This window comes from Maniola jurtina, chromosome 10 (assembly GCF_905333055.1).
Source record: "Maniola jurtina chromosome 10, ilManJurt1.1, whole genome shotgun sequence".
Lineage (NCBI taxonomy): Eukaryota > Metazoa > Arthropoda > Insecta > Lepidoptera > Nymphalidae > Maniola > Maniola jurtina.
The window spans coordinates 5,611,055-5,683,143 of NC_060038.1; the positions used below are offsets into that span (position 1 = coordinate 5,611,055).

The 72,089-nt window shown below is 35.5% G+C and overlaps 1 protein-coding gene and 2 long non-coding RNA genes across 3 annotated transcripts in view; 2 read left to right on the plus strand and 1 right to left on the minus strand.

Annotated features, from left to right (window-relative positions):
* The first annotated feature begins 4,897 nt into the window (after positions 1–4,897).
* On the plus strand, positions 4,898–31,107 carry LOC123868835. The gene is made up of 3 exons (XR_006796735.1): positions 4,898–5,806; positions 13,609–13,611; positions 31,094–31,107. It is a non-coding gene; the product is annotated as an uncharacterized LOC123868835 (long non-coding RNA).
* Positions 31,108–42,631: 11,524 nt separating this feature from the next.
* Positions 42,632–43,705, plus strand: LOC123868836. The gene is made up of 2 exons (XR_006796736.1): positions 42,632–42,738; positions 43,522–43,705. It is a non-coding gene; the product is annotated as an uncharacterized LOC123868836 (long non-coding RNA).
* An 11,199-nt stretch (positions 43,706–54,904) lies between these two features.
* The window catches only part of LOC123868834 (protein toll-like), a 17,461-nt gene continuing 276 nt past the window's right edge, over positions 54,905–72,089 (minus strand). Inside the window, exons 2-6 of the mRNA XM_045911482.1 lie at positions 58,828–59,060; positions 57,028–58,069; positions 56,635–56,950; positions 56,390–56,548; positions 54,905–56,294 (exon numbers count right to left, since the gene is read on the minus strand). Coding sequence (XP_045767438.1) covers positions 55,506–56,294; positions 56,390–56,548; positions 56,635–56,950; positions 57,028–58,069; positions 58,828–58,966 — 2,445 coding nt within the window. The 5' untranslated portion in view covers positions 58,967–59,060 and the 3' untranslated portion in view covers positions 54,905–55,505. The remainder of the gene's footprint in view (positions 56,295–56,389; positions 56,549–56,634; positions 56,951–57,027; positions 58,070–58,827; positions 59,061–72,089) is intronic.

The window sequence follows — 72,089 nt, forward strand, 5'->3', positions numbered from 1 at the left end:
CCCTTGACTGTATTCTCACCTGGTGGTAAGTAATGATGCAGTCTAAGATGGCAGCGGGCTAACCTGGAAGGGGCTTGGCACTTTTTATTAAACCCATAGACAGCCCTTTGGTTTCTACACGGCATCGTACCGGAACTTTAATACCGGAACGCTAATTCGCTTGGCGGCACGGCTTTGCCAGTAGGGCGGTAACTAGCCATGGCCGAAGCCTCCCACCAGACCAGACCAGAGATGAGCATGAACTAAATAAATACCTACGCCATAATATGAACATGTAAGGTATAATACCTCATTGCAGTGTATTGAAAAATACACAGTACCGAACATTTGGGAGCTATTGTATCTCATAAATAATTAAAATTATTAAAATAATTCATGATACCGATTCACTGCATCGTATACGGGCATTGCTTAGCCAAGCATATAATTATAAACAACAAAATAATAAGTACTTTCGGATTGTATGTTTTAGCGAATAACATTTTGGACTGAGTTATTATTCCATATTTTTGCAATGGGAAACTCACATGCAAACTGTGGAAACAATTTCTTTCTGCGCGTTATTCCCATTAGATTAATTACAACATGGGCGTACCAAGTACCTACCAACAAATTCCTGACAGGCCGGCAACGCATTGACGGTTCCTCTGGTACTGCTAATGTTCATGGCCGGCGGTAATCACTTTACATCAGGTGACGCGCCTGCTCGTTTGCTCGCTATTCTTATTAAAAAAAAAAAAAAAATATGGGGGTTATTTATTGGTTTTTGATCACTTACAGACACTATCACATATCAGTAGGTAAGACTAAAAATGATTTGTTTGATATTAAAAAAAGAAATCAAGATCTTAATTTTTATTACGTAATCTACATCTACGTAATAGATAGGCTAGCTTTCATCTCTTTGATCTCAGGAATCCCATAGTGTTGTTACGAATACGGCAGCGTCCGCCTTTCTAATGGAGTAATACACTCTATTCCTTTGATCCAAGATCTGTCAATAATGGATTGGTGATATTGTGGACGTCTGTGAATCAAACTGAATCAGGATAACAAATGATAGTGCTTGTAATATGTACGAGTCTTTCTCCGAATTAGAGCGGTTACGCACTCATCCGATCCGAATCCGTGAAAATTCGTCCCGAAAAACTATTTTTTTTGGTAGCTTACGCACTAGATCCAACTTCCGTCATCCGATTTCCGTCTGTCATCTGTGAGAATACCTCGGATGTGCATCAGATGTGCTTCGGAGTAAATATGTCAAAGATGTCCACTGAATAGATTTGGATCAGAGATCGGATTAGTGCGTAAGCAATATCCGAATTCCGAGTTTTTTACATCCGTATTTTCACGGATACGGATCGGATGAGTGCGTAATCGCTCTTACGATAAGTTCGAGCTAATATCCTTCCTGAATAATGAAAAAGGCCTGCCTGATTTCAACTACAGACAAGACATTTTCACAAAAGATTCTGGAGATTGAAGTGTCATTTTCGTAATTAATTAGAGCTCAACTATACTCTTTCAAGAACTTTTCATCGTTGTGTTTATTGGATTTAAATTAGAAGCACCTCGGTAAGATTTTCTGTGAAATCTTGCCCCTGATTACCATCTAAAAGTTATAAAAATCTCAATGCTTTTCTTGTGGCATATTTTTTTTTGCAACAGCCCTGCAAGCATCTATAGTGCACCAATAAGTGGTTTTCATCGTCAAACGAGACTCTTAATGATACAAAAGCGTTACGAAAGGCGCCAGAGAATCGTATATATCGCACTGATTATGCTCGCGCTGCGACAAATGTCCAAAAACAACAAAAGGTGACAAAAAATTTAATTGACCTTACAATTTTTCGATATTTTCCCAATCTATTTGCCTTATAAGGCAATTTGATTTAATTTAAATAGATATATTAAAAAAATACTATTAGAATTTCGATTTGTTTTATAATTTACCTATCCATCGGGAGATTCTCTGGCAAACTTAAGAATCTAATAGGTCTATATTCCTTCCACTAGCTTTTCCTTTTAGGGCATCCAATTACATTATAACAAATTCCACTATAACTCCTTTGAAATACACGATAAAGTGAAATAACTGCCTAATATTGGATTCTGGAACAGTCTAGTTTACTTTTCATTGCCGACGAGCTTGGAACGTTTTAGTAATTAATATTTTCCCAGACCGTGTAGTTGGCCTGAAAGGTATTGCTGTTGGAAAGGAAACAAATCGTTACAAGTCCTCCGCGTGCCGGTGCGGTGGATATTAAATTCTTTCCCCGTTGCTGCTGTCGCTTCGCTGGTTCTACCTGCTAAGGTTTTTATGAAAATTTCATTTCTCCCTAGTCATACATTTTGGGCAAAAAAGAAATTCTCAGGAATTTGATTTGTTACATAGATAGTTACATAATTATTATTTAATATTTATTTTAACGAAAAGTTTAGGTACCTAGAGTTTAATCTACCTACTTAAGTATATTATATTTTTTGCAATTGTATATTTTGTAATGTATGTATACTGGGTTCTTTTGCCTTTAATAAAAAACTTTATTATTATTACTAAGCCAAGTGTGTTGAGGACAAATTGGACAACTCTCAAGCATGCAGGTTTCTTCATGATGTTTTGTTTCACCCTTAAACTCATCGCATTTTTCGGGAAGGAGAGTAGTTTTTTAGTAGTAGGGCCGCGGCGATAAGTTGAGATAGTGACGATGATAGTAATCACTAGTAAGTAATGCTTTTAACATACTAATATTATAAATGCGAACGCGTGTCTGTCTGCCGGTCTATTAGTTTTTAATGGGCATACAGTGTTACCGATATTGATGTTTGGTACAGTATTAGCTTTCATCCCGCGGACGGACAAAGTCAATTTTTTATCTTGAAAAGTCAAAGAGTTCCCACGGGGTTTTCAAAGAACCTAAATGCACGCAGACGAAGTTGCCGACATAATTTAGTTAATAATAAATGATACAGACTTAGTTTAAAGGATTATTTTTCACACAATACATCCATAATTATTATAGTATAATCAGTTCTGCTGTTATTATGCGTCAACTTGCATGGTTGCTGTTAATACATATAACGGTCTAACCGCTAATGTAGGTCAAATTGCGCTGTTAACTACGCCCTAAAGTCGTTAATATTTAAATTAAAACTGGCAAAATAACTGCCTACTTGATTACCTACATGTAAACTAAAACACTTAATTCTCAATTCGCATTAATATAGTCGTATGGGCCGCGTATAGTGCGCCTTTTACGCATTTCAGTGGGAAGTTACTTATTCACCGCTTAAGTAAGGTTTAAGTTAATCAATCAGCCTGTTTGTGTCCACTGCTGGATATATTATATGGGCTTCCCAAGAGCGCGCCATCCCATTTCACCTTCCTCATCCACCCACTTCCCGTTATCTTCTTAAGATCGTCAGTTTAGTGGGTCATCTCACACTGCACTTGCTGATACGCAGTCTCCACTCCAGAACACGTCTGCCTCAGCGGCCATCAGTTCTTCAGCAGATGTGGCCTGCCCACTGCAACTTCAGCTGGCTAATTCATTGAGCTATATCGGTTTAATTTGTTGAACTATGTAAGGTAATAAATATAATATAAATTGTAATAAAGTAGGAAAACTAAAGTAATCAAGTTTTCTTTACTAAAAACTAGTACTAGTACTGATATAACAATGACAGCGAACTTGTGAGTAAAGTTGCCAATGGACATCAAAAGATATACGCTTTTTTCTATCTAGAGCACAAAATATTTTTCATAAACCATCTAAAATAGAAGATCTCCATGGTAATATTATATATCCACGTCTAAGCTGGCTTAGCATAGGCGGTAAGATTTTAGGCGGCGGCTTTGTAACCTAATAAAGCGTTTCAACGTCCATTTATGTTTTATTCATGAGCCCTACTGGATCCGATTAGTGTACGGGTATGTAAAATTTCAACCTAAGCTGCTTAGACCTGAGTAACAGATGCCCAACATCGTGGACGTTTGTTTTGAATTATAAAGTCGATTTGGGTATCCTTATAAAATATACCTAGCTAGATATTTTTTTTCGATATGATAAATTAAAGTAAAAATAGACAGTATGATAATAATATTATGTTTCACTATTATTAAGCTGCCCACAAGATAAAATAACGTTATATCTAGTTGTTATAATAATATAATATTGAAAGAAATGGTGAATGATGAAAGAGATTAAAAAATCGCAAATATAATATTATAAAGGCAATAGTTTGTGTGTGTGTGCGTTTTTTACTCTATCACGCAAAAACTACTACACAGATTTAGCTGAAATTTGAAATGGAAATAGATTATTATTAGACTGATAGACCCCGATAATTAAAAAGTTCCCACGGGATTATTAAGAAACCTGTGCGGGCATCAGCTAGTATTAGTAAAAGTGTCGCTTCTTGCTAAGTGTTTTCGTCAATAGGTTCTCAGAATATTCTGTTTTCTGCACCGGTGGTAATTGGTCTAAGTCTTTCAGACCAAACTTGTCATAAGACCTTTAAAGGAACCCTAAATGTAATATGTTAAGGATTTTATTTTATGAAAAGGATGTCTCCTAAAGAAAAAATAATAAATGCTTGATATTATTGCAAGACAACTCTTCAAACGAAATTGATTCGCAAAGTTTTTGTGTAAACCTAAGTTAATATTGAATTCGTGGAATATTATTTGATAAATTATATTCCATTTAATAAATAGACTCTGTATCGAATATTTATCAGATCTCATCTAGTATAATTAGAACGCGGTTACGTTTCATCTTGGCCTTCTAAAATAACTTTGAAGTATTTTCAAACTTTACGTTATTAATCCCGTGAGAGTACTTTCAAGAAATGTTGAAACAAAAATAGTTAGATAAAATATAGGTAGTATAATGGATTAGGAAGATTTCATACTTCCTGAGAATAAAATGTATACCGCAATACCCGAGTTCGAATCCTGACGAAATCATCTAGGCTCTAATTAGTATTTTGTAATAGATTCTTTATAATAGTGAAGTTGAAGGTCACGGTCGGTCATTACGATATTACCGATCAGCTGTCAAATGCGAGATGACGTTTTGTGTACCGACCGGAGGCAATGCTCATGTGATGTGTTAGTTATGTGCCATAGTTTCGGATATTTTAAGTAATAGAAATCTTTATTAATTTGCGATTAGCAAATAATGTGTTCTGGATCGAATTATAGAAGGGGTGAGTTGCATAGTTATTAATAGTAGGGGGCCTAACTTTAGCTTTTATGGTGTTCTTTTTAAAATGTTGATTTCTCGATTGTCGTAGCCTAACGGGAATGCCCTTCTTGGAGCCTGTTATTTACAAACCCTGAATACAGCTAGCCGAGGTCTGGTTTTGGCAGAGTTCCAGCATAAGATAGAAAAACTCTCCTGGCGCCTAAAACCTAGGATAAGATTTAGCCTAAGTGTTTGTTGTGTGCAATAAATTAGATAAAACGTCTGTGTAGCATCATTGAACATCATTGGAACCCGTAACAAAATAGCGCCCAACGTTAAAAACTAAAGGGTTTGCATTGATATTAGCCCAGTTGTAACATAATTAAGCGAGTAACATTAAGTGGACGGCGGTACCCGCGTTCAAAATAATATTAGGTATACATCGCAGCGGCGCGCTCATGCCTTGCAAGATTACATACACTTAACGGGAATTATTTTATAATTAAGATAGTGTTACACCGGGTTGCGATTTTTACCCGGCGTTCTTGCATTGTAATAGCTACGTTATATTGAAGTAAAATGGACGTACTATCATGAATGTTATGCAGGGTTGTCACGTATAATTAGTTAATAGTTAGTATTGGGGAAATAATCTTATTCTGTGTCACTTAAGTAATTATAAGGCTTAAGGATTATTACTCATAATCATAGGATTAGCACAATAAGGTTGAATAGTTAAGGTTATTAATTTACTAAGGTTATTAAGAACTTTTATTTTTTATTTTTGTACTAGATGATTATAAATCCTGTGGGAACTCTTTATTTTGTGAGATAAAATGTAGCCTATGTAACTCTACAGATCTTTAACTGTGCCCACGCAAAGAATCGCGTCGATCCTTTGCTACGTTGCAGCGTGATTGAAGGACAAAGCAACAAACCAATAAACCAACAAACAAACAAACTTTTGCATTTATAATATACATAGCGATCTTAGGAAGCAGGTCTCATATTCGTTTTATGATAGGGTAGTAATTATGAATTTAATATCTTTAATTGAGTTTTCTATTAATTACTCTGGTGAGAGGCTAAACACAGAAACATTTCTACTGGTAAAACCTTACGTTCGTTTTGGTATACGCATAATATACACGCACGCTACAATAAAATTTGCGTTTCTATAAATCAAACGCGTGTGTACGCTTTCATTCTACTTAGCGTGTTAGTTCGAACCAGTGCCAGTAGCTCAGTCAGTAGCAATAAGTAACGAAGAGACCAACGAAGAAACGGCTTGTACTACGAGCTTGTAAGCGCAACGGCGCTCGTACGAGAGCGCATATAAGAAAATGCGCGAACGAAAATGAACTTTTACGCGCAAAAAACTCTAATCTGAAAATACGCTGACACAAGTTTATGGTTAATAAATATGAGTACGATATAACTTTTGCTCGCAAAGTGCACACGGCGAGTTGTAGATATAATATGAACGCACACTTAGGTATATTTTGTGCTAGTCATGGGTTATTTCCATTTATGGAAATCCCTGTTTAATTATTTTTAACGTCGCAATGAAAGGACGTTATTTCCTAAATTTTAATTAAGAAAGTAAGTAATAGTTTCTGTAGGTGTTCGTTCGTAGTAATAAAAACTGTTTTATTGAGGGACTTAAAGCTTTCCTTTTAAAGAAATTAAATATTTAATTTAGGAAGCCTAGACCATTTATACCTGTTACGTAACCTTTTATTTTTTACTAGTTAATGCTTAAATTTTAGGGCACCGTACCTGAAGGGTGCCAACGCGCAACGGGGCCCTCCCTATTCCTAAGACTCCGTTGTCCGTCCGTCCGTCCATCCGTCCGTCTGTCAGTAGCCTGTACCTCGTGAACCATAATATATAGAAACCTCACAGAATGTCTATTTCTACTGCCGCTGGAACAACCAATACCTACTAAAAATTTCAAAATTGTCGCCAAGAAAATTAAAAAAAAGACTCCGTTGTCCGTCCGTCCGTCCATCCGTCCGTCTGTCAGTAGCCTGTACCTCGTGAACCATAATATATAGAAACCTCACAGAATGTCTATTTCTACTGCCGCTAGAACAACCAATACCTACTAAAAATTTCAAAATTGTCGCCAAGAAAATTAAAAAAAAAATTAAGTGTTATTTCTTGTACTGTTTTAGTTTTCTAACGTAGTTTAAATTGTCTTGTGCTCATAAATTAATTATTATGGGCATACTAGAACTAGTTGTTCCCAACGCCTAAAATGTAAAAAAAAAACCTACTAGTTCAACGGTTGAACTAATCAGTTGAACTAGTGGGAACGAGCGAAATAATGTCGTTGTATTTATTCTATCTATGTGTATATTATAATAACATATTTAAATAATGTATTCTGTGATATAAATAATATGTGTGTGTATCGTAGTAATATTTAGTAAGTTATCATCAACATTTAAACTAAAGTCCTACATACAAGTAAACCTCTACAAGTTTGCCAACTTCAAGTTCGATCCAATGGATATGTGATGCCAATTAGTGTGGTTCACAAACTATTCAGCGCATCTTGATTAAGCAAGTCACAGAAGTATAAAGCTGTGTTTGTAAAACCATGCTTACGTCCCATATTTTAGTGAAAATTTCGTAAGACTACAATAATATCATTGCCAAAAATTTAAGTATTTGTTCAATCAATCAGCCCGTTTGCCTTCACTGCTGGACTTGGGAGAGCTGTTGTATGTTTATCTCTCTAACCTTTTCACAGCTCAACCGTTAAACCCATCTTACTGTTTGGCATAGAGTTGGCTAAAATTCTGGCGGATAGATTTACCATAATTCTTATACTGGTAAGTTAAATATTTTTCGCTATTGAACCAAATTAGCTCTTCATAAAGAACTAAATCTAGTTTTGTTAAATAATTTAATATTGAGGTAAAGAGTACATCTTACATCAAAGGTTTTCCAGGGCACAAAACTAAAGTCAAACAACTCGATTTTGCAGGAACAGGAAACGCTTACTCTGCGTTAACAGGGCTCTCTCCGCCACTTACTCCATACAATCGTAGTTCCAATTTCATTTGAATATTAAGCAACCAAAGTCCATGAAATATTGCAGACATATTCTAGAAACTAATATCTGTGCCTGTGGTGTTTTAGATTTTTTTTTAAATATGTAGTTTTAAAATTACAGGGGCTCAAAGATTTGTATGTAAATTTTTAACACCGCGTAACGTTGAAACCGAATATTTTAAAAGAAATCTGGAAAACCACAGGCATAGATATTAATTTCTAGAATATGTCTGTAAAATTTCATGGACTTTGGTTGCATAATATTCAAATGAAATTGGAACTACGTTTGTATGGAGCGAGTGACGGAGAAACCCCTCTTAAGCTGTCAGATAAAATGTAGGTATACCGCGGAAGATGCCTTCTTTGCAATGTTTTCTGTAAAATGGCTTTACTTAAAGTAGACATCCTTTGGCTTTGTTTCCTGTTTTACATAACCATCCTTTAGACTGTAGTGGATAGGTATCTCATTTGGGCATCAATTCAAGCATTCTCCTTTATTTTGTTGTGTGCGTATTTTTAGATTTTAACCCCCCACCCAAAAAGGGGGGTGTTATAAGTTTGACGTGTGTATCTGTGTATTTTTCTGTGGCATCGTAGCTTCTAAACTAATGAACCGATTTTAATTTAGTTTTTTTTTTTGTTTGAAAGGTGGCTTGGTCGAAAGTGTTCTTAGCTATTATAGTCCAAGAAAATCGGTTCAGCCGTTTGAAAGTTATCAGCTCTTTTCTAGTTACTGTAACCCTCACTTGTCAGAGGTGATATAAAATTTTAATTTACACTTGTTACCCATTCGTGTTTCATATATTATTCTATAGAGTTTTTGTAGGCTTTTCTCAGAGCTCTAGGAGTAACAACGGCACCTTTAGAACCCTCGTAGCTTTAGCATTACAAATTGAACAATTGACATCAAGTATACTTACCTACTTTTAAATATAAGTTTGAGTTACAGTTTATGTGATTTTTGAAGATATTCAAAGCAAAAGTCAAAGGTAATTGAATAATATGATAATTTGATCACCCACTATTCCTAGCTATAATAACAAAATGTATTTATTTTGAACGTTAGACTAACTTTATTTAGTAATTTTAGATCGTACCTACCAAGTTGGTTCATGAATAATAATGTACAAAGGCAAATGTAAATACTATTTCAATGAGATAAAATAATATTATTAAAGTAATTCGTTGTGCTCCCTACAAAAGTTATTCCCTCTATCCCTTCCTATTCTTCCGGCAGCGGACTGTAACTTAAGGAAAATATCTCTTTTATCCTCAAAGAGGGTGATTTGAATTGCTAATGGGGGATCACCATGGTAATTTTAGTTCTGTCAAATATATTAAGTATTGTATTCCTTCCTGCCTTTAAATTATAGTTTAACATGAAGTTACCTACGAGTATATAATATATTTGTTTTGCTTTTTATTTCCGAAAAACATGCAAAATAAGTTGTATGACTGAATCTTTATTTTGCGAAGCACGTCCTTTACTTATACAGGTAGGTAATTATGTAAAATAAATAGCATAAATTTTCACATAAAACAAAATCGTTAAAGACCGTTCCGTATCGTCGTACGAGATACTACACTATATATCTAGTTTTATTTATTTTGCATGGCAGCTATTTTGAAATTCATCATCTTGGTTTTCTTATTGTTATAACGGCGATAGAAATACACACTCTGTGAATATGTCCATTCGCTAACTATTAGGGTTCATGAGGTACAGCCCGCTGACAGACAGACAGATAGACATATGGACAGACGGATAAACAACGAAGGCTTAAGCAGTAATAGGATCTCGTTGGCATTCTATAGGACCCTCAAAAGTGAAACTTATTAGCTAAAGGACGCCTTATTTCTTTTGTGTATAACTTGAAATTACTAAGTCAGAGCACTCCTTCTCGTATATTTATGCAGAGATAATAAACAAGGTAACGTATATCTTACGTGTAACCGAAACGCGGGAAACAACATTTCGCAAAACGGAATGAAAACGGTATGTATTGTCTTTTTACGGTAAATTGAACTAAAAGGCTTTCAAGAGCAGACAGTACCGGCGGATGTGGCGGACGCTGGCTTTCCGGCTTTAGAAGTTTCGCGCTTTGCAGTCCGCAGCTTTTTACCGTGTTCTCGCCTTATACATCAATACGATAATAATTAATTTCTGTTTTATTATTGACGAATGTTCTTCTTTGACTGATGTTCCTTTGACTGTTTTTAACCCCCGACCCAAAAAGAGGGGTGTTATAAGTTTGACGTGTGTATCTGTCTGTCGCATCGTAGCTGATAAACTAATGAACCGATTTTAATTTAGTTTTTTTGTTTGAAAGGTGGCTTGATCGAGAGTGTTCTTAGCTATAATCCAAGAAAATCGGTTCAGCCGTTTGAAAGTTATCAGCTCTTTTCTAGTTACTGTAACCTTCACTTGTCAGGGGTGTTATAAATTTTTAATTTATACTTGTTACAGTGAAACATTCGTTGTGTACTTGCGATACATGGGTGTGGTCTGTCTTGCTTGCTTGGTGGCTTGCTTTTCTTGCATGTTTAGCAGTAAGTCAGTCAGTGCATACTGCATGCGGTACCATACAGATTTATTAGTTTAGCAAATTATGACAAATTAGATGATCCCACGAGTTTATCCGCATGGATATCGGTTCAATTGGATATCGTAGGCACTCTTTCCGAGATAAAAAGTAGTCTAGACTTCCGCAAAGTACCATCTTCTATCCAGCAATAGTTTTTTTAAATACTTTTTAAGTACGATTAGCTCAATTCAGCATCTCCAGGAGCCAATAAATGTTTCACTTACCATAAAACCTTACTTTAGTAATATGGAATACATAAAAAATTCAATAAAGCATAATTTCCTATATATACCTAAGTACGTATAAAAAGGCTGTATAAAGGCACCTTTTAGAATATTTACGGCCGAGACATGAATATTGAAGCGTTGCTCGCGTTCAACGATTTCACATCAGTGTGCTTAGTATGAGATTTGAAATCACACCAACGTTGATGCAATTCGAGCGTGGAAACACTTTAGCATAAAATGGACCTTATTGCCTTGTTTTAAAACTCAAGTTTGTCCATATCTACAGCCAGCACTCCAAGCGGAAAAGTTGCGTTATTAAATTCGATGGTACTGAATGTTTGACTTTGAATTAAGGAATATTAGATCAATTTTCATCATCATCATCATTATCAACCGACAGACGACCACTAATGGACATAAATCTCTTGTAGGGACTTCGATACACCACGGTCTCGCGTCGCCTGAATCCAGCGGCTCCCTGCGAGTCCTTTGATGTCGTCTATCCACCTAGTACATTAATTTTACTCTACCGTTATTGTATTTCGATCTCGAATTCTATCAACGTTGTGTGAGATGTAAAGTCTCATACTAAGATCATCAGTTGGTATGAAATGGTCCGGCAGAGCGAATGTAATGGGCGACAATTTCTAAGCCCACCTGAACCAGTAGCATGTGCGTAATCGCCTTAGTAATATCATTTTCGTCTAAATTGCTTAGGGGAGGTATATGTACCTACGTGTTATTTCGATGGTAATTTTATTGAAATATAATTAGTGACTAAGGTCTTATGGAACGATTTTCTGTTCCCTATTTTAGTTTGCTTATCTTTGGAATTTAGACCTGTATCTGAAATTTTGGAAATATGTAATCATGAACATAACTCACTAAACATTTCGAAAGGGCAGTCCGACCACTTACCATCAATTAGTGTTTCGCATGGTGGAGATATAGAGGTCATGCTATTTAAAATCTTAAATGCTTCGATTCGCTACCGATGAAAATTGTGATGAATTTTCAAAAATAATTTCATAGTGTTTACTTAACACATGGGTAAATTATGGAACTCGTGCGCAAAATTTCATGCTTATAGAGTCCGGCTGTGGGTTGTCTGACTGCAGTTCAGTGTTAGAATTTTGTTAAATACCTTAAAAGCAGTTCTGTGAGGCAATTAAGGCTAGTACGATGAAAAGAATTTAAATGCAGTCAACTTTACGAAACTTTATTCGTATCCTGAAAGTAACGAATTTTTGAATTTCCGTTGTACACTACTCTACAAGCTTTACGTCAGCACCGTTGGCAGTAGGCTCTGGACGCGGCTAACCTAATAAAGAGCTTCCGTTCCTGTTTTATTCATGAGCCCTTGCGAACCCGATTACAGAACACAAGTAGCAAACCGAGTGTAGGTTTTTTAGGGTTCCGTACCTCAAAAGGAAAAACGGAACCCTTCTAGGAACACTTTGTTGTCTGTCTGTCTGTCTGTCCGTCCGTCGTGTCTGTCAAGAAAACCTATAGGGTACTTCACGTTGACCAATAATCACGAAATTTGGTAGATAGGTAGGTCTTATTGCACAAGTAAAAGGAATAAATCTGAAAACCGTGAATTTATGGTTACAGCATTTAAAAAAAATTGTTTAAATTTTCAGAGTAAGATAACTATACCGAGTACCTAGTACTTAGGGTATCATATGAAAGGGCTTTAGCTGTATATTCCAAAACAGATTTTTATTTATTTTTATGTATAATAATTGTTGATTTATCTTGCAAAATGTCGGAAAAAATACCCGAGTACGGAACCCTCGGTGCGCGAGTCTGACTCGCACTTGGTCGGTTTTTATTCGTTTGCTACGTTTAATCGCTCGAGGTTGGCTTTGCTACTAAACACCCAAATACGAGCCAATTTAGATAACATCCATTCTTAAATAAGTAGACTGTACTGCGAATGAAAATTAAGAGGAGTAAAGCAAACGTAGATTGGCTTTCATTTGAATAAATCAACTAATCAAACCCAATGAAATTTTGTGGATATGCCCTAGGAACTATAATATCTGTGGCTGTGGTTTACCAGATTTCCGTTAGCATATTTAATTTCAACGTTACACAAACTCAAGGATTTACATACAAATGTTTGATAAGCCCATATCACTTTATGCTTCACTGCTACGTAAGTATGTATTGTTCGAAAGAGGAACAGGGCGCATTAGTCACGGGTAATTCCAAAATAATGTAAAGTGTGTATCTGTGTATCTGTCTGTGGCATCGTAGCTCCTAAACTAAGGAACCGATTTTAATTTAGTTTTTTTGTTGGAAAGGTGGCTTGATCGAGAGTGTTCTTTGCTATAATCCAAGAAAATCGGTTCAGCTGTTTGAAAATTATCAGCACTTTTCTAGTTACTGTAACCTTCACTTGTCAGGGGTGTTATAAATTTTTAATTTACACTTGTCCATGCTGTGATGCTTCACTGCTACGTAAGTATGTATTGTTCGAAAGAGGTACAGGACGCATTAGTCACGGGTAATTCCAAAATAATGTAAGGGGCATTTTAGATTGTAGTATTTACCAACCAAGTAGGTACCTAGTACGATACCTAGTGATTTCGCATGGTTTACAACGCGGGCGTGATTAACATTTCATCCAACGAGTTGTTTTATTAACCCCCGACCCAAAAAGAGGGATGTTATAAGTTTGACGTGTGTATCTGTGTATCTGTCTGTGGCATCGTAGCTCCTAAAGTAATGAACCTATTTTAATTTAGTTTTCTTTGTTTGAAAGGTGGCTTGATCGAGAGTGTTCTTAGGTATTATCCAAGAAAATCGGTTTTGCCGTTTAAAAGTTATCAGCTCTTTTCTAGTTACTGTAACCTTCACTTGTCGGGGGTGTTATAATTTTTTTAATTTACACTTGTCCACAGAGAATACGATAGTTGTTCAACGTTCTTCGTTTAGCGGTCAAGGAAAACATCGCTAAGAAACCTGCATCCAATGTTTTCAAAAATGTGTATCCTTTGCACACTGTGCTCCCTGTCAATTAACACATCGGCAGCTTGATAATATACAAGGACCTAAACCAAATCATTCTGAGACGAAACTTGTGTTCAGTGGTGGAACAGTGTTAGGTCGATATGATGAATTTTAAACCTATAAGTACTAGATTTCACCACTCTCCATTCACTAAAATGATATCCTAGAGTTTTTCATGTCTTGATCTATGGTTTTTCATGCTGTGATGATTTTTCCCACGAATCAGATTGCAGCTTTTCCAATGAAAGTAGGCCGTGCCTAATAGCCTATGTATGTAATAGTGCACCAGTAAATTCTAGTTTTTGGTATAGATGTGTATTCATGTATTAACTACATCAAACATATGCACAGTAGGTACGATTTCATCTTTTAGAGTGTGCGCTGAAATGTTTCGAAATTTTCAAGTAGGTAAATAGTAGCTATTGAAAGGTGCACTTTTGAAATGATATTTAAGTTGCTAAAAGCTTTCCTGAGGTTGTATTCAGCTATTGACAAACCACTCAGTATAATATGAAGAAATGTATGTTTGTAAAATGTGTTGGTTTTAAAATGGTATATCGATGTAAGTATTTTAGGAAACCTCAAAGAAAAGAGATGGTTTCATCGAATGCGTATTTGCGTTAGTGGGTATTATGTTGCGTTGCGTTGTTGCGTTGCGTTGCTTTTCAGGGTTCCTAAGAGGGGCCCTAAGCCTCTGCTGTCCGTACCTCAATACTTTTGTCCGTCTGTCGCCGCTTTAGCAACAAATAATAACAATTTCTTATTAAATTAAAAAAGACAGACAGCAGAGTGACATTAACAGAGCTCCGTTTTTGCCCTTTGGATATGGAACCCTGAAAACAATTTTTTCCGCAGACTGTTTTGGCTAACACTTTTTCAGAGCTTTTGCTGTTAAATCAGCTAACTTCGGTTTTGTATCTTGCAATTAATAATTTATCCAGCAATCATAATATCTTATCGCTTTGTATTAGCAATCGTAATTGTTTCAATATAAAATCCTTTGTAAAGCTTTTAGATATTTTTCTTGGACTATTTCTCACATAAACCGTCGTCGGTCCACTTTACACTTCACAGTATCACAAAACAGCTACAAATGTATCTTAAAGGAATTTTCAATTACGTAGTATTGTGGTCGGTATAGCGCTAACCTCCTGGGGAATTCTAACGACTTCAACTAAACCTATTCAATATAATGGACACTTATTAATATTAAAGACAGCAGAGAAATGCTTAACAATTGACACTGAAGTACCTACAAAAATCTGTTGAAATCGCTCTAAATAGCTTTTTCTGGCAACTTAATCATTGTAGAGTCAAATTCAATATGCATGCCGTCGCACTTCCTTCCTCCTGTCTTTGAAATCCCTTCATTGCGAGTAAAAATATAACTTTTGAGAGTACCTTTATGTCATATTTTAACCCCCGAACCAAAAAGAGGGGTGTTGTAAGTTTGACGTATGTATCTGTGTATCTGTCTGTGGCATCGTAGCTCCTAAACTAAGGAATTGATTTTAATTTTTTTTTTTTTGTTTGAAAGGTGGCTTGATCGAGAGTGTTCTTAGCTATAATCCAAGAAAACCGGTTCAGCCGTTTGAAAGTTATCAGTTTTTTTCTGGTTACTGTAACCTTCACTTGTCGGGGGTGTTATAAATTTTTAATTTACACTTGTAATTTAATAGAAGTCAGCTAGTTAAAAATCTGCTATAGAGCTGATTTTTGGTGAAAATCAGGGTATTTGCACCGTAATAGAAACACAATACATATTTAGAAAAAAAAATTGTGATAGCAGAGATATTTGGGGGTCCGAGGTTCAATCACGAGTACGCGACTCTATTTTTTTTGAAGTTATGTGCAATTTAAGCAATTAAATATCATTTGTTTTAATGGTGAAATACAACATAATATTGCCAATAATCGTAGTTTGAACTGTTTGAAAGATCCGCAAAAGATCCGTTCTGGCACCGATCACGTCATATTTATATTTTACGATAGTACCGAACTTAGATTAGAAGAGTCTCTTTAAAGTTTATACGCTTAAAGTGAGGTTAACGACGTATCCCGCAGAGCTTGGCTCGCACCCAGTCTGTGTTATCAGAACTTTGTTACTTTTATACTATTTTATGATAGTAGAAAATGCATTTATATTGCTTCCTTTACAAAAACAATTTGGATTTTTTTAATATGCTTCGATTTGACAGTAAAACCTGAGGCTCAGATAAACAGAGATGGTATAATTACAAGTGTAAATTAAAAATTTATAACATCCCCGACAAGTAAGGTTACAGTAACTTGAAAAGAGCTGATAACTTTCAAACAGCTGAACCGATTTTCTTGGATTATAGCTAAGAACACTCTCGATCAAGCCACCTATCAATCAAAAAACCTAAATTAAAATCGATTCATTAGTTTAGGAGCTACGAAGCCACAGACAGATACACAGATACACACGTCAAACTTATAAACCCCTCTTTTTGGGTCGGGGGTTAAAAATATGACAAGTAGGTACTCTCAAAAGTGATATTTTTACTCGCAATGAAGGGATTTCAAAGACACGAGGAAGGAAGTGCAATGGTATATTGAATTTGACTCTACAATTATTATATTGCCAGAAAAAGCTATTTAGAGCTATTTCAACAGATTTTTGTAGGTATTTTCTAGATACACAGATACACACGTCAAACTTATAACACCCCTCTTTTTGGGTCGAGGTTTAATAAATAATAATTCTTAAGGTAAGTATATAAAATTTATTTGCTAGTAACTTTTCAAGTTAACGGCAACCGTGCTGTTTATCATTTAATATGGACGGGAAATGGACAGAAAACTTTTCCGTCCATACTAAGGTGGACGTGCACCAACCTTTTAAATGTGTATTAAGTTAAATTTTCTATTCCTGTACTTTTCTTATCAACCCTGACAAAAGTTACAGAATTAGGTACATTTAACTAAACTTAGTAAGGCCAGAATGGAATTGTAGGTAGGTATGCCAACTAGGTTCAATGCCCTTTACGCACAATTTATGTTAGTTGTAAAACTTGACAGTAGTTCTTTGATAACAGGTGCATGAACAGTTGTTATTAGATCTGCAAAATAAATTCCTATATTATATGAAAATAAAATCAGAAAATAGAGCAAAGTTAGTAGCTTCAAGTACCTACAACTCTCAATTCCTCAGTTTCAAACCTGCACCGTCTGCAAAGTTGGAATACGATTGCGGTTTATGACAAACTGTATTCATTTCTACTTCAAGTTGTGCGACAATAAGTTCTAAGTAGGTACTTAGTTATGCTTTCGTACGGCCACAATAACTTCATCGCGTTGAAGTTCTTTGGGTACTCAAAATATTATTTGTGGTCTGGAACTGATTTTGTGTGATTCTTTTTAGGTCTTGTTACTGGGTACCTACTTGGTCTATCTAGTGTGCTTAGTGTAAAATTTTACTGGATGATGCTTGCGACTTCCCTGTGAATTTGGATGGATAAAAATCTCATAGCAACTGTTTTTAATTTTCCGGGATAAAAAGTAGCCTATTTTTGTCTCCGGGATGTAAGTTCTCTGTACAAAATTGTGTCAAAGTCTGTAGTAGAGAGAAAGACACTTTCGTTATCATAATATTAGTACTATGGATTCATTACTATATTTTTGGAAATATCTTGATTGATATCTTCTGGTCTTGGATTATTTTAACAACAACTCTACAAGTTATATTTTGATAAAAGGAAAAAAGGATGGTCGGGATACATGCATCTCTCATTCAGAAATTAGGTGTATTGATATTGATCGATATGGAATGAAATCTGCTCAAGTAATCTGTGAGGAAAGTGAAAACGTTTTCTTACATTATATTCTTTGCGAGGGTTTCTACGGTAGTCATAACTTTTCCCACCCAACCCTTTTACGTTTAAGACGCAACAGCTGTAAAAATGTCGAAGACCGTAAAACCGAATTCTACTTTGAAATATGTGGAGCAAGAGGTACAAAAACCATACGTAGATACATTATGATAAACAGACTGTATTTTTTTTTGTATACTGCTTATTGCTTATAGTAAGTAAAGTAGGTACACTTTGCTTATTTACTATCCAAACTTCATATCCAGCTGGATCCAGCGCGGATCCAGCATTTTTCGATTTTTCAAAGAAATACAACATTTTTTAGGTTTAACTGTAGAAGCTTTAATAACTAAATACCTATATTTGTTTGTAGTTATAATATGAGATCCTTATCGTCGTAAACGTCTGGCCAGATCTTAGGAAGCTATAGTGTATGATACCAGCACTGGTCCACCAAAACACACCTATAATTTCTCACTGTCAACTAGGATCTCCGGCAGTCCACGGAGTTTGTTTCGTTGCCGTTGGTCAAAATAATTTCCAGAATGAAAACGTTAGACCCAAAAACGTACCTACTGTGCTTTCTTTTACAGTAGCTTTTCTTATACACACCATTAATCTGAAATAGCTATTCATTTAGGTACCTATTTCACTAACATTGTAGGGCTCTCAGTTTTTCAAACTCACTAATTTTCGAAATAAAATTGCGTAGCCTATCCCAATTCCTTCTTATAAAATCTTAATAGAAGTTGAAGTTATTATATAATTTCAGAAGATTTAAGAAGCCAATCAATTAAGTCACAATTTTATATTTTCTTTTCTGAACGACATTCAATGGTTTTTGCGCGAAGAGAAAGTCAGTTAATAGTGTTTAGCTGATTGCGGATCCGCACCGCTGGATCCAGCGTCAGATGCTGGATCCAGCAAGTGCCAAAAACGTGCTGGATCCAGCTGGATTGCTGGATTGCGGATCCAGTATTGCAATCCCTAATATCAATGTGTCAAAAGAGCAATGGTAGAAAACAGAGCGAATATAGCCCACGTTTTCTTTGGTCAATAAATTTATACTCGATAGCTAGTCGCTTCCTCGTCGGCGATGGGCCTAGTGCCTAAACCTGTATGATTCAATATATTTACAAGTTACTATTAAAATATCTACTTAAATATAAATACGCCTCATCTGTGTGTTTGTAGGCTTACAAAACTTACATCTGTTAAAAAATTACGATAAAGGTGGTGAAGATTTTCTTCCCCTCGAACTAACCATAAAATGATACGGCAACGAGTAGAGGTTGAAAGTAATCTATTGAATTTCAGCCTGATCTCTGTCAGTAGGTACCTAGGTACCTATTATGAGTTCTCCTTGAGAATGTTCATATAGGTTACGTAAGCATGTTAAACCGAGCGGTTCGTGTTTATTTAATTAAGTTACGAAATAATATAAACAATTCGTGGTAAGTGTAGATCTAAATACCTAAAATACGCAAATGAATAAATCAAATTCATCGCTTGTTGCTGGGCGATTTCCTATTTTATTCATAAGAGCAATTTCGAGCGATAAATCATTACAAATTTTAGACGTAAATACGTAATAAGCTACGTGATTTATTATTTGCAGATCGCTTTCGAGGGAGTCATAAGCAAGCTTAGAAAGATGAATGGGTATTGACAAAACAATTAGAATTCTCTAGAGATAGTAATTTTTAATTTATTGATAACATGTTTGGAAATATCCAAATTGGTTCAGCCTACTTTGCTAACTAAATGATAGCCACCGACTTCATTCGACTTTGATTTTTGATGCATTGAAGGTTTTCTGCGAAAAATAAATTTTACTATCACTCAGTGAAGCAAAAATCTGGAATGTCAAATGAGCTCTGAGCAATGAGTGTCAGACTGAGTTCGCAAATCACCCAGCACCCATTTTGCTAACTCAGTGTCTAACACTAACTGATGGCACCGAACTCGACGTTTATTTTTAATCCATTGAAGGTTTTCTACGAAAAATTATTAAAATCAAGGAAGCAGCAATATAGAAACAACCAAGTCAAATGTGCTTGATGGCTACAATTTAGTGTTAGATACTGAGTTATCGAATCACCCCGTAGCAGATCTTCTTTGATGGGATGCTTTGGCCGTTTTACTACCCTATTGGCAAAGTCGTGCCACCAATCGATTTTAATAGATACTGGCACATTGTTTACGTATCTTTGGGTAAAACGACACCTACAAGTACGCTTTAAAACGTTGCGGCCCGTTTTGTTTGTTGAGTAAAGTAAAGATAATAATTTGAATGGACTTAAGCATAAATAATTCATAAAACAAAGCTCTATGGTAATTTTTAATCCCGTTCTGTTTAATTAATGTACATAGGTAGGTAATACCACCCACTGCAGCTTATTAGGTATGTATAAATACAATATATATATTATATATATCCTTTACAATGCTTAGATTGGTTATTGCATAATAAAGGGCAAGTTCAATAGCAATTTGAACGTTATCTGCGCATTGACTATACCTATTACGCCAAGTATCCCTTTGCGTAACTTTCCGGAACATGAAACTAACTCCAACATAGTCCGGACTCCGAATTATGCCTGAATAGTTATTAGCTGAAACTTTGGCCAAATTAGGTATTAATTCCCACAACCTATGTTGAGGTGTGTAATGGGGCAATGAAGCTCATAACTTTGCTAATAGATCAAGAATATATATCAACTAATAACATTTTACCTACTTAGCTACTATGCAGTTCGATTTTAACAATTTGCAACGGCGTGGTTTTTTGCGTTCCTGTTTATCATTTCTACTCTTTATTCAATTAATGTATTTTTAACCGACTTCCAAAAAAGGAGGAGGTTCTCAATTCGTCTGAATCATTTTTTTTAATGTATGTTCCCCGATTACCCGATTTGGTGAAGGTCTGATGAATATCTTCGGTGATGGAGAACAGAACTCCTCAAATTGCACGCAATCAGTGTAATAGCTTAGTAAACTGCAGTAGGATTTAAATGGGCATAGCATATTATAGTACAGTGGGACCACTAAAGTTGTGAAATATTTTTTTTTTTTTTATCACACAACGATTTGAAACTTGCCGTGTACAAAAAAGTAGTTTCCCAATGACATACAGCTCGTTGCTATCGATCGGTGGACCCTTTAGCTTTTTTGTACATAATTATTATGATGGCACCTCCAGGCAATATTGGCACTTAAGATGCATGACACGGGTCTGCCCGCGATATTCTTTAATTTGGTTTTTCGCAATTAGTAAACTAATACGAAAAAGTAGACTTACGGCATTTGAATTGCGCCAGTGGCAGTATCAGTCACAGGTTTACATACAAATCTTTACTTGAAAGGGTCCAGTTTAAGTAATTAGTTGTAGCATCGAGTAATTTGCGAGTAACTCATTATTTTGACTAATTTCTTAAACTGAACACTTTCAAGTAAATATTTTTATGTAATCCTGTGAAGATGATACTGCCATTGGCGGAATTAAAATGACATAAGCCTACTTTGTCGTATTAATTTACAAATTGCGTAAAATCAAATTTTTGAATTTCGCGGTTAGACCTGTTTACTGCGCCTTAAAGGTTACTGATAAAGGTATATGGCGCGTGTGGTTGCAGCCGCGATAAATCACTGTCCGACCGAACTGCAGTATCATCAGTGCACATTTGTGGCAATGCTATTCTGCTGTCTCATGTTTTAATGAATGATGATAGTCACTTTTGCAATTCCTGATATTTAAATTATCGATCCTGACTGTAATTACGATTGGACGAATTGATGTTTGATTCTTGTGTATGCAGCATTAATTTGTTTCTTAGGTACTAGCTGATGCCCGCGACTTCGCATAGAGTTAGGTTTTAAAAATCCCGTGGGAGCTTATTGATTTTCCGAGATAAAAAGTAGCCTATGTGACTTTCCAGGTCTTTAACTTTACACGTCACAAAAAATCACGTCAATGCGTTGCTCCATTGCGACGTGATTGAAGGACAAACTAACAAACCAACAAACGAACACACTTTCGCATTTGTAATATTAGTAGTGATCCTACAAGATAAGTTTCGGAGAGTGTCTATAAATATCTTCATTTGTTACTTATTCCTACTAAAATTTGCGACTCCCAAAAAACGAATCTGGTTCTCATATAGGTATAGAGGCGTCAAGTCCATTCACAGCCATTGTTTTGTTCAAAGACTAATGGGATTCCAGCTTGGGTATGTTATTCAAGTGTCAAGAAGATAAATGTTAGGTTATTTATGGGCTCGCGTCGAAAAAATGGATTTTCATGCTGGCTTTTGCTTTGCAAAAAAGTGAGGGTGTAATAATTTTTCATTTAAAATAATAATTAATATCTATTTGAGCTTATCTTAAGGGATATTATGATCTATGTAGTTTCGAGAGCGTATATCAGTCAGCGCATGTCTGCCGATCCGCACTTGGCCAGCGTGCATGGTTATCTATGACCAATAAGAGCCTCGATAGGTCAACAGTTGAGAAGCGGACTGATTTCCGGTCGGCGGTTCAAACCCCACCCGTTGCACTACAAAAAAAAATCCTTCTCATTCTGGGAGGAGACTCGTATTCAGTAGTGAGTACCAGCAATGGGTGAATCATGTACATATCAGTCAAAATCGAATGGTGATCCAAGTCGTTAACTGGATGGGTGATCAACCTTGGTGGTAAAATTTTGGCCTTTTTGTCTTTTTCTTCCCTCTGAGTGTAAGCCGTCGAGTCGGTTATCAATTAAATCTGTAAGTTAAAATATAAGAGTCCACTTTATTGAACTCGTATGCGGAAAGATCTACAAGTTTATGGTTACGAAAAACGCTTACAATTAAGTGATTAATGGAAAGAGGTTTTTTTTTTAAAAATTCTATTAAGTATGCACTAACACAAGTTACTTATAATTTAAATCTCCCCAAACTGCACGCAGTTTGTTGGCAAGTTAGCCCTCACGAGTAATGAGAAATATAAATAAAATAGATAAGTAAGTTAGTAGAACTTTACTGTTTTATTAAAGGATATCCCATTTTTCGAGCAACACCCATCGCACTTTTCTCTCACACTTTATTGAGGGCTTGAACCCCACCTGACGCTTCAATTTGAATACTTTATCAAACTTAATAAATCGATAAGCTTCCAAACGGTTTTAAGATGCCCTTTCTCATGTCCTTATGGATCATAAAGCTTAACAAGATTGTTTTAATTAGTTTACACATAAATTAGATAATACAGTTCTGTGGTAATAACTACTATTAGGTAAACGTTGTGATAGTCTAGTAAGCTGTGATAGCCTAGTGGTTAAGAAGTCCGTCTCCTAGTTAGAGGTCGGGGGTTGATCCCAGGCACGCACCTCTTAATTTTTCGGAGCTATGTGCGTAAATACCACTTCTTTTTTTTTTTCTCTCTCGTCTGGCTTTTACAATGATTAGCCAATGTCAAGTTTGTAGTTATTTATAACAAGTTAGTTAAACAATACAAGTATGGACCCCGTCTGTGCCGGCGCTCACCGACATACACACGGCACCCCCTTAGAGCGCTTTCCAGTCAGTTTTAACAAAAAAAAAACACTCCAAAAAGCCACAACACGCGCGCCAGCAAACGCCACCACAGACGAAGTCCATACCACTTCTTCAACAGTGAAGTAAAACATCGTGAGGAAAGCTGCACGCCTAAGAGTTCTCAAAGATGTGTGAAGTCAGCTTATCCGCATTTGGCCAGCGTGGTAGACCAAAACCCTTCTCGTTCTGAGAGGAGACCCGTGCTCTGTAGTGAGCCGGTCATGGATTGATTGACGATACTTAAATAGAAAAGATACCGGAAACTTTTCTAGTTAAATAAACTGTATGAAAATGTCCACAAAATGTTTTTCAATCGAATAGAAAAAAAACCATTTCCCTCTAGCAATATCACTTTCTTTCAAATTCGTACATTTATGCGTCGGAAACTACGAATACAAATCATGTTCGCAATACTAATATTTCATTCCGGTGGAACACAATGGACCCTGGAAAGAGATTTATTTTGGAAATGAGAGCTTTAAAGAATTCTTTCACAGATTCACAACACAAAATGAAATTTCCTGTTTATGATCAAGTAAGGTACCTACGCTAATCTTTAATATAGGGCAGCCTCTAGGATATCCAATTATATTTAAATAACACTTATATCACAATATAGAACAATTTCTTGTTAGTTTCGTAGTACCTACTTCAATATATTACATTAAACTAATATTATAAAGCCGAAAGTTTATGTGTGTGTATATTTATTACTCTTTCACGCAAAATAAATCTACTGGACGGATTTGGCTGGGCGTTAAGATGTCTGCCTCCTAATCGGAGGTCGTGGGTACGATTCCGGGCACGCACCTCTGACTTTTCGGAGCTATGTGCGTTTTAAAGAATTAAATATCACTTCGTTAACCGCGAAGGAAAACATCGTGAGGAAACTTGCATGCCTGAGAGTTCTCCATAAGGTTCTATGAAGTCGGTTAAAAAGGTGTGTGAAATCTGCATATCCGCACTTGGCCAGCGTGGTAGTCTATGGCCAACCCCTTCTTATTCTGATAGAAGACCCATGCTCAGTAATAAGCTAGCGAAGGTTTGATCATGCTGATAATTGATAGGTAAGATCCGTCAAAATTCGGCAAATCATTTCCAAAAAAGTCCTGGACGATTAGGTGATGAGAAATAGACCTTTTAGAAATAATAATTTATTTGAGTTTGTGATTTTCATAATATATGAATAACCAAAAGCAATTATTCCGAAATTACAGACGGAAAGGTCTAGTTTACTTATTTATGTAGGTACTCGTAGATGTCCTAATTTCACACTGTATAAATATAAAACTCGTAACCCGGTTGATCGTTAACCGGGTGGTCCCTTAGGGTCGGGCAGCTAATCTTTATTAGGTAGTGTTAATTCAGACATACTGCTCCCAAGCGAAAGCGTTAAACTTCTTAATTTATTAGTCCTTCAGAATTTCCAGACTGGATATCAGTCCCATTTCCGCAATTTGGACTTTTTAATAGGTACAAAGCTGGTTTCAAAACTCCGAAATATTTAGTCGGAGTGGTTATAATTTTTTTTTATTTACTTACATCTAATGAAAACGGCAGTAAGTAGGGCACACTAACTACAAGTTATGTTAGGTCCGCATTGCTCTGTAACCAAAATAGATAAAAAATTAAATGGATAGGCCTTTAAAACTCCTGGAAATCCTTTGATTTTCCTAAATAAAAAGCAACCTATATTATGATACGATATCTGTCTTCGAAGATAGATATTGTATCATCAGAAACTTCAGAATCGGTTAAATGGATGGGCACTGGGTTGAAAATGTAACCCAGAGACAAATAGACACTTTTGCATTTATAAATTACTAGTTCATGCCCACGACTTCGTCCGTGTAGACTACTTATTTTACTCCCTAGGGGTGGAATTTTCAAAAATCCTTTCTTAGTGGATGTCTATGTCATATCCGTCTAATAGTTTGAACTGTGGGTTGATAGATCAATCAGTCAGCTTTTCCTCTTATATAGGTACAGAGAGTAGGCATGGATTAATTAATATTCCTCGTGACAGAAAACTCGGTTTTGTATTACGTCGCACGCGTTGCAGCATATTAATCAAATCAAGCGTATTGCAGTTCAGTTGGTTCTACTGAAAATATGTAGCGACGGTTCCATACTCATAGATTATTCAGTCGGTGGCTGCATCGGCTATGCTTTTAGCGTATAGTTGGCCAACGAGATTGCATATATTTTGTAATTTATTTGAAAATGCAAGCCAACTGCGGAACTTAACGAATAAAATGTTTTGTGGCATTAAGCAAAGCGCAAAACTGTACTGTTTATTTTAGCAAATATTTTGCTAAAATAAACCTGCCTTTACTACTAATGCGTTTAAATTTTACACGTAGAAAAAATACATTTTACATGAATAATTCGATTTTAGGGTTAAGGGGCATGAGACCGGCCTGCCCGCGAAATTCAAATTTAATTTGGCAGGCCGGTCTCATGACCCTTAAGATACGTGACCTCAGCACGGCATCGTCACTCATCACCGTCCGCCAGGCATGGTGTAGCGAAATGCAAAGGCATAGAGGAGGTTTCCCTCTAGATTTACATAAAATAGATAAATATGGACTTTGAGTGATTTTAACCATTGATGTTTCATGCACGAAATTTGCACGCCATTCCATGGCAAATGTGGTGATACCAATATGAATTTGTAAGACCTATTTAACCCGCATTTAAGCAAATAAAATGATTTGATTTGATTTGATTTATTATGAGCGTGGCGGTTGTGTGCGATGTAAATATCTAGAAAGAAACAAAGTCAAAGTCAAAGCTATTTATTAAAAATAGTTACCATTGTACACTTTTTGATTGCCGATATTAAAATGGTAATAATTAATAATTACGTAAACTAAACTACGTAACTGCTACGTAGTTTCCAAATGCGACCTGGTCTGAGAAGAAATCCACAACAAACTCACTGGCATATTCGTTTTAGTGTTTCTATTTTGTTATGCGATGCCTTTGTACTTCGAACCTTATCCTGATGGGAATGATTGTGTGGATGTGTCCCGGTCCTTATTAAGGTTACCTGCCAAAAATATTATACTATCTATGAATAACCAAACAGGCGGTTTTTCCATAAATATCTAATATCCACTTAGTATAATCGGATTCAACCTATTTGCGTCTATCGCGCACTGGAAAACTATGCGAAATAAATTACAGGTGGTTTTTCCGTAGGTACATTTTATATGAGCTTAGTGTGAATTCGTGCAATCCTTTTCGTCTCTCGCCCGAAAAATTTACGAAACAAATTGCAGGCGCTCATTTGTTATGCATTGCGGTTTTTTGAACATTGAATTCTACCTCAGCGTTTATTTATTTATTCATTAACCGTTTGCCCAGAAAATAGATATTGGGTAATTTTTTTTGCCATGCCATTATCAGGGTTCCGTAGGTAGGTACCCACCCCATGTTTCGAAGCCTCCACTGTCCGTCCGTTCGTCTTTCTGTCCGACTGTCCTTTGTTTCATTCACTCTTCGTATATCTTTCAATTAATTATTTTGCCAAGTCATCGAGCATTTAACGATCTCCCCTTTAATAATTTCTGCATTATTCGGTATCGTTTCTATTGAAACCAAAAGCCATACAAAATTAATTAAAACGCAAAATAGATCTTTCTAAATAAAGGCGTCCATCATCGGTCGCCATTGTTTAGTTCAAAGGCTAATGGGGTCTCATTGTGGGTGTACTCAAGTGTCAAGAAGATGAATGTTGGGTTATTTATGAGGTCACCGTAGAAAATTGTTTTTTTTTTTTAACTAAAAAAATTGCGTAAAAATTAATATTTAGCTAAAAGAACGTGTAGCCTACTTGTAACAATGCATATTAGTTGATAGTTTGGGTTAACCACCGCTGGTTCCAGTTGGTAACTGGATGGTGAGTAGTGACCGACTTTAGAAGTCCGTATTTTGCTTTTACATTTCCACCGTACTTCGCAGGCAAAGGTGAAAATCCAACCAAAATCTTTCATCCAACCAGTTATCGACATGAGTCAGCGTAGCTTAACCAGTAATCGAATAACAAAGAAATAATCGAATAACATAGCATCCTAAATTAAGATTAAACTTAAGCTCCAACTTTGAAAATGTACGAAACGTGTATCCAATATCGGATCGGATTATGTGAAGAGAAAAGGCGTATTTCATACATTTTAAATGAAACCATAAATAATAATATACCAATATCACATCGATATCGTGGGAACGCTGTAAAGAGAGGCCAGTCAATTAAGATGCGGGAGCAGTTTGTTTTTATCTCGATAACATGGCCGCTGGCTGACAACGAAATCCTGAAAAGCTATCTGGATGAAGCTAGAGACAAATTTCGGGGAATTCCACTACAAAGTAACATATTTAAATATAAGGTCACCTGACCATATCATTGCTATCCATATGGCATTATCACATTATACTAACTGTTGCGTAAGCCTATCATATATGATAAAAAGGTAACGCTTTACCAGTGTGAATAAAATAATGAGAATAATTTCCGCGATTTTGTCCAGACTTTAATATATGGACTAACCTAGTGAAATTCCGTGAGCGGAGTAAATATGCACGGTATTCGGCTCGACCATGACGGGACAAATCCAAGAGAACATTACACTGTTTTTAGACTTAGGAAAAGAAATGCATTTGCACCAAGAAATCCCGCGCGGAGAATTATTGACGTGAATTCGTGGATAAATATTACGCATGGATGCGGATAAAACCCCGGTTGATAAAAAACGACTCGTTTGAGCAAAACATAATTAGCGTAATTTAACACGTCCGTCTGAGTAAAATTGTGTGTGGATAGGTATTCGCTCGCGGAATTCCACTGAATTTGTACATAGCCTAAGGCATATGCGGTCAATGCATGAAATATTCATGAACAGCGGGCGACAATTAGTTCTGTATACGTGTACTCTGCGTCCCGCAAACAACATGCAGATGTTTCTTATCTTACACGCAGCGTACGTTCCCAAATGGTAGATTGTATTGTATCGGGCACTGTATTTCCATTATTGGTATACCAAAAACATTAAGACCTGTCATTTTGGTTACAGAATTGGTTCACACTTGGCCACATTATTACAACTATGAACCTTAGTAAAATAGAATATGGTAGAATAGATATAGGTACCTAAATTATAGCGTTGTAAAGAAAAAGAAACTAAAATTTTGTATAAGTCGATATAACCTCCAATATTATTGGAAACGGGACATAATACTTTTTTTTATTAAAAAAGAATATTAGCCATGTTAATCATGACTAATATTCTTTCCCCTCCAACTAAGCGCAAAGCTGTATTGGGAGTAGATACGACAATTGTGCAACGGGTGGGGTTTGAACCACCGACCTTTTAGAATTCAGTCGGCTCCTCAACCTGTTGAGCTGGGCATTACCACAGTAATTTTCCTACCTTAATTGTGTGCCCTATCTCAAAACTTAACACTCGGCGTCGTCTATTTATCCGAAGCTTGCAATAAACATACCTTGGTGTAACCGGAATATGAAATATTCATGGACAGTGCGCGACAATTTGGGTGATATACCTACTCCTCGTCCCACAAACAACATGTAGATTGTAGATGTATCTTAAATTATACCGAACAAACGATTCCAAATAGTCGGTTGGCTTCCAAATCTGCGGTCTTATTTACATTTACAGTACGCCACGATCCTAATGTAATATGGATCTTGAGCAATCGATATTCAACTCTATTATTAACATTCTAAAACACAAATTGAGACGTCTGAATTTCGAGTGATAATATCTAGTAAAGCTACTGTTAGGACAGGCATATCGTTACATAATCTTACTTATCATAAACGAATATTTGCCACAGGAATAGAAGCAAATATAAAATATTTTGAAAGAAACACAAAGATGATAGAGAATTGATTTGCGCACTTGCTTACATTATCTTCGATGAAGAATTACAATATTATATTGTAGCATGGTTATACATTATCATCATAGTGTTGGTTATATGCGTAGGTATAAATTAAAAAAAATACTGTGTTTGTATATCAGTATTTTTTAGAACTCTACAGACTTTAGAAGATCTGTTTAGGTACCCGTAGTAGTAGTTCATGCTCAGTATCTATATACTGATACTTACTGATCTTAGATTTCTTTGGTTTGGTGGATTATAGCAAATTAAGCTTTTCGTTCCTTGGATGTCTATCGGTCGACGATGATGATGATGATCATGTAAACTGTATCCAAACTACAATTTTGTAGTCAAGTGGTTATAGCGACTGCAGTCCGTCTGTATAATACACAGTGTTTGCAGTAGGTACAGAGAGTAATTGCATAGAATTCTCACGAGACTAAATGGGGATCTCTATTATAGTGGACACCTACGTAGGAGAATATCTGGGGTATAATAATTCAAATTGTCTATCTAAATTCAATATCTCCAGTGGATCGTAAAATAGATTCCAGTTGCCAGTTGCTGTGATGGTTCTACAACTATTTAATTTGTAGTCGATAACAGGTGCGCTTACACCTGTTTTACAAGTGTACCTAAATTAAAAATTTATAACACCCCTGATAAGTGAAGGTTACAGTAACTAGAAAAGATAACTTTCAAACGGCTGAACCGATTTTCTTGGATTATAGCTAAGAACACTCTCGATCAAGCCACCTTTCAAACAAAAAAACTAAACTAAAATCATTTCATTCGTTTAGGAGCTACGATGCCACAAAAAGATATACAGATACACAGATACAGACGTCAGACTTATTTCACCCCTCTTTTGGGTCGGGGGTTAAAAAAGGCATACAGGGATAGTTAAAGCTACTCCCTAGAACGGTTGAGACATAGAAGCACAGATTAATACTTAGTTGAGGAAGCTGTATTCTTAACGCAGAAAATGAGCCAGTTGTATGTCATAAACTATGCGCATTGTGTAAACTGTAGCATAGCATGCGGCATAATATGAATTCCAACAATCAACACAAGGTGTAGAATACATTCTTCGGGACAGGAAACTTGGTTTAATCTCTGTTGGCGCACGTTGTAGTGTATTAAATTAAACGTATCGGAGAAACAACGTCGCAGTTGGCTTAGATTAGTTTGAGAGCAAGTAACTTTTTAAGAGTTTATACATACATAAAAATCACTATATCCATTATGTGACTATGTAGTCAAGACAGAGATGATCACTACTTCAAAAATTTTAAATGCGAAAGATATTAAGGTCAAGTGGGGTAAGAGAAACATACTTTACTGGTTTGTGAACATTTTGGCCTTCAGCTATCAAAATTATACATTTATTTCGATATTAATTGAAACAAATCTTCGCTTTTGAAATATACTAACATATTTTTTGATACAGAACTAGATTGTGCGTATAATTACGGCACAATTTAGCAACAAAGCTAGGTCATAAAAATGTTCCTCTTACCCGAGATTTGGGGTAAGAGGAACACTCGATACTTTTAAGTAATAACTCGTGTTTTTAAGTGTTTATATAGCATGTATTAATTTTTTTTTTGAGTTAAGGGAATGAAAACCTCACCTCGTTTAAATTAAGGTCTTATTTAGGCTGACAGCATACAAAAACGAAATTTGGGGTAACAGGAACATATAGGTAAGGTCAGAGGTGCTAAACTTTTTCTGGTATTAAATGAACGTATTAAAAACTAGCTTTCCGCCCGCGACTTCGTCCGCGTTTTGGTTATATCGCGCTTGGCACAATTTTTCAAAACATGAACCCCCTTTAGTGTCCCGTGATCGGTTAAAATGAAGCCTATGCCCCTAGCCCCGGGTGTCAAGCTACGTACCTTCCAAATTTCTTAAGATTGGTTCAGTGGTTTAGGCTTGGAAACGCAACAGACAGACAGACAGACATACAGACAGACAGACAGACAGACAGAAAGACAGACTTTCGCATTTATAATATTGGTCGGAATAGTTGGGATAGAAATGTATTCTAAAAACAGATATGGTTTTAGTAAATTTCTTTACTTAATTACAATTTAAAAAATTAACTCGTAAGAAACAAAACAAACTTCTAACAATTTTGAACTTTTCTCACTTTGGCCTATACGCGTAATTTTAAACAACAATGTATCACAACAAAAATACTGTCACAAACAATAACATTCGTAGTGAAATATAAACTATAACATAATGTTTTGAAATATAACTATAACATAATGTTTTGAGGCTGCATAACCTGACAAAGCGCCACTTTTAACGGCCCTAACTGCTTCTAATAGTTTTTCTTTCGGGTAAGAACTTCTATCGGTCTTTTTTTCGTAAGCTCGAGGCATTTTGCTTTTTCTGTAACAAATAAACAGTTAAACAAATCATGGCTATTTACGGAACGTGTTATACCGACTGACTTTTTAAGTCCTGGCCAAAATTTGTAGGATAAACCTTAACCTTTTGTATGGGACCAACTTTCGTACTCGAAAAAAAAAATCTACTAAGTATTTCATACATTTTGGTCACAGCTGATCGATACTTTTGTATGGAACAGCTGACTTTTTATTTAGAAAAAGTTGTTCATATTCATAGGTAGGTTTATCCTACAAATCTTGGCCAGTACTTAAAAGTCAGCCGGTATTTTAGTGGATTTTAAAAATGTTTGTTACCCCCTGAAACCGGGAAAGAGGAACATATGTTTCTCTTAACCTAGTACAGCCGTTCCTCTTTCCCAGCTTGCCATTTTGAAGGTTATGTTTTTATTGACATCGAAAAAGCACTAAAAACACACACTACAAACAATACAATACGTAGAAAATAAAGATTAAACGTAATAATTACACTTACCATAGCAATCAACCGCAAAACTGATGTTTTTAATATTTTAATAACACAAACAAGGAACGCCGCTAGGTCTTGGTTTTTTTAGTTTGACAACTGATTTTTTTTCCTCTCTTTTATTCGCTTATCTGCCGTGTTGTAGCGCCATCTATCCAAGAATATATGAACTACGCCTAATACTGTTATATCAACGTAGTGACCATAGAGCTCGCCGTTATAGTTTTCTTTTTACTAGTTACAGTTTCTCTTCCCCCCGCGTCCCTCTTACCCCACCTGACCTTATGTCATTTTGGTGTTTGTCCTTCAACCACGCCTCAACGGGAAATTAACGAGTTTCCACGGGATTTTTAACGCGATTAATACACGCACACGAAGTCGCGGGAATAAGCTATCTCTATATATTTAGTAGTGCTAAAATGATAATACATAGGTACTATGTATTATGTATTTTAAATTCAGATCGTTTTAAGAGTGAGTTTATAGCCCAATGCATCGTTTACATTACTTATTTATTTATAAAATAATTCTCAAGAGAAATAAAATTAACATTACGTAACAATTAAAAAATCCTAATTAATTCAATGTGAATGTTTGGACGTTTTGATATTTGATACTCCTATTAATACGCCACAATGATAGAACTGAATTAGCTGCAATTTGCAATGGACATAGCTTATACCCTGAATTATATATATATACAAATTTTATTCCAAATAATCAAAGAGTTCCCGCAGGATTTATAAAAAACCTATATCGACGAGGACGAAGTCACGGGTATCATCTGGTGTCACAATAATTTTGGCTAAGTATAATACTTAGTATGAAATTTTCTACAGGTGAAAATACTTTTGCTACGTATGTTACTAGCTCTTAGCCTGCATTTTCACATGTAGCGACGCGCCGGAACACATGCATCGCACTGACGAAGCCTACATTGCTTCTACATTTAGACTACGGTCTACGGAGAGCTAGATAGCAAACGTTTTGCAGTTTATTTGGAACATCCTCTATCTGCAGTAGACATCCGTATTGTAGAAATAATACGTTTTTCCGTTTCAACTGGCATTTCTCCAGATATTGAGTGTAAAATATTTCTAACAAATACTGACTCCTACATCAAAAATATTACAAACTGTAAGAGACTATAAGTTCATTGAGCGAAACCAAAATCTAGTGCCAAAATATTCATAAATTTCAATTATAAAAATAAAATAGAATTATATGGAATTATAAAACTAGATAACACTAAAAACACTCAACTTTGGGAATAATTAATTATAATTTATAAAAGTTAGTTATAGTTAAGTCAGCAAAACTTTTGTTATTTGTTTTTTATTTGTTTGTTATCAAAAAGCATGAATACAAAATAGTATAATAGTACTAATTTGGGAAGTTGTTTTTCAGTGTAACTTACCTACCAATAATGCGATACCTTATTCCCTTGGTTTGCAAGAGTTACAAGAGACGCCAAAACCGTGCCATAGACGAAAGAAATATATACGAAATAAAGGAAATAAAGTCCAATTAGGCGTATTGTAAAAATAAGTTAGCACTTAGCACCAACCTCTGCTGATCTCATCAGAACTGGCGATTTAATTTTATTGATGACTCGAGGATGCCCGCGGCTTCGCCCGCCTGGATTTCGGTTTTTTAAATCCCGCAGGAACTTTTTGATTTTTCGGGATAAAAAGTAGCCTATGTCCTTCCCCGGGATGTAGCCCATGTCTGTACCAAATTTCATTAAAATCGGTTCAGCGGTTGGGCCGTGAAAACGTAGCAGACAGACAGACAGACATACTTTCGCAGTTATAATCTTAGTATGCATGTCACACGCATTATCAGTAGTAAAAAATTGCGTTGCGAACGCCTCTTACGACTGCAATAGCTCTTCAAATCAAAATTCAAACATTTTTATTCAATTAAACTTTCACACGTACTTTTAAATCGTCAAATACATCTACCACTGGTTCGGAATGCCTTTCCTACCGAGAAGAACCATCAAGAAACTCAGCGGTTGCTCTTTTCAAAGATTTGATATAGAATAAATTGAAACTGTTCACTAGATGTTTTTTCAGGTCGTCTCAAGGTGAAGACCATCTTTATAAGGTTATTTTACTTCTGTTGCTATTCAAATTATAATACTGTATTTTATAAGTCGTACAACATTTTATTCGGCCGATTAGCTGTTTTATTGTTGGGGTACGTTTTACGACATCGAATACTTTTACGACTGCTGCGTCTAAACATAAAAGGGTTATAGTCCATACAGGTATTACTCTCTCCCTCGTCTTGCAGATGTTAGCAACGTTTTGAACTAAATAGGTATTATTTACATAATATTGTAGCTACGCATGCTAAAATCAAAGTCAAAATCATTTATTCAAATTCGGTATAATTGTTTCTGATTGTCAAACAAAAACATAGTGGTGATTATAATTAATAACTAAAGCTACGAGGGTTCCAAACGCGCCCAGGTTTAAGAAATACAAGTGAAGTTGCAAGTATGAAGCTGAAAAACTGCATAATCATTACAATCTCAATTTGATTGGCTGAATTTACGGTATTATTGATGCGACAATGCTCTTTACCCAATAGTAATAGAGTAGCAACGAATCAGAGGCGATTACAAGCGAAAAGCTTCTTTCGCACTGCATCCAATCCATTCCAATCAAGGAAATTCAGATGCGCAACCCCTCATACAAATACCTAGTACAGTTACTTCGGGTCGAGAATAATTACTCTCGGATTTGGTTATGCAGTGCGAGAAGAGCCTGATATTGTGGGTTTCCAACAGACTGATTTAATTAGAATTTGTGCCTATAAATTTTAGACCCACTGGAGTCTTTACAATTAAGTTTATTTCAGTTTACTTACTAGAAAAGTGGTATTGTCACATTGTGGCCGCTAAATAATAAAATTAGCAACGAAAAACGTCATTTGAATCGTTGACTATTCAACAAGATGGTGTAGGTTGTAAGAAAGCTTAGCGGTGCCAAAAATTCATTTTCATCGACAAAAATCCTCCAATTTCATTGCTTTTACTAAACTCAATTATTCCGCTCGACACTAAACTAGAATCAAATTATACTCCACAGACCTATATATACCTGTTGAGCTATAAAGTTCAATATTCAACGTGCCTACTAAAATCTCATATGGTCCACTTTTTTATGACGGCGAATTTTTTCATAGCCTGAATATTAAAGTGGAAATCCCGTGCGTAACGTAGGTAACTGAAATTGTACCATATTTTCACATGCCGACCCCTGAATATTCTATCGAGGTTGAAAGGTACCTGGCCAAATTGTTTGAGCACCTGGTCACACTTATAGCGATATTCGCTAACAAAGGGAAAGTCATATAGTGTAATTTTCAAGATTATGTGCAACCCACAGAAATCCAATATCTACAGTGCAACCTTAATTGCACTCCACGGGCTTTTCAAGTCCATAAATTGCTCTATTTTTAATCCCCGACCAAAAAAGAGGGGTGTTATAAGTTTGACGTGTGTATCTGTGTATCTGTCTGTGGCATCGTAGCTCCTAAACTAATGAACCGATTTTAATTTAGTTTTTGTTTGAAAGGTGGCGAGAGTGTTCTTAGCTATAATCCAAGAAAATCGGTTCAGCTCTTTCTCAGCTCTTTTCTAATTTCTGTAACCTTCACTGGTCGGGGGTGTTATAAATTTTTAATTTACACTTGTATATTTATTTGAAGATAATATTTTCTATTACTTCAACTTCGCAATCTGCTGAGCTATGTCAGTTACTCTGGTTCTCCCTCGGATCTCCTTATTTCTGATTTGATCACGTAGATGAACTCCAAGCATAGCTCACTCCATCGCCCGTTGAATGACTTTGAGCTTTCTTTTAAGGCTCTTAGTAAGCGACCATGTCTCAGATCTGTGATTTTTGGCATGGATACCTATAGTTAAACATCTGAAGAGTGACATAAGCTTCTTTTTTTCTCGGAAAATCAAACAGTTCCCACGGGATTTAAAAACTTAAATCCACGCGAACGAAATCGCGGCCATCACTAGTTTAGATATATGGATTTTAATATTGTTAATTGCTCACGCATACTTTATTTAATGGTTATTCTTAAACTAGTACCTACTCTGGTCTTATTCAAAAGGAAATTCACTCACGTATATTTTACTTGGAAGTTATTCTTAAACTAGTACTCTGGTCTTATTCAAAAAGGTATTTGAAAAATGCTACGTTTGGACATAGGAAACGAAAATAACTCTTTCGTTTTTGGGGAAGAGAAATTGAGATATTAACAGTATCGGCTTGTTTGACCCAAGAGATATAGCGGCTGAAACCTCTAATATTTCAAGCTGAAATATAACTGTCGATTTATTCAAGCGAAACGTTACGGATAAAAATTGACCACTTTTCCCGTTCTCGGCCACTCATTTTTTAGAGTGGACCACTATGATCGCTACACGATATACAAAAAGGTTGTTTCCATTCATTTTATACATATTATATTGGAATGACAATGATTTTATCTATACTCCGTCAACGGAGAAACAAAGTAACAAATATAGGCCTCTCTTGTTATGTGATCCCATACTAATGACAAAGACAAAAACTCAGTGGGCGTTAACCATTTTGAGTCGCCAACCAATTACAAACGTGTCAAAAACATTCCAAATTCAATTCGAAAAAATTTCAAAAACATTCGAAAACATAGTTTCGTTTTTGATTGGGTAGTGACTCAATGGTTAACGCCCATTGAGTGTTTTGCCTGTATCGTTTGTAAGTAAGTATTACCTAAAAGAGAGAGAGCTGACTGAGATATACTGACTTCATTCCGTGGATAGTTTACCTCTTATAAACGAACTAGTGGCCCGCCCTGAATCCTCGTGGCCCTTGATGAACAACACATTTAAGACCTAGATGCCCATCTTGAATTCTACGTTTGAATGGTGAAAAAAATGGCATTAAATAACTACAAAATATATTGTGAAATTCCTACCAAAATTATGCAAATATAATAATTATTATGTGAGAGAGCCTTTTCAATTTGTATTAACACAATAACAGTTTATTGCATTTTTGTAAAATATTATTATATTATGAACCAGCAAGGTCGAAGAAGTTCATTGGCAGATGAATAATTCATAGAGTTTCATAGAGTGAGCAAGCATACAGCATGAATATAATCTACGTCCCGCAAACAACATACAGATGTATCTCAAGTTACGAATATACTGAACAAACGCTCTCGGATAGCCAGTTAGCTTCCAAATCTGCGGCCTTATTTACATTTATAGTACACCACAATCCTAATGTAAAATGGAAACCGTATAATCTGTAAGAGACGGTATAGACATTGGCCTTAATCGCGGTACCTTATGCGCTATGTTAAGTACTAAATATATTATTGTGTGTTGTGTGTTAAGCTGTTATAGCCTAGTGGTTAGGACGTCCGTTCTCTGATCGGAGGTCATGGGTTCGATCTCGGGCACGCACCTCTAACTTTTCGGAGTGATGTGCGTGTTAAGTAATTAAATATCACTTGCTTTAACGGTGAAGGAAACATCGTGAGGGAACCTGCATGCCTGAGAGTTCTCCATAATGTTCTCAAAAGTGTGCGAAGTCTGCCAATCTGCATTTGGCCAGCGTGGTAGACCATTGGTCTAGATGGTTAAAACCCTTCACACTCTGAGAGGAGACCCATGCTCTGTACCTAGTAAGCTGGCAATGAGTTGATCATGATGATGATTGTGTTGTATCGTGACGTAACAAGACACCGAAGTCACACATGTTTTTACCTGACTAAACCAGGAAGAGTATACTAAAATGTAGTTCTGAGTGCACTCGCATGACCCTCACTGCTGCTTTCAGCGCCAAAATGACGAAAATAAAGTTGTTTAACAGGTAAACAATTGCACCTCCAGCGTTCTTGTATTAGTAGAGGTCAGTGGTGTGCATACAGAGAGATGTACCTAACTGTATGAGAGTTTAAGTCTTGTCTTGCCGAATCAAGGCGCGCCGAATCGATTCACGTTAAATTCGACCATGTCGCTGCCAATTCCACTCAGCACGTCGAAGCCTTTTTGGTTCGGCGAGTTAATACATGCGGCTTTAGAATATATCAGGAAAAATATAAATTGCGATACAAGTCACGTTTTGAGGGTACAGCAGTCGGGCGGTGAGACGGTTTCAAATTATCCAATCATGCCCGCCGTGCCACCACTATTATATAACTGATAGTCTCGATAGGAACAATTCTTCAGGGCTTGGGAACGGTTCGAAAAATAACGGTAGAAAAATTCACAAAGTCGCCGGTAGAAGCAGTTTCTATATAGAATTCTGTAATAACTGCAGTATATATGGATAAAACTTTGACTGAATATTATAAATACTAAATAAAAGTTAAATCTGTTAGCCGTGGATATGATCTATGTTACGATAAAATTAGGTGCAATTTTAAATTATATCCGTGCGAAGCCGGGGCGGGTCGCTAGTAGGTAAGTATATAAAATGGAAATCCGACTGACTGACTGACTGATCTATCAACGCACAGCTCAAACTACTGGACGGATTGAGCTGGGCATGGAGTACACATCCGCTAAGAAAAGTATTATGAAAATTCGACTCCTAAGGGGTCTATAGGGGTCTCTATTTCAATAGTGGAGCCCACGTAAACGAAGTCGCGGGCATAAGCTAGTAATAATATATTCGCTTTCCAAATAATATTTATTAAGTCCCGTTCTATATTCGAGTTTAATTATATTTATTATTACTCACTGAAATCGAATCTCTTGGAGTTTTCTTTTTCCTCCAGGTCTGAAAGTTTAATAAGGAAAATTTTCATCGTGATGTAGAGAATATACTACTTATAACATTCTCCAATTTTATTGGACTGTATCAAAACCACAAAATTTTAAATAAGGTAATAGAAATGGTACTTATCTGCTGACTTTAAAGTGCAAGCTACACTGCTAGCTAAACAAGCTAGCAGTGTAGAGAAATACGCTCGCGAAACACGAATTGGCAGACCATCAATATAGACATCATCCTTAGGTATTAGGTATATTATGTCTAAACTAATATTATACAAAGGAAAGATTTGTTTGTAATCGATAAACTCTGAAACTACTGAACCAATTTTATTAATTCTTTCACCATTAGGAAGCTACTCTATTGAGAAGTAATAAATCTATATTATACGTCGTATATATCAAATTCTATCCAAGCGAAACCGCGGGATAAGCTAGTTTTTACAATAAACCGCACTAATGTTTAACTATTTTGCGCGACGATAATCTTATGCTCGTTTACCACTTCTATACCTATTCTTTGATGAAAACGTAATATTGGAAGAGGTTTTAATGATGTTAGCTTTGATGGAATTTAATAAAAGTTGTTATTTCGAGAAACGTAATAAGTAGGTCTTATACTAAGTTCTTAAAGGACTGTTAATGGCAGCTTTTTTGGTCCTTTCACATTATTGAGACCCGTGGGAATTATATTCTACACGTGGTTCTATAAGCTCCTTATATAATGCTTATTTTTTCTTGTGTACGTCCTACTAGAGGTTAAATTTTTGTTTATTTTGTATCTAAACGTTTCATACGTTTAGATACATAAACGAAATCAGTCTGTGTATTCATTTATTACTCCCTAAATTGTAAGTAAACAATTGTAAGTAATTTCTTAATTATTTAGGAACGTTTCATAAATTAAAATAAGTGAAGGGGTCCTTAAGAAGAATTTTAATGAACGCTTTCTTAGGGATCCACAAGACCACAACCGATTAAACTCTACTCTTAGTTATAATTTATTTTCGTATCTTAGATTAGCTATTGGTGAACAAACCCTTGATCTAAGATTTCTTTACTGTTTTTAAGTTAAGTACGAGCAGTATAAGTTAGTATCTAAGTTAAATTATGTAGGAAATGTTGCATGTTTTGGATAAATTTAAATATTTTATTAAGAGTGCCTGCTCGCCAACAAACTGAACTACCACCTTGGCGAGAGATATATCATTATCCATACTAATATTATAAATGTGAAAGTGTGCCTGTCTGTCCGTCTGCTAGCTTTTCACGGCCCAACAGTTTAACCTACATTAGTGACGACATTTTGACGACATTTATAACAGCGTTAGCTTACATCCCGGAGAAGGGCATAGGCTACGTTTATCCTGAAAAATGAAAAAGTTCCCATGGGATTTTTAAAGGCCCATCCGTTTATTTGATTTATATGAAATTTGATACAGAGGTAGCTCGTATCCCGGAAATTAACATAGGCAACTTTTTACCCCGGAAAATCAAAGTGTTCCCACAGGATTTAAAAAAATCTAAATCCACGCGGACGAAGTTGCGGGTGTCATCTAGTTGCTAATATATTGTTTAGTTTTTCAGTTTGTCGATACAAAAACAAGATATGTAAATAAAAAGTATATAATATTAAGCCACAGTACGAAATACAACAGAAAAACGTGGAAAAATGTCACAAAGCTGGAACATGGTACGATTTTTTGACACGCACGATTTATTCCCATCAATCATAGTTGAAGCGAAATTGAACTACAGAAACATTTTAATTACAGTTTGACTGATATCATTTTTCTGATATAAATTTCTCTAGTTTTACTTATGTGGAGCAGAAGTGGCAATGGATTGAGATCATTATTTCACTACCGAGCTACGAACCGGTAAGTGTCGGGGTCCTAAGGTGGAAACTAACACCATGCTTCTCTCTGATGGTCTCCTAACACTTCGGTTTAACAGCGCGGCGTTGGCAGACCACCCACTAAGAACATGAAGTTAAAAATTAGTGCAGGATAGTATAGATAATACCCAAACATAGTTGTAACATTATCATACGAGTAACTGTATATAACTCTTGAAAAGGGACACCGGTTAAGCGGAACCACTCCACAAATAACATCTGCTATGCCACTCTACGAAAATTGTTATCCCAAGTAGTCCTTTCCAGCAGATTGAAAGGTCAAAGTATAGTGGACTTTCTTGAAAATTCAAAGAAAGTTGACTATAGGTACTATCTAAAGTAAAGGCTTGGATAGATAAAAAGCATGGCCACAGCCAAAAGTGCTCTGCCTAGAAACTCGTACATCACGTTCTGGTCTGCTACGTAGGGAGAAACCTAGAATAGCCTGGTGTCACAGCCACAATGCTCGATTTCCTTCTATGAAACAGTAATGTTCAATAAGGAGGTCACTAAGTGGAATCGAAGGCAGGCCAACCCTGCTCAAAGGTCAGACATCAGGGCAGCACTGATCAAGTTTTGAGCTGTCCATCGAATGCTGTCAGATTTTTATAGAATCTAAATCCACGCGGATGAAATTGCGAGCATTAAATAGTTTTTAATATTTACAAAAAGTCACATCACGCTCATATTCACATAAATAAATTCACTTTTTCACAGCACTATTTGGATATATATAAACTTTTCTATTTCCATAGAAACAGCATAAAATGATAGCAGCATGGCTTCTACGTAGGCACACATTACACAATATATATTATGTGATATAATCGTGAAGTGTAAATCCTTTCATGATATCTTCACGATGTCCTGTATAACAACCTTAAGGAATTAATTAATACGTTTCAGTCACGCGTTTTGTGTGTCCAAGGCTTTAAAAGACCTTTACGGAGGGATGGAGTATTTTGCCGGCTTCGCGACGTTATTGATCGTCACTTTAATAAAACTCTGTCGATTTTCTCTAGCATATTTCCGTAAAAGGGTTGATTTACGTCGCATTATTTAAGGTCTGTATTTGGTTTTAAGGAGAACTCAACAATTTTCCACAGTATTTTTCCTTCGTATTATACCTCAATAATATGGAGATAGATAAATAAACCCTTGGTTGAGTATCTTTTACGTTTTTACGTTAAAACGATAAATGATGACATGGTCATTTGATGGTTACCAAATCAAGCTATTTTCGGTTAGGTATAAGTAGTATGTCATGTGAAGTAATTGGCAATAGGTTATTCTTTTTGGAACCATTCCTACATCAATAACAACTTATCAATTTTTTTTCCAATAAAGAAAATGCCGATACTTACTTATGTCCATTTATTTATCGGAATACGTACGTTTATTTAAAGTAATTACTTTAATAATTTTGTTAAAAAATTGTAAGTTTTTTTTTTAATTTTCTGTTTCTTTAGTGGATATGAAAAGAAAAACAAATAAAAACGATAACTCTTTATCCTGGTTGTTTACTATGTCGTGTTCTAACTTTTACTCAATGGCTTGAGAGATAAGAGAGAAGTGTTTTAGTACGTAATAAATCACAGTTTCCGGGACATTAAACATGGATATTGAAAAACCACGTTCGTGATATGCTTCACGCGTCTCAATTGTGCGAAAACTCTACCATTTTTTCTGCTATCAATGTTTATGAGCATAAAATATGCCCATTCCGGGTAAATATTTTTAGATAAGTGTGAAGGAGTAATAAAAGTAAGTACATAATTATAAGGAAATAGAATGAACTCTTTTTAGGGTTCCGTACTCTTGTTGTTCAAGATTTTATCAAACGACCTTCATCAGATAAATTAATCATTTTAAATTATTGTTGACAATTCAAATCAATTTTTAAAAGTAACCTTACATACTGGACCTACTCGTAAGTATTTTTAACGCCCGAACCAAAAAGTGGGGTATTATAAGTTTGACGTGGTATCTATGTATCTGTGTATCTGTCTGTGGTATCGTAACTCCTAAACTAATGAGCCGATTTTAATTTAGTTTTTTTCTTGTTTGAAAGGTGGCTTAATCGAGGGTGTTCTTAGCTATAATCCAAGAAAATCGGTTCAGCTGTTTGAAAGTTATCAGCTTTTTTCTTGTTACTGTAACCTTCACTTGTCGGGGGTGTTATAAATTTTTATTTTACACTTGTAAGAAAAATCTCTTGGTGTCTATAAAAGTCTACACGTCTGAGAACTTTCTAAAGCCGTAGAATTTATACGGAAGCTGAAACTGTTGCAAAGACAACAATATTGCTTGTGTGTGCGTGCCCTATGTTCAAAATCGTTATAGGGCCAAAAAATTTAAATAAGCAACAATTTAATTTACGATAAAATCCCAACCCTTCAGAAATTTTGTCTTAATAAAGCAAAAAGTCGTTACCAATTTACCACCAATGCAAACAAAGTTAGGGTTTTTAATATTCATTAGGAGATGAAATTGTTGATTCCGCCTCCGTAATTTGTTTCAATTAACCGAACGACGTGAACTCGACAGATTCCCTGAATCATTTCTCTCCTTGCGGTGGGACGTTGACAAACGAGCGAATTATACGGACACTTCACTATGCATTTGGAGAAGATCTTGGAATCGTAAACAGCGTGATTTTATTACAACACCATGAATTTTTAAAAGTACAAATGCATTAAAATCTGAAATCTTAGTCAGTCTTCTAACATAATATGTATGCTATTTTTTTTCTCTCTCGTCTGGCTTTACACTGATTAGCCAATGTCAAGTTTGTAGTTATTTACAAGTTAGGGAAACTATATGTATACCTAAATATGGACTTCGTCTGTGCCGGCGCCCGCCGACATACACGAGGCGCCCCTTTAGAGCGCTTCCCAGTCAGTTCCACCAACAATAAACACCAGCAGAACACAAAAACCGGCCACTTCTAACAAAAAAACACTCCAAAAAGGCACAACACTCGCGCCAGCAAACGCCACCACAGACGAAGTTTATGTATGCTGTAATAATAATTATTAATTATCGTTGTTTAAGTAACTGCCTTATAAATTATTATGTTCCTGACGTGAGAATGACTTCATAGAGAACTTTGACGTGCAGGGCAAGGTAGAGGACACTAGAGGGCGAGGAAGGTCGCCGACGCGATGGATCGACCAAATTAGCTGTGGGGTGTGGTTTGTATTTATGTGTGTTCCAGCGTAGCGCCTAATCTACTGGGCCTATTTTGATGAATGAGATGTCAATCGATTCGTTATTATGGTCAAAATGACATAGGCTACATTTTATAGAAAAGAATCTACCTGACGTATATTACATCCTAAAAAATAGGAGTCTCCAAAAATTTTTATTGTATCGAGTGGGAATCAAAATGAAAGAAGAAAAATTTCTGAATTCATTAATATAAATATCGTACAATGTTATAATACACTGAGCGATTGAAAATCAATTTTGCTATATTTATCGCTATCTATTGGCAGTTAACTTTATCTTGTATAATTTATAGACTAGCGCTTGGCTGCAATCAGACCTGCTAGCAAGTGATGATGCAGCCTTAGATGGAGCGCGCTTGCCTAGAAGATGACTATTCACTCTCATATTAAAACTGGAGGGGGAAACTGTTGCTGGAAGGACTTTCTTTATCCTAGCGGTCCGGATTAGAAACGAGGAAGCAAATTGCTTCTTGCGTGTCCGAGGAATTTCAACTACTTACGAATGCAGAGCTTGACGATGGTAGAAAGGTGAAGGAGGAGCCAGGTTTATTTTTAATTCGTTTTTTTGGGAAGAAATTCGTTTTATTTTTAATGAATCCGATGAGTACAATTTGTATCAGTAATTGGGTTTTGGTAAATTTTCAATATCAAAGGAGAACCGATTGGAGGGAAATTAATTACTCCATATTAAAACGGTAATATGAGTTCAGTTGAAATATTGAGTTGAACGTAAACCGATTATTTTAATCTTATTTGTATTTAAATATCAATTATAATTATAAATGTAAGTATTTCACGTAATTGGTTCATTACTTACCGGTAAGCCATACAGTACGTTATTAAATCTTGACTGTACCTGTAGAGAAGGTAGGCTGTATAGGAACTGACCACTGACATCTTTCCTTCACAGATGACGTATATTTTTTTAAATTTTAAGCAAAACTCTTATTTTTAACCCTCGACCCAAAAAGAGGGGTGTTATAAGTTTGACGTGTGTATCTGTGTATCTGTCTGTGGCATTGTAGCTCCTAAACGAATGAACCGATTTTAATTTAGTTTTTTTTTTGTTTGAAAGGTGGCTTGATCGAGAGTGTTCTTAGCTATAATCCAAGCAAAATGGGTTGGCCGTTTGAAAGTTATCAGCTCTTTTCTAGTTACTGTAAACCTTCACTTGTCGGGGGTGTTATAAATTTTTAATTTAGACGAGATTACACAAACAATAATAGTAATTATACTGACGGCTGAACCGATTTTCTTGGATTATAGCTAAGAACACTCTCGATCAAGACACCTTTCAAACAAAAAAAACTAATTTAAAATCGGTTCATTAGTTTAGGCGCTACGGTGCCACAGACAGATACACAGATACACAGATACACAGACACACAGATACACACGTCAAACTTATAACACCCCTCTTTTTGGGTCGGGGGTTAAAAATAAAAACTATTATAAAAGTGTAATTTTTTTGAAGATTTATTTCCCGTTGGTCTTTCGATGCATGTCATTTGAGCCTCAAGATAAAACACGCACTGTAAAGTGTTATAAACTAGAGCAAACTATTCTCGGAGCCCGGAGGTCACCCAAGCAGTTTCCTTTGCGACAATATCGATCGCTACTTAAACATGCTTGTACCTACTTTAGATACTGAATGTTACTTGCATATTATTTTCTGTTCGATTTCTTTTCCACATTTCTGAAATACAAGATTTAACCATTAGTGGGAGCTTATAAATAAATTCAGAGCTGGTTGTTTACTTTAAATAAGGACATTCTAAATAGTCTGTCAGTTGATATTATAACTTTAAAATTGTATAGTATTTTAAAGCAAAATATCTAACCAGGGCTGTGTGTGTGTGTAACTCATTTGGATCGATGATACAAAATTATGTACAAGTGTAAATTAAAAATTTATAACAGCCCCGACAAGTGAAGGTTACAGTAACTAGAAAAGAGCTGATAACTCTCAAACGGCTGAACCGATTTTCTTGGATTATAGCTAAGAACACTCTGGATCAAGCCACCTTTCAAACAAAAAAAAACTAAATTAAAATCGGTTCGTTAGTTTAGGAGCTACGATGCCACAGACAGATACACAGATACACAGAAACACAGATACACAGATACACACGTCAAACTTATAACACCCCTCTTTTTGGGTCGGGGGTTAACAGGGCTCTCTCCGTCACTCGTTTCATCCAATCGTAGTTCCAATTTCATTTGAATATTAAGCAACCAAAGTCCATGAAATTTTGCAGACATATTCTAGAAATTAATATCTGTGTCTGTGGTGTTTTAGATTTTTCTAAAAATATGTAGTTTTAAAATTACAGAGGCTAAAAGATTTGTATGAAAATTTTTAAGATCGCATAACTTTGAAACCGAATATTTTAACAGAAATCTGGAAAACCACAGACATAGATATTAGTTTCTAGAATATGTCTGCAAAATTTCATGGACTTTGGTTGCTTAATATTCAAATGAAATTGGAACTACGATTGTATGAAACGAGTGACGGAGAGAGCCCTCTTAATAAATATACATGAACCGCTGTCATAAGACATCAAAAATCTTTTCAAACTATTTTTTTTTCCTCAACATTAAATAACATATAAGTCTTTTAAAAATTCCTTGTGACTTGGTACTATCCAACACTAGCTTAGCTTCTCCTTTCAGCAAAGGTTGCCTGGTAGAGATTGCTCCAAACAATAAGGCCGCCTTTGCACACAATTGTTTTTTCTGTTTTCTTCTTTCCGTGTTGTGTTCCTTTATATTGTTTTTGTGTGCAATAAAGTGTTCTATCTATCTATCTATAACATTTAATTTTGTAAATAAGGCTCTTTTAATTTAATAAATAATGAGATCTAGTTCTACTTCTTAAATAAATAAATTGACTTCACCCCCATTCCCCATTAATTTCATTGTAAAATGACAAGAATATTTGAATTCCTAAACGTAGAACTATTAAAACTTACCCTAACAAAGACAGCTTTGGAGATTCCTATCAAATAACCAAAGCTTTTGCAGACTGGATAAGCCATATTAGACTTTAATGAGAAGATAGAAACTACTAGTGTTCTATCTCTAATTTATTCTATTACGTACTTTATTCTAGAAAATTCAAATTGGATTCCTTTATTAATAGATTGTGCCCGGGAATCTGCCCTTGTCTTACAAAATTCCATTACTTGACTTGAACCTAGCCATCTCTTGTATTGTACAATATAATTATATTGTATACCTACATTTGCTAGGATTTGTATACAATTACTCGGTCAGTTCATTTTCGGTAACATTATTACTTCAATGCTTGAATTATTATTTGTGCTGTGGTTTTAATAAAAATTGAGCAAGACAAACTATTTTATTAATCGATCCACTAAATTGCCAAAATTGACAACAGCGTTGTATGTGAATAATTAAGGAATTTGATGGTAATCTGTTGTGCTTAGCGTTACCAGTTAAAGTTCTTCTCTCTAAGTAATCACTTACATCACAGAATACATAAAAGTCCGCATAAAATTATGCAGTCTGTGCTTAATAATTAGTTTTATAATTGTATTAATAAGCCTGTATGTGACAAAGCTACTCCAGAATTTCGGATCATTTGTGAGTTCATCCGAAAATTGGTGGGGCCCTGGATTTCAGACAAATCCTTTTTCCTCAATCCTCCAAACAAATTTAAAAAATCGTTTCCCTTAAGCCGCCTTATTTGATATTGTGAATAAAATTATCATTTACCAAAAACGAATTTCTGTAATAGGTACGTTTTGACCCATTTATTTGGGGATAAGTGTGGAGATTTATACGACAGACGTCTTCCTGAAGAATCTATCCTGCCACTTAAAGTCGTTGGTTCGATTTTCAGTCGTGGCAAATATTTAAATAGGAATCTAAAAGCTGTAAAGACACAAAATGCTTGTTAAAGAGGGATATAGAACTGAAAAGACACAAAGAGTTTGTTAAAAGGAATACCTATAAATAAGAGCCTTAAAGACACGTACGTCTAAAGGAAAAACGGAACCCTTATAGGATCACTGTTGTCTGTCTGTCTGTCCGTTCGTCCATCCGTCCGTCCATCGTGTCTGTCAAGAAAACCTATACGGGTACTGGCAGGTAGGTAGGTCTCATAGCACATTGTAAAGGAATTAATCTGAAAACCAAAAGTTTACCAAAAGATTTCTCCCTAAGCTGAAGCTGTATGAGTCCGTAAATACGGTGATAATGGCAATGATTTTAGAATTTTCCCACAATCGAGAGCCGTGAAGCGTATCATGCATGCGGCTTTACAGTCTCCTGGGTTAATGGTGTGGATAGTGTGATAAATTACATTCAAACGTGTCTTTTATCTGGTAAGCCTTTGAGTACGACGCTATTTTCATATTTTTTAAAATAAAAAAGTATGGTACATAAACTTGCTAAGTCAAAATTATTAGCATATAATCTTGCTAGCACATTATGTACTAATAAACTAGATATTATGTCTTGTAACTCGATAGAACTTTCTAAAAACTTTGCTCCAGGCAGTCTACTAAGAAATATATCGTGCGTCTAAGAATTATATAAATACCTACTATTAAAAAAACTTTTATAATTTTATACATCAATTTCACTACTAGCAAATCTTCGGCGGGGAGCAATACACGCACAACAGATGGAAACGCTTAAGTGCGGAAACCAGCCCAGAGAGAATAAAAACTACTAGCACATAAGATAAACCAGAGAAGGTAATTCTTACGGGCAAGAGGCCGCTTACCAACTAAAATACTAGATTAGTCTTCCTCCAATCACCTCAGGGAGTCCAAGTTTCAACAAGTGCTTACAAAATAGTAAAAAATCTATACGAGGATAGGATCTCGACCTCACTAGAATCACGATCTTCAACATGAAGGAATGGCCGGAGTAACCTACATATTATGCAGTGGCGTGCACGATTCCGAAGCTAGGGTAAGCAACAGTTTATTAGGTTACTTAATTACAAGTTGTGACGAAAAATTTGCATTGAGCTATTTCAAATTGGGTAAGCAATGCCTTTATGCTTCTATGAAGTGCACGCCACTGATATTATGCTTTGGATTTTTTTAGTGATAAGATTTTATAATCAGTTGCAAATGTATAATGAGAGGCAATAAGAACAAACATTTTATTAATATAGTTGATGCGCAAAATTTCAGAAATATTTACCAACAGCGGATGAAATCATAAATATTTCGTACTAAAATATTACTGCCAATTTATTCAAGCGAAATAATAAGGATATAAATTGACCGCTTTGCCTGGACTCGAGGGTAATCATTTATCAAAAGGGATCAACAACATAATGATAAAAAAACACAGACTGTTGTTGTTTTTTACACACCGAGTAAGATGGGAATTATGTTTTTTATACATTCAATTTATTTAAACAATCTGACCATTAAAAATATTTTGGAACGATTATGTATGTAGATTGTAGGTATTTTAAATTAGATATTAAATTCGTCTGTACTGTTTTGTCACAAAATCTCAATCTGCGTTTATATGTGTATTTGCTTATTAGTTTCTTAACTTTTTAAGGGACTTCAATGCGATTTTCATCACCAATGATTACGATATTCTATAAATTAAAACTTCTTACAAATATCTAAAATAAGACAATCTTTAGTATTTTTAACCCCCGACCCAAAAAGAGGGGTGTTATAAGTTTGACGTGTGTATCTGTGTATCTGTCTGTGGTATCGTAGCTCCTAAACTAATGAACCGATTTTAATTTAGTTTCTTTTTGTTTGAAAGGTGGCTTGATCGAGAGTGTTCTTAGCTATAATCGAAGAAAATCGGTTCAGCCGTTTGAAAGTTATCAGCTCTTTTCTAGTTTTCTTATGGGGGTTTTTGTGTCGGGGGTTTTTAAATTTAAAGGTATTGACAGTAGATCTTGGCATGATTAATATTTAAAGTATTTGTTTAAATTATGTAAAACATTTCTAAAATTACTGGACAAGTTGTCGAGAATTTTGTCGTCGCGTAGCAAAATTTAACTTGAAAAGCGCAAACAGTGCTTGCTATTAAAATTGACGTGAGCTAAGACGGCCTTGGAGCGTCGTACCAAGTAACCAAGGCATTTCGAAACATGAATTTTGCTTCCTTTGGAACTTGGCCTGAAAATCTCCGTAGAAACTACTCGTGTTACGTCTCTAATTTATTCTGTTTCAACGCTACAGAAACTTTAAATTAAGTTTAACTGAAAATCTTTATTGAGAGGAAACATGAAAATCATTTACTCATAATATTATGATAGATGTTGAGTCAAATATTACATATTTAGGTACCCCATAATTATAGTCCAATACATACTATAGAGTCTAAGCAATGAACCTAGTTACTAGTGCAACTTTTCAAGCTAACGTATTGTTATCCCTTTCATATTGCACTCTTTGGAAAAGTATAGCACTAGATTTCGGTCTTTCAATTTGCTTGATTTTCTCTTTCTTCTTTGGAGAGGAAAGTGGAGGAAAGTTCTTATAAGCCGGTGAGTCCTACCTATCTCTTATCAGAGAAAGAGATTAGAGTTAACGCGATAGAAAGACGAGCATTTGTTAAATTTTAGGCCGCAGCGCTGTGCAAGCTGAACTGAAAGAAATGAAAATACATTCCACAATCATCTATAACATAATTTTATTTATTTTGACAGAGTTGGCTTACGCCAATCGGGATTCAGCGGTTTTGCAATAAGTCATTTATTCCAGTCACGGAATAAATTAGTCAGTGTTATGTGGCGACAGCACCATTCCACCAGCGGCATGAATAATGCGGACGGTTCAATGCAACACCCAATATACCTAGGTATAGGTAGGCACCTAGGTAATGTAACTAATATTTTGAATTATTTATATGCCCAATAATAGTAATTTTACAGATATCTCTCATATCCATAGGAAAAGAGAAATTTTCGAAGCACGCTCCCCAGCGCTTTGCTTACAAAAGTAGTTTTGTTCTCATATTTTGAATACTAGTCATTCAAACTCATTGAAATTTTGTGGGCTCATACATTTTTCAGCCCAATTCCAATAAAATCGGTTCAGCAGTGTAGCCGCGAAAACAGGAAACACTTTTATGTCAATCGATATTATTATTTATCAGTGTGTATTTTAGTTTAAAGTACCAAAGAAATTAACTTGATAGAATTATTTGGGAATCTTACCCTCAACTATGAACCTAATTCATTCGTCTTCCTTGAAGTAGTCACGTAGTTCTCATTCGTTGTAATAACAGTTCCAGAAACGTTTTTTCTAAGTTTTCATTAGCATTTTGCTTTCTTCTTATAACACAAAATCATGTAAATAAGAACTTTTTGATATTACAAGGTTACAAATAAAGGGAAATATCAAAATAAAATGTCTGAATCTTGATAGAGACCTTTTCAAGAGGATCCGCAAGTGCGTTGCGACATTATTGATCGCTACTTAAATAACACTCCGTTCACTCCTTCGCTCTTTTCAGTGACAAGTCCCATTAAATCAAAATGCTCTTGTGAGAATGAATATTTTAATAATATAGTCTTTTTTAGGGTTCCGTACCTCAAAAGGGAAAACGGAACCCTTATAGGATCACTTTGTTGTTTGTCTGTATGTCTGTCTGTCTATCTGTCAAAAAACCTATAGGGTACTTCCCGTTGATCTAGAATCATGAAATTTGGCAGGTAAGTAGGTATTATAGCACAAGTACAGGAATAAATCTGAAAACCGCGAATTTGGGGTTACATCATTAAAAAAAATTAAAATGTGTTTCGATTTTCAAAGTAAGATAACTATACCAAGAGGGATATTATATGAAAGGGCTTTACCTATACATTCTAAAACAGATTTTTATTTATTTTTATGTATTTTTGATTTATCATACAAAATGTTTGAAAAAATACCCGAGCACGGAACCCTCAGTGCGCGAGTCTGACTCGCACTTGGTCGGTTTTTTTAAAAGGATATTAGCCACTTCAATCAAGACTAACATTCCCCTTCCCCCTCAAACCATACGTAAATCTTTTGCTAGGAGTGGGTACGTCAATATAGTGCAACGGGTGGGGTTTGAACCGCCGACCTTTCGGATCTCAGTCCGCTTCTTAACCGTTGAGCGATTGAGGCTATAAATTTAACATTAACCTTTCTCGCTCACAGGTGAAGTTTGAACATTGGATAAATTTGATAAAGTTTTCGGCGCTGCGGACCATGATGCGGTCAGAATTAAATATAAAAGCAGAGTTCGGCGAACCCATGCATATTTCATGAGCTAGATCAGGCTATATCGAATCCGGAACTATACTTTTTTGTAAACTGCACATTTTGGCGTAGTTTTGTACTGATCGTTATCGTATACAACTTTTACACATTCTGATTCTTTTTTTATGATAAAACTAGCTTATTCCCGCGACTTTTTCAGCGTGAATTTACCTTTTTACAAACCCCATTACAATTAATAAAAGTCCTTTCTTAATAAAATGTTCTTTCTTAATGAAATATCCTTTCTTAATTTATTTTTTATTTATTTATTTTGTTTTAATGTTGCAGAGAGAATCCAAAGACATAATCAATAGTTTCTAGACCAATTAAGTTTATATATCAATCAATCATTATATTCTTATGATAACATCTAGATCTAAATTTTTAGAAGCTTTAGTACCTAATAGTCAAATAATACGGCATGAACCTTAGATGAATTTAATTCATCCAAGACCTATCTATACCTATAGCCGAAGGAGAAGCTACATGCAATACTCTTTATCTTGGGAAAAGGCTTAAATTTAAACAAATGCATTATGGACAAAGCCCCGGGCTAAAGCTTGTTCAATTCATATAACTATAAAAGTTCATCATATTAAAAAGTTGTGCAGGAAAATGTACAGGAAAAACTGTCCAGTTAGTAGTTGTTATGTGGCCACTGGCGGAATTCGTTGGGGACATAAATAAAGCTAGATTTATATTACACTGCACCGAACAGATACGCGGCAAATATATTGCTTGTACACAACTACAACTATCATTTAGTAGTTTATTTGTTATAGTTAAAGTAGGCGGAAGCAACTTTCTAGTTAAGAGTTGTTGTTCATATTTATCGCTTGCGATAACCCCTGGGAGCATAAATAAAGCTACATTTATAAGACCAGCCGTATATCATAATATGCGGTTGGTCTTATAGTTTACTATAAATATACTAGGTGATACCCGTGACTTAGTCCGCGGGGATTTAAGTTTTTAAACATTCCGTGGAAACCCTTCGATTTCCCGATATGAAAAGTTGCTTATAAAACAACTTATAAAATTGTCATACCCCTTCCGGTTAGACCACTTCAGTCTTAGACTATATCATCACTTACCACCAGGTGAGCTTGCAGTCACGGGCAAACTTTTATCTGAATACTAGCTGGTACCCGCGACTTCGTTCGCGTGGATGTAGGTTTTTTAAAATTCCCGTGGGAACTCTTTGATTTTACGGGATAAAAGTAGCCTATGTGCTAATCCAGGGTATAATCTATCTCCATTTTAAATTTCAGCCCAATCCGTCCAGTAGTTTTTGCGTGAAGGAGTAACAAACATACACACACACGCACACACACATACAAACTAAATAATACCAATAACTGCTGCAATCCTTGGTTCCACGAGTGAATAAAAGGACTCCATCATTATCATCATCATCAAAAGAAAATGTTCAAAATATGTTTATAATTTACACCTTACTTACCTTATTTCTTTACATGAGCGAGTGCAAACTGAACCATTACATAAATTACGTCACTTAAATTTCGACTTAACACCTGCACTACAGCTCTTGTCCACTTACTTTCCGCGCTGTTGCTTATATACAATTTCCGGCACCTCTGGAACGTCGTCCTTAGCTTCAAAACAGTCAGGTTCAAATAAACTGGCCTACATATTATTTCCTTCTATTTTATTTACTTATAAGTGCATAATTAAGTTATATTTTCTATGTTATGATGTCAAATCTTGTCATCTCTACTTATGATATTCTTACGTATTCAACTTGAAATCTCCGGACTGGGGAAAGAATTTTAAAAATCGTTTAAGTAGTTCTAGAAATTATCCCCTAAAAACTTCCCAACTTTATCTCTTATTAATATTAGCATAGATAGGACCGATTGAGATGAAACTTTCACAGTTAAAAAGTATTTTATAGTCAGATTCAGTGAATAGGTATGGGTTTTAGGGCACAAAAGTTTACTTCACAATAGCACGGTTTATTGAGTTTTAATCAAATAAAACGATTACAATTTCAACGTTACCAACATTTGAACACGTCGGATGAACACCTGTGTATTTCCCACAAAACTCCAATAAAACACTATGAAACAATATGATATACGGAATGCGTATTCGTGTTCAGTGAATATTATGACCATAGATTTTGGAAGCGCCACCCCTCAAGAATATAATTTGTATAGATGTACCAACTTGTACATGCATTAATTACCTATTTTTTTATTTCCCAATAACAGCAAGCTGATCAAGCTTCATCATCATCATCTTGTTCATCAACACATCACCAGCTGACCACTGAGGATGGATCTCCTCCCAGAATTAGAAGGGGTTGGCACAATAATAACATATAAATATACTAATATTATATATTATAGTATATTAATAGTTATTATTAATGGCTTATACCTACTCAACTTTATAGCAGCTGTGGCTAGCAAAATGAAAGATAAGAAATTAGGTAAAGTATATGTTTTATTTAAGCTGTAGCTTATAACTCATTAACAATATGCAGTTTCCTTGAAACTGAGATGGGTTTAAGTAATACATTCTTATATTATATTTACATGTAATAGAAATGAATGGCTATTAATATAAATATAGCGATAACATAGCAATGGCAACACTTCTTTGACACCGGATATATACTGAGCCTCTTACCAATTCACACACTGTTTATAAAGAACTTAAACACGTCAAATATATGATACTTGTATAAGCAAGGTATAAGCCGTGTCTAAGCAGTTTATAATTTGTAAGGGCCTATAGGTGAAGCCAACGTATAAGAAACACGGACACCGGAATCTAAGTAGTATGATGATAATAATTCCAAAACGAAACAAATTACACAAATTGTAGCTTACAGTTTATACACACTAAGTTATCTTTGTAAAAATTTTACATATAATACGTTTTACATTACCCTAAAACACGTTTTTTACAATTACCTATATTACATCAAAACTAAATTGGTGATCTGAAACTACGAAATGTGAGACTCATATTGATTGTAGCGAAGGATTCAGTCTTTACCTCACTAAAATAAATTAGAATTTAATTAAACTTGATTGTTTGCAAATGTACTTGAAGTATAGATGTCTGTCCTATCAGGAGTTGTCAAAAGAAATGGGTTCGTTGCTATCCATTCATTTTTGGGTGCAGTAAAATATGTATCGATCGTTGAGTGCGTATTATATTCCGTGGCGATTCTTACTTTTCTCTTGTATGTGCCATTTGACAACATGTAGATAAGGACACTCCAAAAATTGGGATCATTCCACAGAATTGTTGAACGCCGATCGCGCTGCTCTTTCAGAAAAGCGTATATCGAGTTCTCTGGCCCAATATCGGCGAATACATAAACAGTATTCTTGCTCTTCAACATTTCGCCTCGAATTTTCTTTATGTTCACGTGACTGTATACTGATGTTAAATAATTTGGCGAAAATATTACCAATACAATGTTTGATTCCTTTGTGCCAACCTTGAACGGATTCATGAAGTTTTCTTTATTATTTGTGTTGCTTATGCATTTCACTTGTATATTGTAATGTTTGTGCTCTTTTAATTCGGGTAATATTTCTTTTAGGACAAACTCTTCGTCGTTCTCGGAAAACTTTACAATAATGTTCTTATCTTGTTCCACGATTATAGTATCTTGATGGAGAAAGTAGTAGAGAGTCTTCTTTATAAATAAGTTAATTTGTTCCTTGTATGTAACATACGCCATGATTAAAAGCGAGAAAAATGCTAATGATGATGTTAAAACTGTCATAAAAATTACGAATCTTAAATAGCAAACTTCTTTCTTCCAAATAGAGCAATGAGACAGGGTATCCTCAACGACCTGGAAATTTTAAATCCATAAATAAACCATTTAGATGCACAATAATCATTGATAAAAATAAAAACTGTAAATATGATTTTTAAATCTTGACATACCTTTGCATGGGAAACCTCTTTAACAAAGTCAACAAAGCGAAAGTTTACGCATCTACATTCCAATGGATTATCTTGTAACCAGATTTCTTTTAGTGGCTTGTTGAGAAGTTTTTCATAGCTTGGTGAGTCCCCTGGATCTAGCAATGTGCTTCCATTTCCCTAAAATAAAACAATGCTTAAATATTACTTGCCCAGAAATGTATCTTTTTGTTCAGTTTAATATTATTATCTTTTATGACACATACCCACAGAAACTCTAAGTAATTATTACTGATATCCAAAATTTCATGTCCATTAATCCACCAATCTTCAAAAGATGTTCGAAATTTATTGTGACTCAAATTAAGCATTCTGAGATTATACGTGTGAGCGAACGGAGACACGTGTTTAACTGTCCAAGAATTCTGCTGTAACTCTTTATTTTGAAAGTCGAGCTCATTATATGCCAGTGATATTGACATCCTCTGTTTGTTGTTACTAAATAAATAAGATGATATTGTTTTCAAGTTGTTATGTTCCATGTTCAGGTATATTAGACTCAAAAGGGAAGAAAATGTTGAACTGCAAAAGAAAAAATGCGATTTAAAACGTATATATACAGTAATCCATTAAAGCGAAGGAGTTAGCTTTAAACTCACCCTGAAACTTCTTCAATTGAATTATAACATAAATCCAATTTCTCCAGTCGTACTAATGATGAAAACAATTTGGACTCTAAGTTTCTCAACTTATTGTGACTTAAATCCAGTTCTAACAAGTTTATTTGATCGTTAAAAGTTGACTCTGGTATTATTGCAATATCATTAAATGCTAAAGATATGTTTGTTATGAGAGATGAATTTGTAAAAATATCGTAAGGTATAATTTCTATTCCGCTTCTCTGAATGTATACTTGCTTTAAGTTTTGCAAATTTCCAAACAGGTTCTTTGGCAGTTCTTTCATTTTAACGTCGTTGTTCAGAATGATTACAGTTTCCAACTTGTTATTGGTTGAAAATAGATTTTGCGGTAAAGTAGAAAACTTGTTGGAAAATAGCGTAAGTTTCTTTAATTTTCTTAATGGCTTAAATATTGATGTCGGAAGTTCGTTAAGTCCATTAGAACTTAAATCCAATTCTTCAAGAACGTCTACACCCGAGAAGAAATCTTTCGAAAACCTTGTCACATTACTTTGCCATAGAGACAGTTTTCTCAATAGAGATAAATGAGAAAATAGATTCGAGGACATATTTGTCATGTGGTTGTGACTTATTTCTAAGGTCTCTAATCTTTCGAGCGGTTTAAATAACTCTTCGGACAGCTTAATATTATTACATCGTATATTAAGCCATGTTAAGTTATGAATATCCACAAATAAATTGTTCGGTAAATGTGTAATACCGTTAACTGAAAGAAGTAGCTTCGTCAAATCTTGCAAGCCTGCGAAATGTTTTCTATCAAAATATCCAGAAAGCTCCTTTGCATTTTGAAATATTAGTGACATTGTCTTAGAGACTCCAATTTGCATTAAAATATCCTTGAATGAATTGTTCGGTAATGGGCAGTCCTTAAAACTGACTGATTTGAATGTACTCGTTCCGTTGGCACATTTTGGTAGCTGGCTATAATCTAGAGTTGTTGTATTCTCACATTTAATATTTATGTACGTACTTGGTAGTAAGTTTATTTTTACTATCCGACCTGAAACAAATGTTTTAATTTTTTATTTATATTTTTGGTGCTGACACTTATAAATCATAAGTATAGTAATTCAATAGTTCATTATAATATGATGATATTCGTTTATGTCATGTACAACAAAATTACATATCACAGAGATAATACTATGTAATTGGCTTGTAATCCATACCAGAGTAAACTATGCATACTAATATTATAAATGCGAAAGTGCATGGTATATTATATGCTAGATATATTAAAGTTGTTTTTCTGTCGCTTGGTATATTTTAATGTTCTTGTACATTTATATTTGTGAGTTTAAGATTTTCTCCTCTTTCATTTGACACCCCACTCGATACAATAGCAAAAACATTTTTTTGGAGACCTCCACTTTTTTTGATGTAACATTCATTAGGTCAATTTTTTTCTTATAAAACATAGCCTATGTCACCGGACCTTTACGGCGAATCAATTGACACCTCATTCATAAAAATCGGCCCAGTAGCTTAGGCACAAGGGTGGAACACACACATTTGGATACAAACATACATACACACATAAATACATAGTACATATACATAGACTGCTAAAATCATAACCCTTCCTTTTGGCTTTGCCGCAGTCGGGTAAAAAACGGACAGCATCTAAATCGGATTTCGATTGACAGGAGTGCGGACATCTATGTCCATTAGAACACGTTGTACTCAAAAGCGCCGCATTTAGCGGAACACTTATATCGCTGCCAATACACTAAAATGTAGCTATCTAAGAGCACTTACCATCGATGTTGCAGTTCAGTTCAATAGCGAACGTGCCGCCACAAACGCAGTTAGGGTGACTAGGGCACATCACTCTGGCACTAATTACGTGTACGGCGAGCGCCGCCATCAGCACATGTGTGAACTTACGATCCATCATGGTGACATTTGTGTATTCATCTACAGTTGTTAAGATAACAACGTCTCCAGAGAGAGGTTGGAAATGAATTTATGCGCATCTTCATCCATGGAAACTGTAACAAAGAAAGTTTAAAAAAAAATATAAACAAAGAATATCGGCGTTACTAAATTAGCAGTCGAAGCACAATCAGTACAGTATATAGCTTGCAGCTTTTGATACTATTGTCGATGAAAAAGACACAAGAAAACTTTGCAACGTAGTAACAGATCAACATGATATTTTGTATGAGTATAGTGGCAGACTAGAGAGCGACATAGGCTACTTTTATCCTGGAAAACCAAAGAGTTCCCTCGGGATTTTTAAAGCCCTAAACACACGCGGACGAAGTCGCTAGTTAGAAATGAAAAGGAATGAATATTGACGAAATTACAGAATCCAATAAAAACACGAGTGAGCGTCTAAGTATATACCTATAACTGACTTCTATTGAAATAATACTCGTAAATATACTTCTTTATTTTAAAGATCCACACCAGTGGAATATTTTTGTAAACCGTGGCTTTCCAGTTTGTACGAACTGCTATTTAAGCAAATAAAATAATCGCTGACCCATAAAATCCATTGCAGCGAATTTGTTTGGTTGGCAATGCCAACAATGGAATTGATTCCGCCATTCGCAGTTTGTGAGCAATCGCGAATAAAAATCGCGTTTTAAATTGCTCTCGTGGTCAAAATAATATACACAGTTTTATTGGGAATCACGCGATTTTACTAGCCTTTGATTGTATTTTGTTTGCGTAACTGGCTGGACCACTCCGGGTTCGCTTGCCCGGGTCTACTGCTAAAGAGAATCTCAAGTTAAAGAATATGTCAGTCCAGTTTATCCATTGACTTATAATAGTAGGTGTAAACAAGTGTAAATTAAAACTGTAGGTTTGTTGACAAGTGAAGGTTACAGTAATAACTAGAAAAGAGCTGATAACTTTCAAACGGCTGAATCAATTTTCTTGGATTATAGCTAAGAACACTCTCGATCTAGCCACCTTTCAAAAAAAAAACTAAATTAAAATCGGTTCATTAGTTTAGGAGCTACGATGCCACAGACAGATACACAGATACACACGTCAAACTTATAACACCCCTTTTTTCGGGGTCGGGGGTTAAAAATGTTATGTTTCCACCCTGACTATTACTATCCTTATCCTCAAACAGTGGAGTTAATACAGCGAGTGAAGTTATTTAGTGCAAGACAAGTGACAGTTTCGGGTTAGCAACAGTCAGCAATGAAGGACAGCCGACACTCGAGACAGTGTTGCATTGTAGTAGTTTCGAGCAGATAACAGCTTGATTTAACATAGTTTCATTTGTACGAGAAAGATTTTGCGATCACTGAATAAACTTGTACCGATGAACAAAAACAGATCTATACATCCCACGTAAGTTGTGGTAAAGTACAAAATTAGTGTCGATCGTTTCTAAAATAGTAACGTCTATTTTTATTTCTTTTATACTCTGATCTTCTACATCAGAGCATTTCCAAGATTTTAAAGTTTAACTTCTGTACGATTTTACAAAATGTTCTGTTGATAAATCAATTACTTGGAAATATATGATACAGAGAGATGAGATAGTGAAGTAGGTACTCGTATATATAGTATAATATTAACGCGACGTAGAGCGAAATCGCACCAGTGCACTCGCACTGCTGGTATTAGCCGACGCAAGATCGGCGTATGAAATTCCCTAGAGGAGATGTCTTTCATTCTAGCAATGCGCGGGACTTCAATTACATGGCATAATATCATATAACAAACCTTTGAAAAGAGCAACCGCCGAGTTTTTTGCTGGTTTTTCTCGGTAGGCAAAGTATTCCGAACCAGAAAAAAGTACTTGTGAGAGTTTAATTGAATAAAAACTAATTTGATTTGATTTCATAGAGGACGTTTATCGGTTAACGACAATGATGACGATGACGTCGTATTTATCTTGGTTAAGCTACTTATTTATCAGGTTGTTACGTTGTTACCTAGTTGCAAAGTATCTATCTACATTCCACATAAAACTTGCGGTCTAATGATAAATGTCGGGAACTGCAAACAGGATGAAAGTACTGTGGCGCATAAATTCAAATAGGTGGTAGTTAAGCACGTGCGGCTGGCGTTGCAAGATAAACGACCACCGCATTACGTGCGTTTTTTATCATTAAAACTTTCCAACTAACTAGGTACGCAACTGAACATACCGCATATAACCTGAATTTATGCATACATTTTATGGATTCCAGTTTTAATTTTTCATTTTTACGTATATCCTATTAGTGTTGCATTATGTACGTGAAAACATGGGACTACAAATTACAGCCATGTTAGTAGTTACAGGGCCTGTTTCACAACCTCCAGATAAATGTTATCCATACTAATATTATAAATGCGAAAGTGTGTCTGTCTGTTTGTCTGTCTGCTACGTTTTCACGGCCTAACCGGCGCTGATCCGGTTTTAATGAAATTTGGTAAAGACTTGGGATACATCCTGGGGAAGGACATAGGCTACTTTTTATCCCGGAAAATCAAAGAGTTCAAAGGACTAAAAAAAACCGAAATCCACGCGGGCGAAGCCGCAGGCATCCTCACTAGAGGACTACTATGTCCATATATATATGACAGTATATGTATTGGGAATCTGTCAAAATGAATATCCATTACATAAAGTTTCATTTCATTTTCATATCGATGCATCTTTTTCGTTCCGTTAATATGCCAACGCTGTGCCAGACAACTGAAAAGCACCCATTCGGATTAAGTATCAACCAACGAGTAAGAGTTACTAAATAGTAGTTTTCTAGTATTATTACCTAGAACTATATTTAAACAAGTCTTACATTTGTAATATTAAATCTCACAAATACAGCTTTCTGAAAAATTCATCCTGATGGAACAAAACGACAAATAAACACGTCAATAATGACTGAGAGCATAGTCTAGATAAATTGGAAAACCCTGTAATTGTTTTTTTGCTGGAGTAGCAGATTTATAGAAAATTTATTGGCGACTCAAATGCACGTTTCATAAAGCTGCTTTAATTTTAAACTAGTGATATACTGTGTAGCATAAAGCATTCCTAATGCAACAGCGTTATTCTAAAAAAATGTTCTTTATCGTGGGTGTATGCTACTACAAACAGTACTTTAATATAAATATTCCTGAGGCGTACATGAAATAAATTTTATCCAAGGCCAGCTTTCTTTCATACAAAAATAGCTTTTCGACACTAGTAAACTAAATTTCGATGAATAAGCTACCCTAAAATCTTATAAAAAGCTTCCAAAGCATTCTATCCTTTATGTTCATATTTGAAACAACAAAAAAAAAATTATAACACCCCCGACAAGTGAAGGTTACAGTAACTAGAAAAGAGCTGATAACTTTCAAGCGGTTGAACCGATTTTCTTGAATTATAGCTAAGAACACTCTCAATCAAGCCACCTTTCAAACAAAAAATACTAAATTAAAGTCGGTTCATTAGTTTAGGAGCTAGGTACGATGCCGCAGACAGATACACAGATACACACGTAAAACTTATAACACCCCTCTTTTTGGGTCGGGGGTTAAAAAAATCAGCCTATTTAGCACATTTAAAACATGAAATTTGATTTGCTGAACAATACAAATAAATACTTCAAAAGTTTAAACATCGTCAGTGCAGTAAACTGCAAAACTGTTGAAAAAACAAATCAAACTATGCAAGCATCACGCATATTCCACGGAGTTTCGTTCCAATTAAAAACCAATTTTGCGAATTGGTATTTTCGATAGAACACGGTGTCCAATAAAGTGAAAATATTCGCTAACCGAGGAATTGTAAATACATTTTAAACAAGCACGGCCTATTAACATTTTTAGGATAGTTCAACTGTATTTTGGTACAGATTAACTCAATATTAACTACATTTTGTCAATACAATTTGGTCTTCAGTTTTAAAATGCAGCATATTTTGTACACATACTTTATAGAACATTGATTAAATTGAAGTTTCCTTCACATTAAGAGGGCTCTCTCCGTCACTCGTTTCATACAAACGTAGTTCCAATTTCATTTGAATATTAAGCAACCAAAGTCTATGAAAGTTTGCAGACATATTCTAGAAACTAATATCTATGTCTGTGGTTTTCCAGATTTCTGTTAAAATATTCGGTTTCAAAGTTACGCGGCCTTAAAAATTTACATATAAATCTTTGAGCCCCTGTAATTTTAAAACTACATATTTTTAGAAAAATCTAAAACACCACAGACACAGATATTAGTTTCTAGAACATGTCTGCAAAATTTCATGGACTTTGGTTGCTTAATATTCAAATGAAATTGGAACTACGATTGTATAAAGCGAGTGACGGAGAGAGCCCTGTTAACGTATATTGCGAATGTTACAATAACCGATGTGATTATGTTATTCATATCTGATATTCAATATTAACCTATATATTAATATCAAGCATCGATGATATCAAGTATCCATTTCAAATAGGGATAATTGTTCTCGTAGTAACTAGTAGTAAAGCACACTTTAGTAGTCAGCCTGGAATTTTGCACTTGTTTAAAATAAACATAAACACTACGTACTTAATAACGCCTTACCAACCACTTATTAATTTATATTAAAATTTATAACACCCCCGACAAGTGAAGGTTACATACAGTAACTAGAAAAGAGCTGATAACTTTGAAACGGCTGAACCGATTTTCTTGGATTATAGCTAAGAACACTCTCGATCAAGCCACCTTTCAAACAAAAAAATAATAATTAAAATCGGTTCATTAGTTTAGGAGCTACGATACACAGATACACACGTCAAACTTATAACAGCCCTCTTTTTGGGTAGTGGGTTAAAAATGACGCCCGCGACTAAGTTTGCTTGGATTAAGAATTTTAAAAATCTTGTGCGGATTCTTTGATTTTCTGAGATAAAAAAGTAGCTTAGATCCCATCTCCAGAATGCAATATTAGTATGAATGTTTTCTTTATTTATTCAAGCTCCAGAGTTTGAAAGCAACGAGTGGTTATAGATAAAGTTTACCCGTAAAACTCGGGAAGCCAACTTCTAATGAATATTTATTTTAGGAACCAAGTACTAGGATAACATGAAGCTCTAGGCTGCTGCAATTCAATAAGGTTTACGGCTTCACAATCACGCAGTGCACATCCACTTAGCAGGAGCACTGCAGTTTCCTGCTAATTGGAACTGTTGGTAATGGAAATTAGTTTTGTTGAATGGATTATTATGAAGACTTATACCTATTTATCCAGTCTGATATAAGATTATTTGCGAGGGTTTTAGTACTGCAACAATTACTATGTCTTTGATTTATTATCATCATCGTTATAAGCCTGTAGACGTCCACGTTTGGACATAGGCCTTCCCTAATTAGTGCCACCACAGCCGATCTTCAGCCTTCCTCATCCAGCCACTTTCTTCAAGCCTCTTTATTATCGTCGGTCTATCTTGCTGGAGGGCGCCCTATACTATGCTTGCTTATACGCGGTTTCCACTCTAGGACTTTTAGGCTCCAACGGCCAACGCCGTTGAAAAGCATGACCTGCCCATTTTTATTTATACATATTCGAAACATATTTGGTAATATTTTATTTGAATTTTTTGACTCTAAAATACAAACAGACCTTATCTTACTCTTCAACATGAAGAAAAGGAACATAAACTATTTTCAAAGTATCATTATTTTAAACCATTTTAAACCTCTTCGATACTTTATAAGAGGATCTAATCTACAAATGCAGAGGTAGTTCATTACAATGTGATCTAATGAAGTTGCAGCTTTATTGAAGAACAAATATTAATATTAATAAAGTTTTCACCCTTTAATATGATTTGAAAAAGTAACTGGCTTAATGGTAATAATTAAACTTTTGCAATTACCCTGTACGATCTTTGAAAGTTAAGAAACGCATTCCCTTATCTCGGTGGAAATCTCAGCCGCGACTTTCTTACAAAGTTGTTCAATTAATTTCCAACGAAAAGTACTTGTACCTTCTGCCAGAAATAAAACTTAAGTTCAAGACATATTACTTGCACGGAGTTGAACGGCAACGACAATTTTTTTCTGATATTGAATTGAACTAAAGCATGTTGTACATACTGAAGGTTTATAGTAGACACGATGCTTTTAACATCAAAGATCAGTGATTTAGCTGCTTTTTTGAAGCTCGCACATAAACAATCTCCAGTCACAGCGATCAAGTCGATTTTATTTATTACTAGCCGATGCCCGCGACTTCGCCCGCGTGGATTTAGGTTTTTCGAATACCCGTGGGATCTCTTCAATTTTCCGGGATAAAAAGTAGCCTATGTGCTAATCCAGGATATTATCTATCTCCATTCCAAATTTCAGCCAAATCCGTCCAGTAGTTTTTGCGTGAAAGAGTAACAAACATACACACACACATACACACAAACTTTCGCCTTTATAATATTAGTGTGATTTCAATACAAATGATAAGATTGCAGAAAGTCGTTAAAACGCGATGCAGCATCGATGCAATTGCAATATCGCCGATCGTTGATGCTAAGCCATTTAGCAAGCAAGGTTCATTCTATACTGTAAATATAATATCTTCCATGAACCATTACTTATTCAATCAAATAAATGATTTCATTCATTTATTTTATTTCATTCAATCATCTTGCCTGCTATGTATAACCCTTATATTATTGGTGTAAAACAAATTCCTTGCTTCCAATTCCATTCATTTCCACCACTCCATCATTCCATTTTATTTCACACCTATTTGTGCTTTACATTACATCGTGGAGATGAATTCAGCATACTTACGAAAATTTTGGAAAAGACGCGCTGTTTTGTTTAAAATCCACACCGATATAATTCGAGATTCGATAGATTCGATATATATATTTCATTTTATTAACCCCCGAGCCAAAAAGAGGGGTGTTATAAGTTTAATGTGTGTGTATCTGTCTGTGGCATCGTAGCTCCTAAACTAATCAACCGATTTTAATTTAGTTTTTTTTTTTGTTTGAAAGGTGGCTTGATCGAGAGTGTCTTAGCTATAATCCAAGAAAATCGGTTCAGCCGTTTGAAAGTTATCAGCTCTTTTCTAGTTACTGTAACCTTCACTTGTCGGGGGTGTTATAAATTTTTAATTTAAACTTGTACAATTTCAACGTTATATTATTATTACTTCCAAACAAACTTCGTTACGACAGATGGTACACTGAAAAGGTACTTTATTAAATTGATTTATGCCTACTCAGATAGGCTCAAGTAAGCCTTCAAGAGCTTAAGACTAATTAGACTGACTGAAGTGTGATCAATAATCCTAGAGCCTACAGGCTACATTACACAGTATTTCAACGGTTTATTACTGAAATAAACGGTAGGTTCACTCCTAAACCTAACCTAATCCAACATGCTATCACTAAGCTGAAATAGCGACATTAATTTTACGTACTATGGGGTTTGACACAAACTCTTGTAAAGAGCAACCGCCGAGTTTCTTGCTGGCTCTTCTCGGTAGGAACATCATTCCGAACCAGTGGTAGATTGTTTTGATGATTCAAAAGCACGTGTAAAAGTTTAATTGAATAAATATTTTGAATTTGAATTTGGTTTGGTCAAACTTTTTAGGGTTGCGAAATAAGTGTAAACCCGCGTAATTAAATACTTCTGAAGTAATAATAACTAGTGAAACTTAATTTGGTATTTACTCCACTTAAAGAATTATACAACACGAACACGAGTTAAAGCAAGAAATGTAAGGTTTCACAAGTCACGAGAGCAATATAATTTTTATTTAATCCCGCCCGCCCATCGCCCGCCCATAATATTTTATGAAAAAATAAAAGCCCCACGCTCGCGCTATTGGCACGTACGTTTTTGGCGCCCAGTCTTTATTTAACTCTGTAAAAGGCTTTCACGTGAAAATTGAAGAGTATTTCACTTATATGGAATTGCTGATCGCTGGGAATAATGCAGTTCAAATACCAAAAGGGAATTAATTGAATTTGAAGTCCCCGTCAGCATTGATGGTTTAATATATCTATTTATTTATATACAGCTACTTCTTTTGTGATGAACGTTTTTTGCTTCTTTTAAGTATGAAAAAGCTCTTCTTAGAGCTGCAAGAGACGACAAGCAAATAAATACATAACGTGTTTATTTAGCACACAATGTGTGATTATTTGGCCAGCGTGGTAGAAACCCTTCTCACTCTGCGAAGAAAAAAATAGCGTATAGGTACGCGATTTTTTTCGTGTAAGTAAAGTTCACTAGATATAAAAAATATTGCATTTTTATCGTCAAATGATTTTTTGTTTCGAAAAAGAACGATTTATAAAACGATTTGTTCTGTTTTGCAACCGCTGTTTCAAAAAACAACGGCGATTTTTACTCGAGCTTAAAAATAAACAATAAAGGCAGCCATCCTGTTTTTATCGACTTAGGTGAAACGTAACCTGTATGGCTAGCCACAGAGTAAGGGTAATATGATATTGTTACATACAGAGGTTCAACGAAACCGTCTAGACAGAGCAATGCGGAAGGAGCGGTGCGGTGCGGAGCGGAGCGGCAGAATCGTGCAGTAAGTATGGGATGAAGGGGTGACCTGTTGAGGTCACTTCTTCGTCTCTGCGTGGGCGACTAGTTCAGGCCCTATGTTTAAGAGTCGTCATTGTCGTCTTTTACCACGAGATCAAAGGTGTCGAACTACTGTAGATATCTCTTTTTATACTGTGACTAGGCACAGGATTTTTTTTACAACAGTTCAAACTCGACTATATTTACTTCGGTATAGTGGCGGTGTTCAGTGTTCACCTTTAAAAAACGCGGTACGTATTGTATTGTTCCAGTGCAAATGAGCCCTAAGTCTGTGCATAAAAAATTGCAGTAGGTGTTCCACCGCACCCTATCATCACGTGCGCCCGACGCGACGGCTGGAATTAATGCTCCCCTTTATGAGGGTTTTGTTATGTAAATAACGAGTGAATCGATACATTCCCCGCGCTGCAGTTTTGATTCACGTGGCTTTGCAATTTTCACTCGCCTGTCGATATAACGAAATATTTTTCAGTAGTGGCAGTTTTTAATTTATTGGATTAAAAATTGCATTGGTAGCATATGAAGTATTTCACTTCATGCATTGTTACGGATCAGAATTTAATCTATACAAAAAAGGCCTTGTCATCACTAACTGGCTGTTTTTTTTTTAAAGAATATTAGCCATGTTAAATGACTAATATTCCCCTTTCCTCTCCAACTAAGCGTCAGGCTTGTGCTAGGAGTAGGTACGACAATAGTGCAACGGGCGGGGTTTGAACCGTCGACCTTTCGGTTTTCAGTCCACTCCTTTACCGGTTGAGCTATTGAGGCTCTTTATCAACGCATAACCTAAATGGCTGGGGTTAGAAAGGGGATGTTTGGACAATCCATCTATCTCAAATGAAGGTCAAGGTCACTCAAGTCGCATATTAATTACGATATTGCTACAATAAAATTTATATTAACTAGACATTACTGAAACAAACATCTTTCAAGCATCACTAATGCAAAATGCTTGTAAAATAGCAATGTTTTATCCTATCATATAGTTACAGCTTTTTTAAGCGTTCTTACTTTTAAATACCCCACTGTGAAAAAAAAGGAAAAAAACGTTAACTCTTCCATAATTTTAATAGAAACGAGAGATTTTTGCAAGCAGTTTTCTTTATAAAGTAGGCCCCCAAATGAGGGGGCGCCAGCCAGGTAACCTCCCAGTGTGCCTGGATGCTGCTGGTCCCTTTTGGATGCGTCCGAGGGGAAGAACAGTGTTCGGGCCGGTGCGCCCCGGTAACATGGCTAATAATTTCTCTTCGGAGATATTGTTGGCTATGGCTAATGACCTGGCAGGGGGGGAGGTTTCTCCGCGTGTCCCTCTGACTAGCAGAGGGCACAGTGGATGAAGCGGAGGATGGGACGCGGGCGACGTGCGCGTCCCAAGGTCGGGGGACGCACTTCGTTGGTGCGTCCCGGAGGTGCGTCGATGGGGACCGAGCAGGTCCCCGGTGGAGGGTCTGCCTTGGCAGACGTCGCTGGCTGGGTCGCGGTTGTTTGCTTCGGCCGTTCCCGTGACCCAGTCGCCAGGCGACGCGCAGTAGCGCCGCTGGGGTTTAGTGGGTATTCCGGTCGCTTCTCGGCCGGCGAGTCCCACATACCCTCCCTCCGGGGGGGATGCGTAAATGCATTCCCCAGCGTCAAAAAAAAAAAAAAAAAAAAAAAAAAAAAAAGGCCCCCAAATGAGAAATAATTATCAGAAATTCTACACGAACGAAGCCGAGATCGCTTAGTTTGTTTGATACTTCATACCTAGGTAACCATAATAAACAATCGCTCAATAAATTGTTTCTCTGTGAGTAAATACCCCATCAGGACCAGACGTGTAATTAATTAGTTCCAGCGCCCTAATACTATACAATTTGGGACCCTTTGTAACAACAATCCTATTTCCCGGTTTTCTTATTACCCGAATCGCTTCAATTTGCAGAAAGGTACTCACTCAATTATCTATCCTGATCAAATTACTGGATTAGTAATGGATGTTCCTTATATTGGAATGGAAATTGCTTTTGAGAAATGGATTTGTCACAATAGAAACAATGATAAAAATATACTCGTTTGATAGCGAGCTCAAAACAAGTTTAGTTTAATCTCTCATTTGAATATTTACAAATGAAACTCAATGAAATTTTTTAGACGCATTCATAAAATTAGTATTATTACTGTGGTTGTGGTTTCTAGATTTCTGTAAAAATGTGTAGCTTAGGACCAAACTAGTGCAACTTTTCTTAAGGTGGGTGCACATTGGTTACTATTGTCTGAGCAATCGCCTTTGCTAACAATTGAAACTGTTTTAGCTCGACGCGTAGGTGTGGTTCAGATGTTTGAACAGCGCTAGGACGTGCTATGCCCGCTAGCAAAAGCAGTTAAGAGGGGTCTCTCCGTCACTCGCTTCATACAAACGTAGTTCCAGTTTCATTTGAATATTAAGCAACCAAAGTCCATGAAATTTTGCAGACATATTCTAGAAACTAATATCTATGTTTGTGGTTTTCCAGATTTCTTTTAAAATATTCAATTTCAAAGTTACGCGGTCTTAAAAATTTACATACAAATCTTTGAGCCCCTGTAATTTTAAAACTACATATTTTTAGAAAAATCTAAAACACCACAGACACAGATATTAGTTTCTAGAATATGTCTGCAAAATTTCATGGACTTTGGTTGCTTAATATTCAAATGAAATGGGAACTACGTGTAAGGTTATTTTTAAAAAGTTGATTTGAGTTGTCAAAAATAATATAAAATTAATAATTTAGCTGATGAAGGTAGTTTGGTAAAATCGATATTTGGCTCATTCGATGTCATACAATCTGTTACTAGGAGGCCAACAAGATTGAACTTGCATAAATACGGGTGTTTTGAAGGTTTTAGTTCAGTCTCCTTCTGAGATTCGGAGCGATATCGCATATTTTCGGTATTTGGGTTGTGAACTGGATAATTAGATGTTGTGATAGCAATCACGCTCTAATTAAATTATTTATTTTGGCATTAGTTTGTTTAGATTAAAACTCTCGGATAACCTTGCACATTAAACTTGTGTTTTTTTGTGTTGGTTTTGGAGAGGACATTCCAATAATTCGATAAAAATATTTAAATAATACCTGCTTTTCTGAGTGACGCCAATATACGATTGTATGAAGCGAGTGACGGAGAGAGCCCTGTTAAATGCTCCAGTAGTATTAACCAATGTGCACCCAGCGTGAGTTACACTAATTTAAACTGCAGATCAAATTCATACGCTTTGTGTGCGAGTCACTAAACCATTGAGCTACATAATAATATTATGTAGATACTGGCGCAGAGAAATATAATTTTAGGTATATACCTACTATAAATTCACATCACCTGTCACAATTTACTGAATTTAATTAAAGAGTTACCATGTCACCATGCTTCTAAACCTCCATTTCAGAAATAGTTACCTAGGAGTCAATTAAGTTGATTTATTATTATAATGGAAATGTGACGCCATGCGTGACAAGCCCATGGTGTCAACATACATACCTACATAATTAGAGTACACACTAATTTTTAATTGCGTGAACTAAAAAAATAAGCTTGGTAAGTTACTAGGTAGGCATCCTGAAATCTTGGATTTTTAGTACAAAACGCTTTCAAAACACTAAAAAAGGCATAGAAAATTTGCCTTTTTTTCTTGCAGTTGACTCGGCAAAGTTCAAAAGATTTTTATTAGAGTTGATATTGCTTCAAAATGATCAGAGTGTAGTAAGTTAAAAATTTTACCCTCTGTTCGGTAGATCCGGATTTCAATCCTACTTGCGATTTAAACAATTAAATATGTTTCATGGTGAAGGAAAATATCGTGAGGAAACCTGCATACTTGAAAGCTCTCACAATATTGTCAAAAGTGTGTGAAGTCTGCTAATTTGCAATTGGCCAGTGTGTTAGACTACGACTTAATGCCTGCTTATTCTGAAAATTGACCCATTCTCAATTGTGCGTCAGCCATGATGAACCTTTAGCGCTGTTTACGGCCAAACCACTGATGAGGTTTAATCAATTAGCCAAAGGGTAAGCTATGAATAGAAGTGACTGAACGTTGATAGGTCATTTGAACTCGAAAGGTAGACATTTTAATGTTTTTCTTTTTAACCCCCGACCCAGAAAGGGGGTGTTATAAGTTTGACGTGTGTATCTGTGTATCTGTCTGTGGCATCGTAGCTCCTAAACAAATGAACCGATTTTAATTTAGTTTTTTTTTTTTTTGTTTGAAAGGTGGCTTGATCGAGAGTGTTCTTAGCTATAATAAAAATAATCAAAGTTTTTAAGTCGGGGGTTTTTCAAATTTTGAGTTATTTCAATTTAAAATAAATATCAAAGCGAAACTAGTGCTTTATAAGTTTGAATATTAAAATACACATCGATTGTAGAAAAGCGAGTATAAAACTATTATTTTCGGCATTAAAAAGCCAAAAAATATAGTATTTTTACTGGTGTTAAATGTAACTGAACATATAAAAGCAAACTACTGGCATAAATATTAAATTGGTTTTGCTCA